Genomic DNA, 72,089 nt, shown 5'->3' with positions numbered 1-72,089 from the left:
TAAAAAACAATAACAAATCAAAGCTTATGGAAATACAATTCAAGAAGGGAATCAAAAGATCCATCCCAAACAGGCAGCCAAACTTAGCAGCATTTGCCACGTGATTCGTGGTTCTGGTTTTAGAGTATGAAGCATGCATTAAAAAGGTTGTGGAATCTTCCTCTATGGCTAAGGAAAGCAACTGAAGGCAGAGGAGTCTCTACATCGAGTTCCTGAGAGACCACAGTTTCATGAAGCTGTGAAAATGAAGCCTAGATTGTGTTAGAGACCCCAAGAAGTTGGAGAGTCCAGAACCATGAGACATCTGCCAAAGAGAGTTACAGACAGGAGTGAAAGCAGCCAAAGAGAGAAGTATGCTGCAGGCAGCAATGCTGGAAGAGTAGCCATCTATCAGACTTTGCCCTGTTAGTTTTTGATTTTGCTTTTGTCAAATATTTCCTCAGTATGTTCCAATTCCTCCTTATTGAAAGTGTATACTCTTTGATATTGCATGATGAAAATATATAATTTGCATTTTGATTTAACAGGGGTTTATAGTTAAAAGATTGCTTTGAGTCAGATTTTGAGCTCTAGACCTTTAAACAGTGTTGAGACTGAAAGACTGTAAGAACTTTTGCAGCTGGACTAAATGTGCTTTACATTGTAATATGGCAAAGAGTCTATCTGGCCCAGGGAGGGGAATGTGGTGGTTTGAATGAGAATAGCCCCAATAGGCTCCTGTGTTTGAATATTTGGTTCCCACTTAGTAGAACTGTTTGGGAAAGATGAGGAGCCTGTGCAGCCATTCTGGCTTATTCTATTACACGTGAGTCATGAAGTCCAGCCTCCATTTCATTTGTTGGAGGAGGTGTGTCACTGGGGGTGGAAAAGCTCACACTATTCATAGTGGGATCTCTACCTCCTGCTTGTGGGCCAATATAATAGTTTCAGCTGCTTCTTTAGTCACTTGTTTCCATGTCTTCATTCTGCCATTATAGACTCAAACACTCTGAAACTGTATGCCCAATTCAACTCTTTCTTTTATAAGCCAGTCATGGTATTTTGTCACAGTAATAGAAACCTAAGATGCAGCCTTTGACTTCAGCTATGGTGAAATAGCCTCTGTCACACCAACCTTCTGTAGGCAACAATTATAACAAATATTAGAAATGAAACTTCCTAACGGTATTAAGAGACAAAGCAACAGAGACAAAAATCACAGGGGTGTTGTTTCTTTAATGGTGGGACAGGTAATTGAGTCTCTTGCTTTTGTACACCCAGAGGATACCAGACTGTATGACTAAAACTTAGAGGCTGGCTTCAGGGTGACATGGCAGAAAAGTGATCACAGTAAAGAAAGAAATAGGTAGAGAGCACAGAATTTGGTATATAAAGCCTGTCTGAATATCTGGCTGACCCACTATGTCCAAGTATTTGGCCCCACTATTCCAAGAGTTCACATGGGAAGGAGTTTTTATTCCAATGTTCCCAGAGTTCACTATAGTAGGATCAGGTCTTTGACTCCAGTGTTTCCAGAGGCCTCTGTGAGATGTAGTGTTTGACCCACGTGCTCTCAGAGTTTACAGAGGGACCAGGAGTTTCACTTCAGTGGCTCGGTCCCAATCTCTGAATGTAATCAAATAATCACAATGACAGCTGAAATGTCTGAAAAAGAATTCAGCCCCTTAAAAAAGAATTAAGGATTATATAGGAAATTCAAAGAGGAAAATGCATGCATAAACCAAGATAATCCAGGTATCTCCCAGTGAGACTGTCTTGAAAGTGAATTAAGTAATTAGTATATTAGAGGAGAGTTTTTAAAGGAAAATTTCAACAAGGAAACTGAAACATTTAAAATTGTCCAAACAGAAATACTGAAAATGAAATAAATGTCTAACCAAATAGAATCACACTGGAAAATGTTGAAACACAAGATCATGGTGAACAACAAATTTCTGGATGAAGGACATAGTGAAGAGATAATACAAACAGACGAATGTAAGGATAAAACTTAAGGAACAACATTTCCAAGAAGTCTGGGATACACTTAAGAGGACAAATTTGTGGTGTAGAAGATGCTCAGAGATAAAGTCTAAAGGAATAGACAGATCATCTAGTGGAATTGTAGCACAAAACTCCCAAGTCTAGAGAGTAAAGTAGAAATACAAACACAAGGCACATTCATAACACCAACAGACATGATCAAAGAAGAAACTCTATGACACATCATTGTCAAAATGTCAAAAATACAAAAAAAGTATGAGAAAAATGAAATTTAAAAGCTTCTCCACAGCAAAGGAAACTTCATCAGCTGTATTTCAGACAGGGAGCTAATGTACAGAATTAAAAAAGAATGGCAAACGTTAAATATACAAATAAATCTCCTGGCAATTAAGAAATCAGCTAGGGAAATGAATAGACAGTTCTCAGAAAAGTGGACATTAAGTGTTTTTAAGTGTTCAACATTCCTAGTCGTTAGTGATATAGAAATTAAACTACTATGAAATTTCACCTCACCACTATCATAAAGAAGTGACTATCATAAAGAAATCTGACAATGAATGCTTGTGAGGATGAGGGAACTCTTATTCACTGCTAGTGGATGTGCAAACTAGTGGAGCTATTATGGAACTCAGAATGTTGGTTTTTCCCAAAACATTAATAAATATAATTATCACAGGACACAGCTATACCTCTCCTGGATATATACTATAGAGATACTTGCACATTCATATTTATTGGTGCTCTATCCATCATAGCAAGGAAAAGGAACAGTCTAGGTGTCCATCAACAGATGAATAGATACAAACAGAATTTTTTACCACTGTAAAGAAAGTTGAATATTTTAGGAAAACAGTTGGATTCGGAAAGTATAAATATTACCTTATGCAATGCAAACTTAGAAAGTTAAAAACTTTTGCTTCTCGGCCTTTTGGCTAAGATCAAGTGTAGAAAGTTAAAAATTGCATTTTCTCTCATATTCAGTACTTAACCTGTATCATATACATGTGACATCTTAAATGTAGTTTAAATGTAGATAAAACCTAAAAACAGCAACAACTAGAAAGTAGACCATGAGAGGGTAAAAATAGGTTACAAGAAAGATGAGGTATGGGACATAAAAGAGGAAAAGAAACAATCCAAGGATGGATTTGAGTGGCTAGAGGGCGAATGTACTAATACACACTTGTGTTTAAAAATTCCATAATAATATGTAATACTTTGTATGCTAGTTTACAAAGCAAGAAAACATTTATAAACATATCATTAAGGAAATAAAACATGTTTATAATAACTTTTTTTTTTCCGAGACAGGGTTTCTCTGTGTACCCTGCCTGTACTGGAACTCACTCTGTAGACCTCGAACTCAGAAATCTGCCTGCCTCTGCCCCTCAAGAGGTGGAATTAAAGGTGTGCACCACCACTGCCCGACTATAATAACTTTAAAAAAAAGATTTTTAACCGAGAAAATGTATTGGAAAAAAGCAGTTATGAGTTAGGTATAATGGCATATGCCTGTAAACTCAATACTCCAGATGTTAAGATGGAAGGATAGCTGCAATTTCCTAGCCAGGCTGGGCTACATAGGGAGTTACAGGGCATCTTAGGGGTGTAAACTGAGAGTCTATCTAAGACAATACATCCCACCAAAGACAAAATAATTAATTATGAATCTACAGTCGACAAAATTTGACTAAAGTGTAATTTTCACCTGATCATTCTAGCAGATTCTAGATCACGGAAAAGGGAATTAAAAAATATTGAACATAGATGAAGAGAAATTATCCATTCTGGGAAGCTAAAAGAACAAGAGATGAGAGAGAGAGAGAGAGAGAAAGAAAGAAAGAAAGAAAGAAAGAAAGAAAAAAGAAAAGAAATGAAAATAACAGACGTGTGAAGTGCTGTGGGAAGATATAAGGTCTAATTAATGTGTCTAAGGAATCCCAAGGAAGAGAAAAAACACAGGGATGATAGAATTCTTGAAGGAAAGTAGGCCAGGTCCGATGGTACATGCCTGTAAATCCAGCCACTCTGGTGATGATGCAGAAGGATCCAAAATTCTGTATGGGTAGAAACCAAAACCAAAACCAAAACTACCTAAAGCTTTTGGAATCTATGAAAGTCAGTTAAAAGAGTCTAATGGGGTGATAGTAAGAGATGTAATACAACAAACAAGCCATAATCCAGTAATCTAAGAAAATAGAAATGGCTTTATATTTTTATTTTTCCTTTTGTGGGTTTCTTGAGAATTAAACCTAGGACCTTCTGCATGGAGGTAAGCACTGTACCCATGAGGTCATTTTTTTTTCTTTCCCCGTTTTATTTCGCCAAAGTCTTTCTAAATTGTGCAATACGGCTTTGATTAATCTAACCCAGACTCTACAGTACATAGAATTGTAGGTTTGCAGCATCATGCCTGGCAATAAATAACTTTTTAAAATATCCTTTTGTTTTTTCCAGACAGCGTCATGTAGACGAAGCTAGTCTCTAAGTTTTTATGTAGCTGGGGGTGAGTCTGAACTCCTAATCTTCCTCCTTCTACTTCCCAAGTGCCAAGATGACCAGTGTGCACTGCTACTCTCAGGTTTGTCTTGAGTATCGAACTTGTGTCTTCATGAAAGCCACGTCAAAATGTGGCACTAATAACAGAAAAGAAAGGATAAAATCTATCAGCTATGCCGGGCGGTGGTGGCACATGCCTGTAATCCCAGCATTCTGGGAGGTAGAGACAGGTGGATTTCTGAGTTCGAGGCCAGCCTGGTCTACAGAGTGAGTTCTAGGACAGCCAGGGCTATTCAGAGAAACCCTGTCTCGAAAAACCAAATCCAAAACACCAAAAAAAAAAAAAAAAAAAAAAAAAAATCTATCAGCTATAACGTTATCATGATATGTGGGCAGATTTATTGGGAACACATAAAAATCATGTTTTTCCACTGAATAAGAAACCTCCAAGATTGATTATAAGAAAGTCGGCCAGGGTGTAAAGCAGCTTCTTTAAACACCCACGTAAACGGCTGGTTGGAGAGCAAGGACCAATGAGTGTGCCTATTGCTTCTGGACATCTCAAGCTTTGCTGTATCAAGCCTTCACATTGGTCTACTTGTTCCCGTTAACATTGGCTCCGCCCCCCGAGAGCTCTCAATCCAATCACTTGCCACAGAGAGTTCCAGAATTTCCTTTGATGTGGCGAGAAGGTTTCTGGGAGAAATAGGGGTTTCTGGGAGCTCGTTTTCAGAGATTGAGAACTTCGCACGTCTCCTCGCCTGCTCCGCACAGGCGATTTGGGTCATTGGACTTTGGGTTCCTAAGAACAGCAGAGTGGAGGAAAGTGAACAGCCAGGTAGGGACATTGGTTGACCTAGACCCTAGTTGCCCCTGGGGCCCAGGTAGGGTCCTGTGGGGCTGCCATGGTGGGGTACAGTGAGGACGTGCTGAAGGCCTTGCCTGACACACCCGAGTGAGGCCTCGAGTGTCTGTCCGAGTCTGGTAGCTTGTGGCTAGAGGGTGGAGGATAAGAGGTGGGAGGACACAGGAGGCTGCGGAGTGGTCATCACTGCCCTGAGGGGGTCAGAGGGGAGCGGTCAGGCATAGGTGACTTCCCAGGGAGCATAGTAACTGTGAGACGGCCTAGGCCTCCGGATGCTGGCAGTTGGGAGGGCCCTGTGGGACAGAGCCCTGGTGTGTTGGCCTGCCTTTAGGTGCTTGACTGTGGATGGAGAGGCTAAGCCGCTGAGTCAGTAGTGCTCACAGCCCTGGCGGCTTAGTGGAGAAGGCACGCTTGCGCATGCGCACCTGGACTTTGGCAGGCTAACGTCTGGTGGTTTCTTGAGGAAGGGGAGGGGTGCCTTCAGCGCACAACATGGCTGCCAGCCTCACTATAGAGGAAAGGGAGAGGGGCAGGGCAACAGCCCAGCATGGAAGTGGGGCATTTTCTCCTGCCTGGAGGGACAACTCTCAGCAGCGGTTGGGTGTTAAGGTGCTGGAGCAGGGATACCTCAATTCTGGAAGTCATAGGAGAGGGTTCCTGGTATTGGATGGCGTGATGAATAAAGGAGTGCCTGCTGGCTTGTCCACAGCTTTTTGGTTTTGGGAGGCCGGAGGCGACCAATAATATTTAAACACTTGGGGAGGGGGACGCCCTGACTTCTGACCTAGAGAAGCTTACTGCACGCTGACTGCCATTGCATGTTGCCGTGTGCCAGGGTGCAGTACCTGGCAGGTGGATAGAGTTCAGTGGTGGCGTCTTTGGGGTGAGACTCATTGGAAGAGCTGGTCACTGGGGGGTGAAGGGTGGTGGTTGCATTTCAGCTGGTGGGTGGAGAGGGGAAATAACTGCTGTGAACTGGTGCTGTGCATGTGGGATTTGAAAGATTTAAAGATCCCACAGATCTCTTGTAGCCGGTAGCAACTACATGAATAGCAGTGAAATACATCGAATAGTTTCCTAGATAGACCATACGTGTATTGTGCGATAAAAATTTTAAAAATATTCTTTACAAGTCATAGGCAATAATATGGGCCTGTACTCAGATATTCAAGAGGCTGAGGCAAAAAGATCACTTGAGGCTAGAAATTCTATTCTGGGAAAAACTAAGTAATTGTTTTGAGTCTGCAATTATTTTAGACCATGGTGCCAATTCTATGTGAAATTAATGTCTAATATTTTGTAGTGTTGACAGTAGAACATCTGGCAAGGTCTTAATGGCTAAATATTTGAAATTCTATGGGTCACTGAAAGTATGATTTGCTTTGTACATTGAAGATAAACATAGAAGAAAATATTTCAAATTCAACAATAAAAACTGTAACTTAGAAAATTAGGAGGAAAACTAAAGGAAGGACCAGCAGAAAATTATTTTACATGTTTTTATTGGAACAAAACAAATAATAGGCTAACAAGATCACTGAAAAGGCAAAGGTTCCTGACAAGTTGAATTTAATTCCCTAGGCTAACCAGGTGGAAATTTAGCACTAATTCCTGAAAGTTCTCTTTTGAACTCTACGGGGCACTTAATGAGACATACATAAAAGTCTGTACATACACTAAATTTTAAAAGTATAATAAAACATAAAGAAAAATGCTAAAGATAGTGACCTAAGGATCCATTTAAAGAAGCTAGAGCCAGGATCAAGAGCAAATCTAATTTAAAAGGAGTGAAATGAAGAAATGTTGTATGTAAGTGGAGAAATCAGCTACAGAACAAAAGGTAGTATCAGGAATGAAAAAGAAGTGACTATTACAGACTATGCAGACATAAAAAAGAGAACACAATATTAGGTGCAGATTTATACCAGAACTTGGAAACTCTAAGTTCCTTGGGGAGATAGAACATATTAAGAACTGCCACCAGATAAAATATAAAATATAACCAACCCTGTATATTACAAATAGATTTAAGTTGTCAAAGAATTTCTTAAAATAAAGCAAAATGGACTGGCCCCACACAATATGGGGAAGCTTGGTGGGGCATGGATTGTCTTGACACTAACATGTTTGTTTTGTTTTTGTTTTCCACTCACAGACTGAGGAAGAGACGAATACAATCCAACACATCCCTGTCTGGTCATGTTACCTCCTAAGTTTACTGCTATGGCACTGGCGATTTTGCAGGACTGGTGTGGGTGGATGGGTGTCAATGCCCAGCGCTCACTGCTTATCCTGGGCATCCCCGATGACTGTGAAGAAGAAGAATTTCAGGAGGCCGTGCAGGCTGCCCTCAGGCCCCTGGGCAGGTACCGAGTGCTTGGCAAGGCCTTCAGAAAGGAGATTGGGGCAAAGGTCGCTTTGGTTGAATTTGCTGACAATTTAAACCAAAGTTTGATCCCCCAACAAATACCAAATACTAGGGGGTCCTGGAGTGTGATCTTCCTGCCTCCGGTCCCTGAAGTCGAGTCACAGCATACATTCAGTTTCCCTGCACAGCAGGCTCATGGGCAAGCTTTGGAAGGGGCTTCAGGTGGGGCAGGGGTTTCAGGAAGGTCAGGGGCTGCAGTTGAGGAAGGAGACGTAGGTGAGACAGGGGCTGTGGGTGAGGCAGGAGGAACAGCTGAGAAAGGAGTCACAGATGAGGCAAGAGCATCTGGCAAGGAAGGAGCAGGTGAGGCAGGAGGAGGAGCTGCAGCAGCCCAAGCCAGACTGTCACTTGAGGAAGGAGCAGAGGAGGAGGAGGAAGAGGAGGAGGAGGAGGAGGGGGGACGAGCTGCAGTTGAGGTAAGCTTGTCAGATGAGGAGGGAGCAGAAGATGAAGAAGGAGTTATAGATGAGGCAGATATTATGTATGAGGCAGGAGTTATAGATGAAGCGAGACTGTCAGATGAGGGGGATATGGATGAAGAAGATGATGTCATTGAGGCAGGGGCTGCAAGAATATCTGATGAGGAAGGGGCTGGAGGTGACATGGGGGTGGCAGGTGTTATAGGAGCCATGGGTTGGATAGGAGCTGCAGGTGAGGTGGGAGCTGCAGGAGAGGGAGGAATTTTAGAGGCAGGGGTTGGTGAAGATGGGTCTGTAGGGGATGAGTCTGGGAGCGACGAGGGGTCTGCAGGGGATGAAGGATCTGTGGATGGCGGAGGAGCTGTGGGTGAAGCAGGAGCTATAGGTGAGGATGAGGCAGGAGCTGCAGGCGAGGCAAGAATGTCAGACGAGGAGGGAGCTGCAGGGGACATGGGAGTTGCAGGGATCATAGGAGCTGTAGGATTGGCAGGAGCTGCAGGTGAGGCAGGAGGTTTGGGTGAGGAAGGGGCCTTTGATGTGGCAGGAGGGGCACATGGTGCTGGAGCCTGGACCCAGCAGTGGAGCCAGGCCCTGCAGCCCATCCTGGAAAACATGGCCTACCAGGAGCTGAGACACTTCTCTGGGATGGAAGAGCCTGGCTGTGGGGGTCAGTCTTTTGAGAGCTGGCTGGACCATGCCAATGACATGCTATACCTGTGGCGCCACATATCCGAGAGAGAGAGGAGGAGGCGGCTGGTGGAGAGCTTGGGGGGGCCTGCTCTGGATCTCCTGTGTGAGCTTCTGGAAGAGCATCCAGACACCCCTGCTCAGGACTGCCTGGCTGCACTGGTGCAGGTGTTTGGCAACAAGGATACGGTGATGACAGCGAGGCTCAAGTTCCTGACTTGCTCCCAGCGGCCTCAGGAGACCCTGTTTGCGTACGTGATGCGCCTGGAAGGGCTGCTGCAGATGGCCATGGAGAAGGGGGCCATCCAGCCTGCAATGGTGGATCAGGCGAGGGCCCGGCAGGTGCTGATGCGGGCCCGACCCAACCAGATGCTGCAGAACAACCTGAGGAGGATGCGGCTGGAGAGGCGGCCACCTGGCTTTGTGGGGCTGCTCAGGCTCGTTAGGGAGACTGAGGCATGGGAAGCAGCTCTGGCTGAAAATGTGGAGATCCAGGGGGGGGAAAGGGTGGAAGTGCATGGTGGGGAGCTGGATGTGGTTCAGGCTGCCCTTGTCAGTGTTGGGGTTGCTGAGCCTGACCCTGCTGTTGGAGAGGCCTTCCCAGCCATTGACGATGCTGGCCAGGCTGCTGTTGCTGCTGCTGCTCCTGCTGCTCCTGCTGCTGTGCAACAAGCTGCCGGGGCTGCTCCTGATGGCGATGGTGCCACAAAGGCAGACCCTGATTCTGGTGAGGCCAAGGCCTTCCCTGTTACCCAGAGAGATGAAAATGTGTCAGCCCCTGATGGCTCAGGCCAGGCAGGGCCCACTGAGGGCCTAAGTGTGCTTGAGAGCGTGGCTCATGCTGGAGAGCAAGAAGTGGAGCAGCCTGTAACAGAGGGGCTGAAGGAAGAGTCAGAAAATGAGGATGGGGCATGGGAGTCTAGTCACCCCAAGTCCTTCCTTGGCAAATAGGCTCAGAAGGTCCATCCTGGGGCTTCCTCCTACCTCAGTCATCCAAGTTCTAGAGGCAGGCAAGGTAAGCCCAGGGCTCATGCTTTACCCTAAAAGTACAGCAGGGCCCACAAAAGGTTTTGCTCAGTCTTAAATATTAAACTAACTCCCTCAACTTCCCAGGTAATCCTGGCCACCAACTACCACCACCACCACCACCACCACCACCACCACCTCCTCTTCCTCCTCCCATTCTAGTTACCTAGGTATCCGTGTGCCCTTTACCATGACAGTGTTATCTCCAGGTCTAGTCCTAAACTGTTATGGCTGGTTTGCCTAAAGTAGATTGCTGAGGGTCTATTTTCAGAATTCAGTGTGTGGCCTAGAGTCTAGCTCGGTGATGTGGGAAAGAGGTCATGCCAACCATTTCCAGGTTCCTTTTTCTCCTAACACAGGCATCCTACCCTTATTTACAGTCTACAAGGACTGTTCTCTGCCATGGGATGGTCATTCTTTCCTCCCTCATTGTGGACCTAGCATATCCAGAGCACTCATCTTCACACATTTCCCCTCATCCATTGGTTTTGTACCAAGCCATGAGATAAATTAACCTGGACCAGTAGAGATTCTGGCCCCCACTCATAAGCACAGGCATGTGCAGTGAACTGATGTGCTAGTCAAGCCTCTCCTGTTCATGTAAGCTACTTGTCTGCTTTCTCAGAATGAACCTAGGTAGGCCACCGGTTGATTGTTATCCAGATGTGTGCATTATTTGAGCAGGTTGTTTTCAGAGACATCTCCAAATCCAGCAACAGGAGCCAGTGGGAAGAACAGAAGACCAGGGACTGTTTGGTGTTCACCTTGTGACTGCCAGTTGATTGATCTTCATGGGCAAAAAGACATGGACCTGGGAGGGGATTGTACACTGTTTTGATGTTCCATATGTTATTTATGACTGCTATTCTACTTGGTGGGGTGTTCTGTGTTGTGATTTCTAATGACATGTAACTGACCTTTGCCAATAATAGGGCAGGGCCACCTCAGTATGTGACCCCTTGAGGTGATCCTCCAAAGTAAAGGAGTATTGCCAGAAGCCAGTGTCTTGATAAGATGAATATCTTGGTTCTTCACAAGGGGAGAAAATGGCAAGGTGCCCCCAAGGTGCCTGTAGGAGGAGTGCAGTCTTAGAACTGAAGCTTCTAGTGGCTATGGTGTGTTCCTGACTAATGTTTTGCCTTTTTCAATGGTTTCATTAAATGTTGTTTAATACATGTTTTGGATGTTTCAGATGTGTCTCACAACTTCCTTGGGCAGTTGGGGATGGAGAGAGCTTTTATTTCAAAGGTGATTTGTCATTCAGTTTCACTGGTCTAATTCAGGCTTTTGAAAATGTTTTGCCAGCCTGACTGGATGGCCTATGACTATTCCCAGTATTTGTTAAATGCACAGTTGTGGTCTACTTAGGGAGTCATGTCTGCCTGGACTATAGATACATAGTAAGACCCTATTTTTATTTATTTATGTGTGTGTATGTGTGTGTGTGTGTGTGTGTGCGTGCATATGCCATTTGCACAGGTGCTTGCAGAGGCCAGAAGAAGACATAGCTACACTGAAGCTGGAGTTAGAAAGCTGTGAGCTGCTTAATGTGGGTGCTGGGGATTGAACTGTGGTCCTGCTCTTAACCAATAGGCTATCTAGTGAAATCTACAAAGTTGTTAATGCTGTTTTTCCCATTTTAGGGAAGGCACCACTGGTGCTATACACAAGAGTTCAAGACAACACAAATCATACTACTTTAAACATTTTTTTTTTGGTATTCTGCCAAGTATGAGCCCCACTGTGACCTGAGGTGGTTTGGATACTTCTTTCCTCTGGCCTTCAGTCTTGTTCACTGACAGTGCTAAATGTCTAGGCTCGCATAGACTGTCTGGATGCATGTAGCTCAGGGTGTAAAGCTCAGACTGGCTTTCAAACCCATGTCCTTCATGGCAGTCCAGCTCCATGATATATCCTATTCAGCAAAATAGCCATAGAACTGGATGTGTAAAGGCCCTGAGCAATTAAAAGAGAGGCTGCTTGGTGACCTGGGATAGCATTTACTTCTGAACCCAGGGGCACATGAGTGGGTTGCCAGAGGGTAAGAAGGAACTAGGGTCTTAGGGTTGCCCAGGGAGGGCTGGCAGCTGCCTGTCTCCAGTAGCTTATCTTGCAGGTTTCAGAGCCTGTCTCTGAAACTTTTGGGCCACTTTCTGAGGACAGACAAGTTCCAGCATCAGTTTAAGTTGTTGCCAGTTATGCCACTGTCATGTTCCAGATACACTGGGATTTTGGCTGGGACATGGGTAGTTTACAGAAAGGCCATGTATGCCAAGCCAGGTGTCAGCTATGTACCAGATCTGGTATAGAGGTGATGGCCTTGCTCTTCAGCAACCAGGTTCTGAACAGTTATCCCTCAGTGACTCCCTAGGAACTCGAAATCTCTTTAATTGGAGCGGTAGTGCAGCCCTGTTTCCTGGTGCCACAAAGTACATGTGGCAGTGCGTGTTGCACATGGCCTGCCTAGGAGTTCTTGGGGAATCTTGGAAAGCTGAAGGCAGTGTGTACCTCTGAGACGTAAGGTGCATGCTCATAGGTATGTAGTTCTGGGGTAGACAGGCATTAAGGAGATGCCCCGCCCCCCAGCCTAGGATAGCAAGTGTCAAGTATACTGTGTCCATGGCACTGATCTTAAGCCAATTTTCTCAATTACCTGTCCTTTGCCGTCGTAGGTTATGGTTTACCACAAGGGGAAATAAACCAGAAGTTGTTCATTTGTTTTATGCCTAGCTCAGTTCAGTGTAGTCCAGAGTCGCTACAGACCACTTGGAATTATTGATCAACCACCTCGTTTGGTCTGTTATTCCCTCATCACCTGGCAATCTCCATATGCAAGATCAAATGCTGCTCTATGAGAGAGCTCTTTCATGGTGGAGATTTGAGATAGTAAGAGGCCAAGTGGCTTGTGCATCTTCATATTCTCTCCCTGCTTCTAGTCCAACTGACTTCAATTTCAGCTGCAGGCACAAAAGTGGTAGCCTAGCATAGACCTCTGCCCACTCCTGCAGCAGCTACAATTCAAGGACATATCAATTGTCATTCAGATATAGAACTCTGATTTTGACTGTGATAAAGCCAAAGTGGCATACCATTTCCTTGAGGTATTTTCTTGGCACAAGGCTTATATGTACTTGGCTCCCAAGGAATGTCCTGCCCATTCCTACCTGTCCCCTGGCTTAATAAGGAGCTCCTGGTTCCCCTGCTCTGTTCTGTTCTGCTGCAGGAGGCTCTGGAGAGATGTCTTTTCTTAACCTTTCAGGTTCATTTTCATTAACCTCCCAACTGGCTAGGAAAGGCCTCAGTTTAATGTCCAGGTTGTGGCTAAAGGAACAGTCAGAACTTCTGAAGAAGCCTTAATGTTGCTCAGCAAAGGGGCCAGAGCAAGCTGTTAGAAAGCCCTGCCCAGTAGTCACTTTTAGTCAATCTAGTTAGGAACATGGAGACAACTCCCTTCTACAGTGTCTTCACCAACCTTGCGGGGGCATCTTGGAGCCTATTAGCTGAGGACTGGCCTGAAGTGTAAGTATCGCCCAATTTCAGACATATCCTGAATCTGTATTGTGACAGTTCACTGACAAAATGGATATGACCATCACAGTGAATATAGCTCAGAAGTGGTTACATCTCACCTTACCACTGATAAGGCCTTAGATAGGGTCAGGCTTCCCAGCCTAGGGCAGTCTAAGTTGGGGCCACAAGTACCCTCTTGCCAGGCCTAGCTCCTCTTGTGTGACTGATTTGGTTTGTGGGTTTATAGAGACAGTGCATGCTGTGCTTATGGCCTATAATGCTATCGATCTGAAAAAGATAATCAACTTTTAGAAAGGAAAGTCCTTTAAGGTCTTGGGTTATTTTCCTTTTCAGTTAAACAGAGAAATGCTGGGTTGGTGTTATTTCAAAGGCAAGTTGAAAGAGTAAAAAATACCATTGGAAACTGCTACAACCCTAAACCACAAATTAGCCAGTAGTCTAGCCAAGCAGTGCTAAGTATGGACAAAGCAGGAGTGGGCTGAGCCAACAATGCCTTTTCACAACTGGAGCAGAAATCAGATTGCTCTAGAATTAAGGGCCACAGTCCCAAAAGTCACAGAAAATGGAAGACAAATCTTTAATTAGAGTAATGAAATTTAAGGCTGCAGGCTACAGGAGTAGCAGACCATCCCAAGGCAGATGATAGGAAAGTGAAAGATAATTTGAAGACACCACAAACCAGCATAGGTTTTATACATGATAGAGTAGCCACAACTACAAAAATAATGAGAATTAGTGATGTTGAATGTTTTTCTTATTTTTTTCTATTTATTTATTCACTTTTACATCCTGATCTCTGCCCTACAGATGAATGGATAAGGGCACCAGCTGTAACTTTAATTTTTACAAAGCCTACTTTTAATGATGGTTCTTAAGTTCTTTAACCTCATTTCTAGCCCACAACACACCAGAGGTAGTGGAAAAGAAAGGATATGGGGAAATAGATCTATTTAGAAAGGTTCTCTGAAGCAATTCCTGTCTGTGTTATCTGGAAATTTGCAGTTCTGTTCACATGTTAGCAATGACGGCTCGATCCAGTTACAAACACTTCATGGGTATACTAGCAGTCCAGAGTCTGGATAGCAAACACAAATCAACAGCCCTGGCACTCCCTAGTAGAGAGATATTGAGGCCTCAGCCTTGGCACAAGTCAGCAGGGGGGACCAGGAGAAACACCAGACGTTCTTGGCTGTGCCTCTCTCAGCAAAGCAAAGATCAGCAAAGGTGTCAGACACAGCAAAGCAAAGAGCAGCAAAGATGTCAGACAAACAAGCATTGCACAGCTAGTTGTACCATCAAGCCAAGCTCAGCTTCTCACTGTCCGTCGAGTCCTTTTTATACCCTCCACACATCACATGTCCTCCATGGGCCTTGTCTCAGCACATGCGTCTGTCTCAGCTGAAATCACTCTGCCAATCAGCCTGAGTCCATGGAAGTGACAAGAAACTGCAGAGCATCACCAGAAGTTTTTTGGCGAGTTTCTCTCTTGGTGTCCTGACAAATGCAGCTCAATTACGCAACGTAAGGTGAATCAATACATGTGTGTTGTTAATGAAGAATCCTTCATCCTGTGTCTGTCATGTGGTTGCTTTAGCAGAACATCCTTTCACCTGTGCCTGCTTCAGTTGAACGTTCCTTCATGAGTCTGCCTTAGCCTTTCACTGTGTCAGCTTCAGGAAAATACTCCTTCACATGTCTGCCCTAGCAAAATATCATCCAACACAACTGACTTTCCAAAGAACCCTTAAAGTTTCCACTTCAAAGGTAACCCACATTGACTCCTGGAAGTGTCCCCATCCCATGTCTCTGGCATATCCTACAGATGCCCCACTATAGATGTAGATTTCCATTTATTCCCCTGGCCCTTTGGTCCTCTCTTCTGTCTCTCCCCACACCAGATCCATTCCCTTCTCTATGTAGTTCCCTTCCTCCATCTGCCTCCTATGACTATTTTACTCACCCTTCTAAGTGAGATTCAATCATCCTCACTTGGGCCTTCTTGTTTAGCTTCTTTGGCATGTATCATGGGTATTCTGTACTTTATGACTAATATCCACTTATAAGTACATACCATGCATGGCCACTTGGATCTGGGTTACCTCACTCAGGATGATAGTTTCTAGTTCCATCCATTTGTCTGAAAAACACAGGATGTCCTTGTTTTTAATAGCTAAGTAGTATTCCATCGTGGAAATATACCATATTTTCTGTATCCGTTCCTCCGTTGAGGGACATCTGGGTTCCAGCTTCTGGATATAACAAATAAGGCTTCTATTAACATAGTGGAGCATGTGTCCTTGTGGTATGGTATAGCATCTTTTGGGTATATGGCCAGGAGCAGTATAGCTGGGTCTTCACGTACATCTATTTCCAATTTTCTTGAAAACCAACTGATTTCCAGAGTTGTCCAAGTTTTCACTCCCACCAGTTTCTTCACCAGCTTGTTCTGTCACCTGAGTTTTTGATCTCAGCCATTCTGACTGGTGTAAGATGGAATCTCAGGGTCGTTATGATTTGCATTTCCCTCATAAATGTTTTTTTTCTTAAATTTGTTGGACACTTGCTGTATCTTCTTTTGAGGATGGTGATTCAGATAACTTGCCAGTTTTTCGATTGGACTACTTGCTTTTTGCTTTAGCATCTCCCCCATGTTTGCTTCTAGTGGTTTTAGAGTTTCTGATCTTATATGTAAGCTTTTGGTTTATTTTGAATCAATGTTTGTAGGGGTATAATATCATTCTGCATATTGATACCCAGTTTCCCAGTATCATTGATTAAACACTGTTCTTCCTCCAAAGTTTTGTTTACTTTTTTTTTAAGAAAAATCAGTTAGCTAGAAATATGTGCATTTATTTATTGAGATTAATAAGTGAGATAAATTTATTTATTGAGATAAGTGAGATTGAATCTCACTTAGAAGGGTGAATAAAATAGTCATAGGAGGCAGATGGAGGAAGGGAACTAGATAGAGAAGGGAATGGGGGCTCAGGATCTGGTGTGTGGAGAGACAGAAGAGAGGACCAAAGGGCCAGGGGAATAAATGGAAATCTACATTTATAGGGGGCCATCTGTAGGATATGCCAGAGACCTGGGATGGGGAGACTTCCAGGAGTCAATGTAATCTCTTTCTGTTCCATTAATCTATGAGGCATCATTAGATTATAAAATGACTATTACAAAAATAAAAATCTGATGAAGATGGGGAGAAAGGGAAACTCTCAAACGCTCTTGAGTGTAAGTTATATAGACATTAGAGAAAACAGCAGGGAGTTTCCTCACAAATCCTCAAATAGAACTATCATGTGATGTACTTATTCTACTACTGGGTATATATCTAAAGAAAAGAAATCAATCTGTGCTCTTATGTTTATTGCAGTGTTATTTACAATAGCAATGATACAGAATAAACTGAAGTACCCATGGATGGATCAATGACATGATAAGTGGACTTTTATCTCAATAACAAAATAACAGGCTTATTTTTTCTTACAGTTCCAGAGACTTTTCAGCCATGGTTGATTATTCATCACTTTAGGACCCGTGGTGAAGCAGTACATCATACTGGAGATGGGTACATGGTGGAGGAAGCTTCTCACAGTAGCTGGGAAGCAGAGAATGAAGAGTACAGCATCCCACAACACACTATGAATCTATCTAGTTTGTCATTCAAGTTTAAAAACCACAGTAAAAATTGCCTAAGGAACAAATTCCATCCAAGTGCAAGAGATATCAGAGTAAAGAACTCAGAAATGGAAGAATCACAGACAGGATCTGTTTATGTATTCAGCATCATGTGAACCATACACTTAACAACACTGCAGGGCAGAGTATGCCAAATGCTATGGCAATATAATGTAACAAAAAACAGAGGTAGAGGACTGATGCTATGAGAAGTTGCTAAGAGAAGTGTATGCGGGTTTTTTTCTTCACCTGTAATTAAAGATGATTTTACACATTGTCACAGAACATGCAAGGAAACACAATTATTTCAAACAGTGCAACATTTTCATAGTTTTATTCCTTATCTTTTAGGAACTAGTACTTCTTGTATGTCAATACTTCTTTTAGCTGTATTTAAGTTTCTTTTTGTTTACACACGAGAAAGTATAAAATTTTCAGTTAACACAGTACAAACTCCCCACCGCCACACACTCACACACAATGATTACAGTTTACTGTACTGTAACTCAAAGAACCCTATGCACTACCGTTTTAATTTGTACCATTTCATGGTTGTTAATATATTTACAAAGTCATTAATGTACTTATAGTTTTACCACTCCAAAAGAAATTCTGTTCCTTTAGTAGTCCTTGTCTGTGTCTCCATCAGCAAGTCATTTTCCAATTCTTCTTGCCCTAGTCACTGGCAGCCACCCATCTGCTCTCTGATTTTATGATTTGTCTATTCTCAAGCTTCATAGAACTGGAATCCTGTACTCATGTTTCTACCTGTATTCATTTGGTGTATTGTATAATTATATCAGGAGTAATCTCACCTGCCTGATCCTACTTCTGTCTACACTCTGTTTTGCACACTCGGCTTTGAGGTTATGTTAAGGGCAGATACTGCTGGGTGCTAGGCTTTGGAGTGGATTTTGTAACATCTTTCAAGATTTCTGTAATTCATAACTGCTTCCAGTGGGCATGAGCACTCTCTTCTCTCCTTGCTACTTATATTGTGATTATTTCTCTACTTCAGTTATTGACTCAAGAAGTATTTTCTATACTCTTGTGTGCAGTGCTACATACACACTGGGGGTGGTAAGTCTAGGCCAGAGGGCAAAGGAGTATAGGGAGGAGTGGTGGTGGTTAGGAACTGCTAAGGTGTGAAGATAATAGGTGTTCTTCATAGGCTGTCCAGGGCAATGGTTAGAACTTGTTCTTGAGAAAAGGTGGGCACTGTGGATGAGGTTAAAGTGTCCAACTTGAGCAGCTGGGGTTAGGGGAGGAGAGGAAGTCATTGGCTTAGAAGCTTAATGTATAAAAGTCTGTGCCGTGCTGTTTCTCCTGTGGGCAGCTCCTTCTAGTGCCTCTATGGCTCCACCTTATGTCTACTGGGATGGATTAATACTCTCTACCACTAAGCACCCTCTATACTTGCTTCAGATGACTTGTACAGAAGCCTGAGATTATGTGTGGTGTGCCTATAAGAAAACCAATAGATTCCAGTCCTGTCAATATTGGCTCAGATGGTGGTGGTGGTGGTGGTGGTGGTGGTGGTGGTAGTTTGTGTGTGTGTGTTTCCTATAGATAAAGCTAGGATAATGTAACATCCTGGAGAATTATTGTCCACTCTTTCCCTAGTGGATCCCAGTAAGCAATGGGAAGGTTCAGTAAGCCATGGACACTTTCAACAGCTGCAAGATCTTGTTCTGCCTCAGAATTTTTCACCATGGAGAAAGGTGCTTAGCACTCCCCCAATTCTTGCCTCCACTTTTCTCTTCCTACTGCTCCTTTCTCTCAATTTGTGTCACACATGGAAACATGAGGCCCAGAGGCTCCCTGAGGAAAACTGAGACACTGCTGAGTACAAGATAACCCTGTGTGGCTTCCAGTTATAGCTAAGAATTATCTGTCTCTTCTTGTTCCTGGAACTGTGCTGTTTCCTAGACAACGAATTTTGTGTAATTATGGTCAAGGCAAAGTACATTTCTGTTCAGAATCAAGGTCACAGTATAATACCAATTCACCATGGCAACAGCAGACTACTCATCTGACATGAGAGATGAAATCACAATGAAAACCACATGCACATTGCTAGTTGCCCAGGGATTCTGCACCATAAAATAGGTTTGATACAAAATCAGAAATCTGTGTCCATAAAAGGCAGCATCCCTTGTAGTTTGATATATGGAATTTACCAACAGAGCCAGACAGGCAGATGGTGCCATTAGTAAGCAAATGTGGTCACAGAAAGAGACATCTTCAGGGTTTTAATTAATTCCATAAATCCATACAGGAGCAGTTCTTGGTAAAAACAAGTCATGCAAAGGCTCTGAATCAAGGTAAGTACTCAACAACTGCTTTGCTCACTGTGTGACCAAGTCAGCCACCTTCTTTTCTTGGTGCTGAAAACGAAAAGCCTGTGGGGGTAAAGTCTTTATGAAAGTGAACATTGCCTAGTACCATCTCCAACCCGCTGCCCCTCCACCAGAGTGAGAACAGGTCCTGTTGTTGACTTATAAGAGAAAGAGATTTCAGGGTTTGTTTCACATCTCCCCTTCAAGTGACAGTAGGTGATGGTGCCTTGCTGTGGGACATAACCAGAAGAATAATCTTAAGAATACCTCCATCTGGTTTGTGTAACTAAGTATGCAGCCACAAAGGAGGCAGATTTCATTTGCTACTTCTTCATACTCCTTTGAGGCCCCAAAAGCCAACCAACATAGTTTGTCATAGTTTTTCAAAAGAGACAAACAGCCTAACAAGATTCCCACTGGCCACAGTGGAAATCCAGTCTCAACCAGTCTCTCTTGTCATAAAACTTCCCCTTTACAAGGCTCTACAAAGGCTTTCCTGACTTACCTTAACTTCTGGTGAACTTGGTGGCCATCTTGTTCTCATTTTCTGGTCCAAGAAACTCCCTGGGTATGTGCGTTGGGGAAGGATACATTGGAAGCCCAGACAACCTCTCTTCTACCTGAGGCATTTCCCGAGGCTCTGTTTGATGGCCTTTACTTAACCCCTGAAGCCTCAAGATTGAGAACTGGTTCTCATCTCTAGCTGAGCTGAAACAATGAGGCTGGAAGATTGGCTAGTGATGTTGAGGACAGTGGGCTTCCATTTTATCTCAGCTGAGAAAAGCATGCGACTTGAGCCAAGGTCATCTGTCTGTGCATTTTGGCCAAGGAGATTAGCGATAAACTGTAGGTCACATAGGAAAGAACTAAGCTTGGCCTATGTGGTGGTTTGAAAGACCCCCATAGGCTCATATATTTAAATTCTTGGTCATTAGGGAGTGGCACTACCTAGGATTAGGAGGTGTGGTGTTGCTGGAGGAAGTGTGTCACTGGGGGTGAGCTTTGACATTTCAGAAGCTCAAGCCAGGTTCGAGATCTCTGTTCCTGCTATTGTAGATAGGGATACAGAACTCTTAGCTAACACTCCAACACCACATCTGCCTGCATGCTGCCATGCTTTCTACCATAACAATGGTCTAAACCTTTGAACCTTACAGCCAGTCCCAATTAAATGTTATCTTTGATAAGAATGGCCTAGGTCATGATGTCTCTTCACAGCACTAGAACAGTGGCTAAGAGTCTGCCAGGTAACTCTCAGCTTTATTGTACAGATTTGGTTACCAATTTCCCTAAACTTATAGTGAATCTCATGGTTTAAGGAAATTCCTGAAGTATTATATTGCAGTGTCTGTGTGAGGCACATTTTCTTACCTCACCTCGTTCTCTCTTTATAAGTCACCTGCTTCCACAAGTCACTGAGTTTCCTATGTTGGCCTAGGAAATCGAGTTTAACTGGGCAGATGCAGCTATGGAAAATTCAGGGGATAGGTGAGGTGATCATTGGAAAAAGAACTGAAAAATTGGTCTCGGGTAATGGCTCAGTAGGTAAAGTGCTTGTCTTGCAAGCATGAGGACTTTAGTTCAATCCCTAAATCCAATATAAAAAAACCAGGTATCGTGGGATACACTTATAATGCCAGCATGTTGGTTTGAATAAGTATGGCCCCCATAGGCTCATATATTATTGGCTGAGGCCTTGATCTCACTCAGTGTACTGAGGACCACATTCTAAGGCATGCCTAAGTCCACCCAAAGCTTAAAGAACCAGGTGGAATCTTCCTCCAGAGTCTGAGTAGGAACTATCACCTCTTGGACATTTCTATTACCTCAAGTTGCCCAGTTTGTGTTACTTTTGTTGTTGAATGCACTAAGTGAATAAATAATCAATAGTGTCTTCTTGGCAGAGGAAGCAAGACTGAGGGAGGGAAGGAGGATGATCTTCAATCAGGCTAGATTGGGAAGGTTTCAGGAAAGAGATCAAGTAGGATTTGATGCTGAAAAGAAGACATTGAATGTCAAAAGTGAGGTATGTCCAAAGGAGTCCTAGCTGTGATGGTAGGTGAGGCAGTGACGCTATTGGAACCTATTCTGCTTGCTTTGACCTGTCTGCTAGAGTGGGAAGGATAGGGCTTTGGATGGCTATTCTTGGTTGTCAACTTTACATCTGGGATTAATTAAAACTCCCCAATGGAGGGGCGCAGCTGTGAGGAATTTCTGTTTAATTTGAAGTAGGAAGATCCCATTCTAATCTAGATTCTTGAGGTGGGAAGACACACCTTTAATTCAGATCTAATCTGGGCCATGTCTTCTACTGGAATCCTGTATTAGGACATGGAAAAAAGGAAGCTTTTGCTCTTTGTATGCTTTCCCTCACCTTGCTAACAAGTCCACTCCTTACTGGCAAGTCCATTGCTTCACTTCATTAGTGAAGTGAAAACTTAAGGGTTCTTTGGAAAGTTAGTTGGATGGTGTTTTGCTGGAGCAAACACATGAAGGAGTGTTTCATTAAAGTGGACACAGGTGTGAAAGACTAAGGCAGACTCATGAAGGAACGTTTCAATGAAGCAGTCACAGGAGAGAGGATGTTCTGCTAGAGCAAGCTAACAACACGCATGTATTTGTCCACCTTACATTACATACTTGTGCTGCATTTGTCAGGACTCCATAGAGAGAAACACACCAAAAACCTGGTGGTTTACTGTAGTTTGTTGCTGCTTCCAAGGGCTGATTGGATGCATGTGTTGAGTCATGACCCACGCAGAGTGATGGAGGCTGAGCTAGGTTTGCTGGTACAGCTAGCTGTGCAAGGCTTATGGGTCTTTAGTCTTCACTGATCTTCACTTCCCTGAGAGAGGCACAACTGAGAACTTGCTGACTTGAGCCAAGGTTGAGGCCTGCTTGTCTCAAGGTTGTGTCACTGCTGTTGCTAACCCAACTCTACCGAACTGGACTGCTGGTGTATCTGTGAGGTGTTTGCAAGTGGATCGAGCTGCCAGTGCCTGCTAAGCAGTGAACTGAACTGCCGATTTCCAAATACAGATGGGAGTTGCTCCAAAGAACCTTCCTAAACAGGTCCACTGCCCCCAACCCCCATATCCTTTCTTTTCCACAACCTCTGGTGGGGGGTGGGTTAAAAGGAAGGTTAAAGCATTTAAGAACCATCATTAAAAATAGGATTTGAAAAAATTAAAGCCTATTTCTTGGGGATTCTAGCATATATTAAAGACCAACTGAGACACCCAGCCTTGTGGACTGAACAACTGCTGGATTCTTGGACTTATCATTCACAACTAGCCATTTTTAAATTAGTTGGACCATAGCCTTAAGGTCATTCTAATAAATCTCCTTTCTATACATAGAGATTCATTCCAATACGTCCTGTTGCTCTAAAGAGCCATGACTAATGAAAGCCTACATCGGTCAAGGCTTCTGCGCTGCAGGCTGGGTGAAAGGCTTAGAAAGGACAGAATATAGGCCACGTGAGCTGTGTGTAAGAAGATAGTCACAGTGGATGCATCAGACACTAAAAAATAATTTTAAAAGGTTTTAGTATATTTAAACATATTTGGTTGTTTGTTTTGAGATAAGGTATCTCTGTAAGACTTTGCTGGCCTGATAATCACTGTGTACACATTTTGCTCCTTTTTTTCTTTTTCTTTTTCTTTTTTTTTGCATATGAGTAAGTATACACACTGTCTTTGTCCTCGGACACTCCAGAAGAGGGCATTGGATCCCATTACGGATGGCTGTGAGCCACCATGTGGTTGCTGGGATTTGAATTCTGCTGTTTTAATACATAGTTTTGTGTAACTTCAAATCTTTTTTACTTTCAGAAAATTTCATTAGATTACAACTTTTAGTACTTTTCTTTTAAAAAGCTTGATCCTTTCTTTTTTCATCTCAGTTACTAGTATCTGCTCACTGTATAAAACAATGCGGTTTCATAATGTCAGTTTTGTTTGGGTACCATGTACTTTAACACCCTGTTACCTTCTTTTCTTCTTTAAGAGCTCAGGTCACCCAAGCATACAGTCTTCTCTGCTTATCTTTTGCATTTGTCTGTTGATCTAAAATATTCGTATACATAATTTTGTGTTTAAGATTGTCCTCATTTTCACCCTTTGCATTTCCCACATTCATATACATTGTTTTTGTTCTAGCTTAATTTTCATTTTTCTTTTTTCCCTTCCTTTCCTATCCTTTCCCTTCCTTCCCCTTTGCCTACCTTCCTTTCTTTCTTTTTCTTTCTTTCTTTCTTTTTCTTTCTTTCTTTCTTTCTTTTTTTCTTTCTTTCTTTCTTTCTTTCTTTCTTTCTTTCTTTCCTTTCCTTTCCTTTCCTTTCCTTTCTTTTTTTCTCTGACTTTTGGAGACAGGGTTTCTCTATAGCTCTGACTGTCCTGGAACTCATTCTGTAGCCCAGTCTGGCCTTGAACTCACAGAGATACACTTCCCTCTGCCTTCCAAGTGCTGAGGGTGAGTGCCACTACCCCAGCTTAATTGTCAATTTAAAAATTATTTCTAGAAATAGCACATTGAATCAAAATTGATAAAATCTGTTAACATATTAGAAAGAAAAATTCAAAACACTTTAGAAAGCCCAAAGATGATAAAATGTGATTAATTAGAAAATAAAAATAAAGTTCTACGGTTTGTATTTTATTCATTTTAGCTTCCCTCCAAAAGTTTCTCCTTCATATAGGGACTTATTATCCTTGCAAGAAACCTAGCAAGAGGTTTGAATTCTCACAAAGGCTAGATCAATGTTTTGCATGTTATCTGTATACATGATTACATATTCAAGAGTGTATATGCTTACAAGCCTGATGTTACTTTTGCATATCTCCATCAATCTTTTTCCACCTTATTTTTAAAATTCTCTCTCTCTCTCTCTCTCTCTCTCTCTCTCTCTCTCTCTCTCTCTCTCTCTCTCTCTCTCTCTCTGAGTGTGTGTGTGTGTGCACACGCATGCAAGCAGATGCCTGTGGAGAACAAAAGAGGGCATCTGATTCCCTGGAGCTACAGCTGTGAGCTCCCTGATGTGGGGTCATCTTTTAGTGAAAATAGATTTTTTTCTCATCTAATATATCCTGACTACCCTTCTGATCCAGATCCATCGCCTTTCTGTCCCTCATCAGAAAACAGGCTTCTTTGGGCTAATAATAAAATAATATGATAAAATGAAAAGTAACATATTGGATTGAACAAAACAAACAAATAGAAGGAAAAGGAACCAAGAGAAAGCACAAGAAACAGAGACTCACTCATTCCCACACTCGGGAATCACTAAACTGGAAACCAGAAAGAGTTTTCTATCTATTTACTCCCTCTACCTTCACCTCTCTGTGTGTATACACATGCATGAGCATATGTGTGTGCATGACACAGCAAGTGCAGAGGTCAGAGGTCAATATCTCTGAGTTGATTCTCTTCTTTCACTCTCTTGGTCCTGGGGATTGATCTCAGGCAGTGAGATTTGGTAGCAAGCACCTTCACCTACTGAGCAAGTTTTGCTGGCTCAACAATAATTATTTAACATTGTCAAATAGCCAGTCAGTGTTTAAATTATCTGTTGTTACATTTTTTAATAAACGTCTTCCTCAGTCATTAGAAAAAATGAGTTAGCAGAATTAACAAAAAAAAAATGTCAGTAAAGATACGATTTGAATCACAACTGGTATCCTGTGCTAACAGACATTTCTAAGTCACATTGATCTACACAATACAGTCTTAGAAGGCACATATGAAACATTAAAATCCAACCATATACTTCACCCTAAAGTAGGTCTTAGTTAGTCATTCAGAGTGTTATCTGTGAGCACAGTGTGAATAGGCTTGGAATCCATGTGAAAGGAAGAACAAGCAGAAGAGATATCACAGAAGTCAACCTCAGACAAAGTTATCATGAGACCATGAGAAAATGAGACAAAGCAAACCCACTTTGTAATTTTGCCTAAGCATAGATTTAAAACTAAGGTCAGGAGTTTTTTATATTTCCAGAGACATGGGAGGTGAGAGACTCTCAGGACTCAAAGGGAGGGACCTTAGATGAAATCCCTGATAGTAGGGAGACGGAACTTGTAGATCCCACCTCTAGCAGAAAGACAGGGCATCAAGTGAGGGAGAGGGGGGGCATCCCACAGTCGTAACTCTGACCCATAATTGTTCCTGTCTGAAAGAATTACAGGGAAGGGAATGGATAGGAGCCCGAGGAAAAGAAGGTCCAAGAGACAGGCCCAAAGTAGAATCCAGCTCAAGGGGAGGTCCCAAGGCCTGACACTATTACTGAGGCTATGGAGCACTCACTAAAAGGGTCCTAGTGTGACCACACTCTGGAAGACCCAACAAGCAGCTGAAAGAGTCAGATACAGATATTTGCACCCAACCAATGGACAGAAGCAGCTGTCCCCTGCTGTTGAATTAGGGAAGGCAGAAAGAAGCTGAGGAGGAGGGAGACCCTGTAGGAGGACCAGCAGTTTCAATTAATCTAGACCCCAGAGATCTCTCAAACACTGGACCACCAACCAGGCAGCACACACCAGCTGATTTGAGGCCCCTAGCACACATACAGTAGAGGACTGCCAGGTTTGTGTTCAATCAGTGATAATGCACCTAATCCTCAAGAGACTGGAGGCCCCAGGGAGTTTAGAGGTTGGGGTGGGGAGATCCTCATGGAGACAGAGGGTAGGGAGGAGGTAGGGGATGTGGAACAATCAGAGGGTAGATGAGCGGGGGATGGAAGGAATAAAATATAGAGTGTAAAAATAATTAATAATAAAACCAAAAATCTAAGGTCAGGCCGGGCGATGGTGGTGCATGCTTTTAATCCCAGCACTTGGGAGGCAGAGGCAGGCTGATTTCTGAGTTTGAGGCCAGCCTGGTCTACAGAATGAGTTCCAGGACAGTCGGGGCTACATACAGAAACCCTATCTTGAAAAACCAAATCCAAAAAAAACAAAAAACAAAACAAAAAAACCCAAAAATACCCCCCCCCAAAAAACCAAAAAAACAAACAAACAAACAAACAAAAAAACTAAACTAAAACTAAGGTCAGTGTGTGATCTGAACAATACTGTCCTCCTGCCTGTCTGCTTGCTAAATATGGGGAGCTGCTGCTACTCTACTAAGCACAGCTGTCGTAGCTGTAGCCTGTCCTCTATAGAGACAATATGTATTAGACTATCCACTCACAGCATTGTCCTCATTTCAGACAACCTCTGAATGAGGGCCTAATTTCCCTAAATTTTACCTCCAGAATACCCATCCAAATTTCAAATCTTCTAAGAAGCTCTTACCATATTCTTTCTGAGCTGCTCCATGAATCCCATGGTGTGTGTATTCCATCACTGCAAAAAGGACTAAGACTAACACATTTACAATGACATGGCCTTGTGAGGTTTTGACAAAAGAATATTGACAACCATAACAAAAAGATAGCTAGAAAGCTTCCATGTGGCAGTTTGAATGGCAATATTCATAGGCTCAAGCATTTGAACACTTAGTCTCTGCTTGGTAGTATTGTTTGGGGAGGCTTAGGAAGTGTGGCCTTGCATAAAATGTCCCAAATGAGTAGAAAGGTTGATTATATTCTTAGGCAGGGAAATTTAACTTCATAAAGATATAGTATTTTTGACGCAATCTGTAAATTACATATATAATTTTTGTATCATATATAGGTTAGATCTAATAACATGTTCAACACATTTTTTTTGATTTTTTATTGTATTTTCTATATTCTTTGTTTACATTCCAAATGATTTCCCCTTTCCCAGATCCCCCCTCCCCATATGTCCCATAAACCTTCTTCTCTCCATCCATTCTCCAATCATCTCCCTCCCTTTTCTTTGTCCTGGTACTCCCCTATAATGCTGGATCAAGCCTTTCCAGGATCAGGGCCCTCTCCTTCCTTCTTCACGGGAATCATTTGTTATGCTAATTGTGTCTTGAGTATTCACAGCTTCTGGGCTAATTAATATCCACTTATCAGAGATTGCATTCCATATGAATTCTTTTGTGATTGGGTTACCTCATTAGAATGATATTTTCCAGTTCTAACCCTTTGCCTAAAAATGTCATGAATTCATTGTTTTTAATTGCTCCATTGTGTATATATACCACATTTTCTGTATCCATTCCTCCATTGAGGGACATCTGGGTTCTTTCCAGCTTCTGGCTATTATAAATAAGGCTGCTATGAATATAGTGGAGCATGTGTCCTTATTGCATGCTGAGGAATCCTCTGGATATATGCCTAGGAGAGATATAGCAGGGTCCTCTGGAAATGTCATGTCCAGTTTTCTGAGGAACCGCCAGACTGATTTCCAAAGTGGTTGCACCATCTTACAATCCCACCAGCAGTGGAGGAGTGTTCCTCTTTCTCCACATCCTCACCAACACCTGCTGTCTCCTGAGTTTTTGACCTTAACCATCCTGACTGGTGTGAGGTGAAATCTCAGGGTTGTTTTGATTTGCGTTTCCCTAATGACTAATGATGTTGAGCATTTCTTAAGGTGTTTCTCAGCCCTCCGAAGTTCTTCATGTGAAAATTTTTTATTTAGCTCCATACCCCACTTTTTAATGGGGTTATTTGGTTTTCTGGGGTTTAACTTCTTGAGTTCTTTGTATATATTGGATATTAGCCCTCTGTCAGATGCATCAACACGTTTTTATCATATTCACCCCTCCCCAACTCATCCAAGATCCACCCCCTCCCCTCCCCAACCGTCTTTGTGTGTATGTGTGTTTTGGCTATCAAGTACATCATATTCAGTTTGTGCTGTCCATATACTCTTGGATATATTGGCTTCCAATGGAGCATGGTCACTTATAGTGGCCACACTCTTAAAGATAATTGACTATCGCCTAGGAGGTATCAATTGCCAATATCTAGAGGTAGGACTTCATGCCTAACTCCTTCCACTCTTTTACTTGCCGGGTTTTAAAACATAATAAATGTATATTTATGAAAACAATTTTATACTAGTATATGAATCAGTAACAAAATAGAAAGGAAAACTAGAACTTCTGAAAAATACCAAATTACAATGTATTATATGATAAAATGTTGCTTCAGTTTCATGAGGGAGAATAGATTATGTAATAAGTGTTGGCTTTAACTTAGTGGGAAAAGACGCTTTAAATTATTAAACATTACCAACTGAAATATGAAAATTGGCATAATCCCCTTTAAAAAAGAAGTGGTATCCTGGGAAAAGGACAAATTTACAACTATTCTCATGATTTACAAGTCACTAAACCTTGGATAGATCAAATTTAAAGATAAAAAGAAGCCACTAAAAATACTATAAGAAACTATGGGGAATTTAAAGCATGTTGAGGAATAAAGACATTTTAGAACATAATATAAACTTTAGAAGCCAACAGCAAGTTCCAACAATTCAGTACAAAGAGAAAGTTTTATCAGTGTTAAACTTGTCCATTACCAAAGTCCAAGTTAAATGGTCAACTAGAAAAATTACTCGTAATTCAGATTAAAGATAAGGAGGCTAGTAATCCTATCACATAGTAAGAAAAATACACAATGTGATAGGAAGATGAGCAAAGGCTGCAAAGATAGATTACATGAAGGAAACTGTGACTTTTAAGTAAGAAAACAAAATTCAGGGTGAAGTGACACACTCATCTGTTTCATTAAAGCAGCAATGTTTTTCATATTATTAACATAAAACTTTTAACTTTTTATACTGCAGTGGTGTTTTGCAAAGTTTGGTTTCAACAGGAGACTAATTCACAAACCTTATATTGTTATTAAAGATGGCCTGCATTCTTTTTATGCTGAAGTGTTTTGAAATATTTGGTTAACAAGAGACAAAACTGTGAACCTCATATTCCTAAGATATATTCTACAGTGGTAATTTTATGAAACTTGGTTTCAACAAGAGACTATTTCAAGAACTACATATCCCAAGATGACCTGTTTTATTCTGCAGTGGTATTTTTATAAAACTTGCTTTTAACAGACTAATTCAAATGCTCAATGCTATTTTGCACTGAAATTTTTTGAGAAGTTTGATTTCAACAGGAGACTAAATTAAAAACCCTACTGTTACTAAGATGTTCTACGTTGTTCGGTGAGATAATTTTTTTTGGTGAAGTTTGGTTTCAACAGGGGACGAAATCACAAACCTCATATTGCTCAGGTATCATATCTTTTCCAATAGTGTTTTTTTTTTTTTTTGAAGTTTGGTTTCAACAAGAGACAATTTCACAAACTTCATATGCTAAAATGACCTATATTATTCAACAATGGTGTTTTTATGAAACTTGCTTTCAACAAACTTCATTTTGCTAACATCCCCTGTATTACTCTGTAATAGTGTTATTGTAAAGTTGATTTTGACATATGAACCTCAAAACATAATATTGCTAATATGTCCTGTTTGCTCTGTAGTGGTGTTTTTTGAAGTTTGATTTCAACAGGAGGCTTAATTCATGAGCCCCATATTTTTGTTAAGATATCTTGTTTTATTTTGCAATGGTTTTTCTGTGAAATTTGGTTTTGATAGGAGAATAATTCATGAAGTTCATGTCAAATTACATTTCTTTATACAACTATGTGAAAATGGGACTTTTGCATTCTCATAAATATGAAGTTTACTTTCTATGTTTTAAAATTGTGTGTTCTAAATGCTCATGTTTATACTTTATGGAATGTGTTTAGTAATTGTATATCTGATTTCTTTGGAGTTGATGTTTGTAAAAGTAGTCTTTAAAGAATTGACAGTTTTATGCATTCCTATTATTCTGATAAAGAAACTTTATAGGTTTGATTGTAGTCTTAAGTTTGGCAGTGTTCCTTGATACTAAGACATTTTGCACATGTTTCTTTTATCTGTATTATATGGTATAGAACGTTAGCGGACATATTATATTAGCCAGTTTAAACATCTTTTAGTCACTTTATCCCATCCCAGAATATTATTTAGAGTGCTGTTGTTGAGTGTAATTTCTTTAATCAATTAAGATTAGTGTTGATTGTATAATATCTTGTTTTCAAATTGATTGCATGGTTGATGTATACTTTCATGTTATAGAAAAAGCAAAAATAAAACTGTTTGAAAAATTAAAAAAAAAAGCAGCAATGTTTGACAGAGTAATGAACTAGCAGGAGTGTACTCCTATTGTTATGGGAGTTGGAACTGGTACAAACCTTAGGAGGTAATTTGAGGAAATAAAAGAAAATTACAAATGTCTATACCTTTTTGAGATTTGAATTCAGGACCTTCAGAAGGACAGTTGGTGCTCTTAACCACTGAGCCATCTCTCCAGCCCAATCTATACCTTTTTGACTTGGCTATTCTACATCAAGGAGTTGATTCTACAAATCTGTTTACACATGTATGATGACATAAAGCAATATTAGATGAACATGAGAATGAACATGACAATGAGAAATTAATGTTGATATAGAACCAGGTCCAACAAACATTGTTGGTTTAAAAAGGAAAGTCAGGCTAGTATGATGGCTCAGTGGGTAAAGACACTTGCAACCAAGCCTGATGACCTGATTTCAATCCTCAGGATCCAAAGAGAGAAGAAAACCAACTCCTTCAAGTTGTCCTTTAATCTGCTCATGTGCTCTATGGCACTCATGTGCCCATACCCAGACACATATACATGAACATAGGTGTGCTTGCACACACAAAATAAATAACTCTAAGATTATTTTAATAAATGGAAGTCAAAGTATAGTGTCAATAGCATGTTGACATTTGTGACAAACAAGAATTTGTGTGTGACTGTGCCTGCATGTACTTGCAATGGATAATTGCTTATGAATATATGGAAGTGCACCATGCTATTTGCCATTTTATGTACATGCTTGGAAATTTCCATAATGAAATGTTCAAGGTATACTTAGAATAATGATACTTAAAGAGACTATTTCTAGAATAAAACATATAAACCAGTAATACTGATTACCCATAGACGTGATGTATTATTAATTAGGAATTGGTTTTGATGAAGTAACAGACACAGCAATGGTGATTTAAGCACAATGGGCTTAATTTTTGTCATAATTTTAGTTGTTTGGATGTCTGGTTTTGGTTAACCATGCAAGGATGCCAACAGAAGAATCTTCCTGATTCTATTACCATTTTCCTTACAGTATCAATGTAACTAATGTGTGTTCAAGTATAGGAAAAAGTTGGAGGGGAAAAGCATAGCTCACACTAATTCACTCCACTGTAAAGAACTTTCCAGATCCTTGGTCAATGACTATAATTATCGCTTCATTAGCCATTCTAATCTGCAGGGGAGGTTGGAAAATGCACATTTCAGTCTTCCAATAAACTTAACAAATAAATCTTGAGAAGGGTTAAAAAATTTAACAAAAGCACCAGGAAAATACCTACAGAAAGGACATTTAGAACTGCAGTATTATACATAATAGAACTCAAACAAATGAATTCTTCACAGATAAAATGAGTGTCCTGATATTTAAAAGACATGAGCTCAAAAAACAGGCATAAATCTTTGTGTCCAACATAAGTTTATATTTGAAAACAAAATTGACAATTATTGGAAAATAGACATGTCCATAATCCAAGAAAATTATTATCCTCTCAGGTTAATTGACAAGCCAAAGAGAGAAAAGAAAACAAAGAATTCAAGTTGTACAAGTCATAGCCTTGACCTCATGGATGCACAATGCACATAATTGTACCCTGTAGTGTAGGATATAAACCCAACTCCTTCTTCACAAAGAGAATCTCCAAAATTCAAGAAAACATTTTTATTGACTCCAAAGCATTAAAATTAGAAGTGAAAGAACCCACCCAGTACTAACTTAACAGCAAAAACCACAGAAAAGTTTGAAAGATAAAAATTTAACAAAAAGTATAAACTCTACACAGTTTTTGTTAGGATCAAAGAGGGGAGGGGAAAGAAACAAATGTAACAAGAAACAAGAGGGGCTGATTAATTTTTGTACATGATTTTTATTTATTTGCAAGTTATTTTTATAATAAAGTTTTTATATAAAAATAAAGAAGGGAGAATATAATTTCAGAAACAGGCAATTTTTTCTAACACATATGTATGTAGATAAATGTTAAAAATCTAGTTCAAGTAGATAGCTTTCTAGGGAAATATGAATTGATTAAGAAGGTAGTAAAGAGAAGAAATGCAAAGACAGTTAAAGATATATCTTTCAATACTGCTTTAAGTCTGAGTAGTTTTATGTCTAAACTTTTCCAAATCTAAAAGAAACAAGTAATTCTTATATAATCTCCTCTTTGCATTGTAAAATATGAGAAATATTCAAACCCATATCACTAGGCTACTATAATCCTAGTACTCAAATTGGAATAAGCACAGCACTTTGTAGACTAATCTTATCTACTAACAACAGCACAAAAACATTAATCATCTCTATATGGACATTACAAGAAGCCTGTACCATGCCCAAATATACTTTTCTTATAGAATGCAACGATAGGTAAACAGTAACAGTCGTTAATGTGAGTCAGTTCATTATTGGTGAAGAACATAAATACATTATCTTGACAGATATATATGAAGAACATCTATTTACTGGACATTTCTAATCCTTGATTGAGGTCCTTAAGATAGTTTGGATCAATGTAAAACAAGAAAGAAAAACAGTAGAAATAATGGAACAGAAGAACTTTAATTATTGGGATATACTATCTTATAAAGATCTAAGGAAAGTATCTTTAAATTAGTGAGATGTGTTTACACTCTTCCAAACAACTCTGGTAAAACAAATTTTATATGTTAAAGAAATGTTGTGCTCCAAAGAGCAACACAAACTATGAAAAGCTTTGACCTATGCGCTAGTTACTGGAAAGAAATAAGGCAGGACACATTTGTTTGGCCTATAGCTTCAGAGGGTTTCAGTCTATCAGGTCACAGACAGCATAGCATAGTAGCTGCATTAATGATAGGTGCATGTTGTTGATGCTGTTCAAATCATCTTGGGCCAAGAAGCAGAGGGACAGTGACAGTAACCAGGAGCAGCCAAACTTTTCAAAGGTTTATCTCCAGTGAAAACTTGCCACAGTTAGTCCTTATCATATAAAATCCCAACAGCCTCTCAATGTAATGAATTCAAAAGAAACATGACTCCCTACAAGTACATTTAAGACTCAAACAATACTACAGCATGGTATATTAAATGCATTAAAATACTGATATAGGAGAGATAGCTCACCAGTTAAGGGTATGGTTTCTTTTTTTTTTCTTTTCCAGAGGACCCAGGTTTAATTCCCAGCACATACATGGTGGCATACTATTGTTGCAGGAGATTCAGCACCCTCTTCTAGACTCTGAACATTAGGTACACAGGCACCGCACTTGCATACATTCAAGCAAACACTCACGTGTATAAAAAGTATAAATAAATATTTAAATACATCAAAATTCGGATATGAATAAAGTACAAGAGATGTGATAGTACAGATGTGATATGAAACTAGAAGGAGAATAAATATTGGGAGTGGAAAGCTTTAAGTCAGTGGCTCTGAACCTCCCTAATGCTGTGACCCATTAATGCAATTCCTCATGTTGTGGTGACCCACACCATAAAATTATTTTGTTGGTACTTCATAACTGTAATTTTGCTAGTTAGTAAATGTAAATATCTGATATACAGGATATCTGATATGTGACCCCAAAATAGGTAGTGACCCACAGGTTGAGAACCACTAGTTTAGACAGAGATGAGGAGAGGCAGGGAAAAGGAGGAAGTAGCAAGGAGAGGCCAAACAGAACTCTGTGTATGTGAAAATGCCATAGAAAACCTGGTACTATAAGCTAATATGAAAAAATTAAAAACCTCACTATAGGTTATAAAAGTAGCCTAGTTAAATAATAAGCTATTTCATACTCTTATATAGAAAAGACACAACTATGAATTATATTTATTTCACTCCAATATAGTAAAAAAATTCAGCATGATTTAAAATTTACTTTGTCTCTCTGTCTTTGTCTCTATCTCTGTCTCTGTCTGTCTGTCTGACTCTCTCTCTCTCTGCTGTATGTGTGTGTGTGTGTGTGTGTGTGTGTTAGCATGTGTCTGTGGGCCAGACCATAACTTGAGAAATTTGATTCTCTTCTTCCATGTGTAGTTCTTAAGAATTAAACTCATGAACCTCCTGTGTCAGTCTCACAAGTGCCAAGATTACAGGTATGTACCATTATACCTAACTCAGTGTTATCTGTTTTAAGATGCCTTTGCTTTTCGTTCTTTTATTTTTTGGACTTAAAATATCATTTCTTCCTTCCCTTACGTCCCGTATAATCTTCTGTGTGCTTTTCCAAACTCATAGCCTCCCTTTTTATTAATTGATGTTGCATATATGTATATATAAATATAACCTTTTTAGTCTATACAATGTTACTAATATGTATATTCTCAAGAATAACCATTTGGTATTAGATAATCAATTGCTATTCTTTTCCCTTGGGTACACTATTTCTTTTGTTTTCAGCACTCCTTAGTTGCCTGTAGTTCTTTGTGTAGGGTTGAGGCCTCATGGACTTTGCCCTGTCCACTTATACATGTGTATTGGTCTTCTCCTTGTTATGTTTGGGAAGTTATATTGGTGAAACTTTTATGAGTATAGCTTTTGACATTACTAGTAGATCCATTCTCACAGCAGGCTCTTACAATCTTATAGTTTTTCCACCCCATATTCTACAATGTTCCCCAAACCTTTGGTGCAGGAGCTGCTTTGTAGATGTATCCATTGACACTGGGTATGAGAGCTAATCTTGGTTGTCAAGTTGACTATATCTAGAATTAACTAAAACTCAAAAATGGAGTGCACACTTGTGAGTGATTTTTGCTAGGTTTGAAGTGTAAAGATCCATTTCTAATCTCTCTTTGAGGTGGGAAGACACCTTTTATCTGAATGATTTGAGCTTGGAAAACCCACTGGGCCATACCATCTGCTGGAAGTCTATATAAAGAAATGGAAGAAAGAAGCTTTTGTTCCTTTCCTGTTTGCTTACACCTCACTAACAAGTCCATTCTTCCACTGCCATTTAAAGTGTAATTTGTGAATACAGAATATACTAAAGACTGGCTGAGACATACAGACTCATAGACTGACTGGATTCTTAGACTTTCCCTTAATAGTCTGCCATTATTGGACTAGCTGGACCAGATGGACCAAATCCTGTAGGTCATTCTAATAATTCTCATATAAAATGGGATGGCCACATGCAGAAGAATGAATTCAGAAGTGTATCTATCACCTTGCACAAAACTAACTCCAAATGGATCAAAGATCTAAATACAAAATCTGAACTTGATAGAAGAAAATATAGGTAATACCCTACAAGATATAAGAAAGGACTTTCTGAACAGGACTCCATTTGCCTAAGAATTAAGGCTAACAATAGGCAAATGTGATTTTATAAAACTGAAAAGATTTTGCTAAAGAAACAATTAACCAGGTAAAGAGGAGGCCCATAGTCTGTGAGAGAATATTTGATAACTATACATCTAACAGAGATATAATCCAGAATATATAAAGAATCCAAAAACCAGCCAAATAAACAAATGGCTCACCCATTCAAAAAATGGGTCTCAGATTTGAACAGTGTTCTCAAAAGAATAAAGAGGATGGCTAAGAAATATCTTTTAAAATATGTTCATCATACCTAGCAATTAGGCAAATGCAAATTAAAAAACACTTGAGTTTTTACTTTACCCCTGTGAGAATGGCAAAAATAAAAACAACCTGAAGTGGAAATTTCTGCTTTCTTTGGAAACTCAGTTATGAAATATGATACTTTGCTGAAGCAGACACAGGTGAAAGGACATGTGATATTTAGAAAGAATATAAATATGACCCCACAGACAATGGGAGAAGGGTCAGGCATTGGTTTACCTTGCTCCACCTGGCCTTGGTAGTCTTTGCTAATGATGCTCTGGCCTTGGTTTGCCTTGCATCATGTTGCTGATCTTTGCTTGTCATGACTTCATAGATAGCAACTCACCAACAACCTTTTTATGACATTCTGGTGTTTCTTGCCACCTCCATGAACTAGGCCTGATTGGTGGAGCCTCATGGTTTCTTCTGGATGGAATTTGCGTTGCTGATTTGTGAGTGGTGATTGCCAAGTGCACTGGTCTGTAGCTACTGATTCATGTTGGTGTTTGCTAGAGTACTGGACTACTGACAACAACAAAGATTGGAATATCCCCAAAGAACTATTTCTAAACAGGTCCACTCCCCCCGTCTCTTATTAACCTTTCTTTTCCACTGTCTCTGGTGGGTGGTGGGCTAGAATAGAGATTGAAGCACTTAAGACCCCCTTACTAAAGTAGGCTCTGAAAGAATCTAAGCCAACAATAACCAACAACAAATGCTACAGGGGAGGTGGGGAAAAGGGAACCCTCATTCACTGTTGGTGGGATTACCAACTGGGACTGCTACTACAAAAATCAGTATAGTGAATTCTCAAAAACAAAAACTAAATCTGTCATTTGATTCAGCTAAACCATTCTCAGCATATATAGTCACAAAGAACGGAACAGCCTACTCTACAGATGCTTGCTCAACCATGTTCATTGCAGCTGTATCCACAATAGCTAGGAAATGGTAACAGCCTTTTTTTTTTTTTTTTTAGTACTAAAAGTATAAAGATTGTTTAATTAAGCATTTTAAGTTGCATTCAGTAGTCTCTGGATATGCCATGCTACAGTCCACTGACAGTCAATAAAACCCATTGTTCATTTTTCACAATTCCTCAGTTAGGGTGGAACTCCTTTCAACTTATTGTAAGATCCTACTTAACTCTTTCAGGAAGGGGCTAAGGAGTTCCACCTCATTTCTGATCACTAATGTGATCAAGAACATAGTGACTATATGAAACATAAGAAGTGATTCTGATTCAAAGAAAATTGGAAACAAAACATCAAAAATGATATATCTTCTTCTACCAAATTTCTGATTGAAAACTTCTTAAAGAAACAATTTGTTTCCTGCTACAGGAAGTAATTGTGTCTGGGGGGGGGCTCAGTTTTGTTTTTTAAGATCAAAGGGATTTTTCTTCACACAATTTCATATTTTGCTGAAATCAACAGCCTATACCTTGTGACATCTTGTTGACATATGTTAATTGCCTCTCTGTCTGAGATCTGCTTCTCTGGTTCAGACTGCTCAGGTAGACAGTTGCTTTGCTCTTCCATGATGTAGGTAGGTATCTTATAAATAAGAGTTCAGGGGCTGGTGAGATGGTTCAGCAGGTAAAGGTGCCTGAAACCAAGGCTGAAAACCTGAGTTCAATCTCTGGGACTCACATGTTGGGAGGAGTGAACTGACTCCCACAACTTGTCCTCTGACCTCCACACTCATGCTGTGGCAACTGTAGTCCCATCCCACCACATTCACACAAAATAAATAAGAATGTAATATATTTTTTAAAAAATCTTCAGTGCATCTTGGCATTCCACAACAGGTCACACTTTAATATAGACGTGTCCATGTTCTGTCCTTTTCAAGTGCTCTATAGATTTTCTAGTAGCATTTTGCCACCCTGCTATCATTACTGCAGGTTACAGAAGGCCAAGTTTATAGAGGATTGGGGAAACATTGATTATCACAGACAGTTTAGAAGAGACATGGGATGTAAGGAACTGGGCTCCCTGAAAAACTGCATGTACAGGAGCTGCCCTCACCAACTCAATCTTCAATTTTCCCAAAGCAGTACCTCAGTGGTAGAGCATTCATCCACCACACACAAGGGAGGAGCCAAAGAATGGCTAAGATGGGCTTCATTTTTACTTATATTTCTTTAATACTTTAATATGAGTATATTCATGGCTTACTTGCAAATGAAAGTGTATTGTAAAAGAATGTTTGTGAATTTCTCATAATAATATAAGACAGTAAATGTGTCACTCAATAGTTTGGCATACTAGAATTTATGGGGTTAAATAAAGGAACTTTAGGAATGGAATTAGTTGCTTGATTCCATTCAGGTCATGAGTGTATTCACAAAAAGTACCCTGGGAAATTCTCATCTTATAAGGAAGTAAGCATAATGCCTAGAAGAAAAAATGTATAAACTTATGTGCCATTATGCCTTTGATAAAAAAAATATGATCCCAAAATAATTAAAGAAAATGAAAATGAAATCAATAAGCAGAGAAAAGGACTTTCTAACAGATTTTTAGGTTAAATTAGGGCAACTTCAAACCAGCCTTTCCAAAATGCTTCAGGAAAACAATTGTTAAAGAAACTACTACAAATGCCAACTGTTTTTCATAAAGATTCGACCTGACTTAGGGTTTATACTACTATGATAAAATACCAAAAGAACCTGGGGAAGAAGGATTTATTTAGTTGACATTTCCAGGTAACAGACCACCCACCACTTTACTGAAGGCAGTCAAAGTAGAAACTCAAACAGGTAAGAATCTGGAGACAGGCTCTGAAGTAGAAGTCTTGGAAGAATGCTGCTTACTGCCTCATGACTAGCTCAGCCAACATTTAAAAAATACTATCCAGTACCACTGCCTAAAAGTGGTACTTCCCACAATGGGCTGGGCCCTCCCACATCATTAATCAAATTGCTTCACAGGATTGCCCACAGGCCAATCTAGTAGGGGCATTTTCATAATGTAGGTTTCATTTTTTTTTTAGATGACTATCTTGTGTCAAGATGATAAAACAGAGGCCAGAACAAGACTACATTGTTAATGCTAGGCACAAATTTCTTTCTGGGAAACATGTTGCTAAAACTTTTCATTTGAAAAGCTAGCTGCCTCAAAACCATCAACAGCAGGTGGGAAGTGGGCAAGAGTGCAGCTCAGGGATGCCAAGGGCCAAACATAGTTGACAGGAGTGAGGCGATTCTGAAACTCAGGGTATGAAAATGACTAACAATTATTAAATTTTATGTGTGTTCCTTGATGGCAAAATTTGGACTTTGGCCTTGTCTATTTAGTTTTGGATTAATTGTTATCTCCAAGCCCTTCCAAAGTGGACTTGGTGTTGAGACTTCTTGAGATTCAAGTCAATAGATCCTAATCTTTACCATTCAGCCCCTTCTACTAATTCACCAAACTGTATACTACTCCTGGCCTTTGAGGTCTAAAGCCCATTTTCTATTGCTATTACAGAATTCTTAGAGCTAGTTACTAAGGTTTACAAAGAATAGCTTAGCTTATTTTGGTTCATGGTTCAAGAGGCTCCAATTGTGAGCCTTAGGCCCAGCTGCTGACCAGAGTTCTATTTTTGGACCTACATGGTGGAAGGAAAGAATCACCTCCTGAAAATTGTCCTCCGATCTCCCCATGTGTGTTGCCACTCATATGCTCTTCCACAGCAATAAGCACACATGCTAAAAAAGTAAATAAATGTAAAATATTTCCAAAGCATAGCAGGAATCTTCTGAGTCAATGGAGGGCTCACTCCTCCTTCAAGAACCTGACAGCATTTGCCAATTCTAAATAGGTTGCCATCCCTCTACCTTGATCCTACTCACTTTTATCCAGCTCTACTCCTGGCATACTTAGTGTAATGATTAAAATTGTCAAATTGACAGAATGTAGAATTGTGTCCTCCCCATCTTGATCACTAATTAAGAAAATGTCTCACAGCTGGATCTCATGGAGGCACTTCCTCAACTGAGGCCACTTTCTTTCTCATGACTCTAGTTTGTGTCCCACCCAGTACACTACTAAAGTACATAAATTCTATAGATTAAGTGAACACCTGTCTTATGATATTTTGTCTACAGAAAACCTCATCTTTCTTTTTTTTTTTTTTAAACCTCATCTTTCTTGCAGGGACCTTGCCACTTGCTTTTGCATCTGGGGTTAAGCACATAGCATGCACCCACTAAATGTATATTGAATATAAGTTAGAAAAAAGATGAGAAGTGAGGAAGTTGGGGGATAGTTCTGGTACATATTGCCTGAAAAGTCTAGGGTCATATTATTGTGTGATTAGCACTTCGTTTTTTCAGACAGGGTCTTGTTCTAGAGTTCAGGCCACCCTGAATTTTAGATCCTTCTGCCTCCACCTCTTGAATACTGGGATTACATGTGTGCAACAACAGTGGCTTTGCATTTTAAGGAAACACATTGCATTTCCAGTGTATGCCTGGGAGGGTGGGATGGGTAGACAGAGACACAGATTCTGAGTCTTCAGGAAAATGGGCCAGGAAACATTGAGGAAAGGAAGCTAAAATGTAGTAAGCACCAAAGCAAAAGCTACTTTGTCTATGAGCCAGTTGTCTTTGCTTGGTGGGCCTCCAGCTCCAAGAGGGCCAAGGCAGACTATGTGATGGGAACCTGGGACAGAAGGAAGAGGGTAGTGCTTACACCAGCACATAAAATGACAACCAGACACTGCTGAGACTTTGCATGATATCTCCAAGACATTTGGGTAATTGAATGTTCCACTAAAGAGAAAGCCACAACATACATCCTTGCTTCATCTGATGCCTTCTGTTTTGCTCTGGAGAAGTTAGTGATGGAGAAGGTCCCAGGTTCTGCAAGGCAGGGGCACTAGGAGAAAGAGAGGGAGGAGGGAGAGACAGACAAGGGAGTTCTAGGCTGTGCCCTCCCTCCCTCCCTCCCTCCCTCCCTCCTTCCCTCCCTCCCTCCCTCCCTCCCTCCCCAAGTGCAAGTCCACAGTTAGCTTGTCCAAATGATCTATGGCTTTTGTCTCATGTCAATTCAAGCTTTCTAGAATCATGCTTGTACACACTTAAGGGAAAATAGATGGAATTATTAGTAATACACAAACAAGGCAAAAATGATAGTTTCATTTCTCTCAATTGTTTGTAAGCAGAAATAGCTAAGCTGGGTTTGGGGCAGGGGCACTGGGAAGCAGAGACTCAGGTAGGTGTTATGCCAGTCCCACCTAAGTCTATTAAGAGTCACTAGCTATGCTGACAGGATGCTAGAGGAAAGATGATTAGGTATCCCTGGAGTCCCTACCAGAGAAGAACTTTTTAGGGAGTCATGCTTCTTTTCTAAAGTGTTGCTTTCCAATGGGTCCCCCATCCTTCCCCCAACTGGGCAGCTGGCTTCGCACCTGAGACATTTGTATCTGATCTCGTTTCTGAGGCAATGTTTACCAGACAGAGGGTGCAATTGGCTGCCAACAAGACCTCCCACTGCTGTCTTTTCTCAGCCTTAAGAGGTAGATATGCTCTCAAGTGCCTGAATCCATTTGCTACCTCATTCTCAGGCTCTGGACTTTGACTTTCATCTCAGATTCAGAGCTGGGGAGCCGGTCAGAGATGGGGAAAGGTTTCTCAGCTTCAGGCAAACCTCCCTCCTCCTACCATAGCGCTGCCTATTCTCTCCAGGTGTCCAGTAAATGCAAAGATCACCAAACCCAGCAGAGATCAAGCTGGCAGCTGAGTTCAGTGCTAGAAGGATGATTCTCTATGTGGAACTACCCCATAGTGAAGACAATGGAAAGAGTTGATAAAGGAAGCACGGATAAAACGAGTCAAGAAAGACCTATGCCATTTAACATATATTTATTAAAATCTACTAGATGCAAGGCACTGTGCTAGATTTGGTAGGGGATTAGACATGAAGGGCCACCCCTGTCTTCTAAGAGCTCACAATCTAATAGGTTGGGGAAGGCTGAAAAAAGGGTAGGAGAAGCCAAGTCCACAAACAACTCTAGTGCAAGGCTGATTACAGTGAGTGACATAAAACAGGCAAGAGAATCAGACTAGGGAAGAACAAGAATGCCTCTAAAACTGAATACAAACTGGGGCAGGACACAACTACTGTTCTCAGAGATAACGCATGTAGCACTGAGGATCATGTTCAAATATACCATTTCTATTTTTGAAAGTAAGTATTCAAACCAACATAATGTGAACTACAGAATGTAAGTACACTAGGAATAGAGGTGTTATCAATCCCCTAATCTAGCAGGTTTGCTGGAAATAGTAAAACACTTTCAAAATAGAATAGAATGGGCTACAATGAACTCATGATATGAGTCAAATGCTGTTCAGAAAAGGAACTATACTCATACAGAAGATAATGGGTTAACCCCAGAAACTAAAAGGCATAGATTTACACCCATCTTAATGAACAGAGTACAGTACCACATTTAAACAGGTGTTCATGTCAATCAACTGGATTTAGACCAGGAATTCTGGATGGGTAGGATGTAAGGAAAGCCAGCAATGCGTATCTTCTCAGGAAGCAGCCCAACAACTGTAAAATGCAATTGGCTCTTGACAAATTTCAAAAACGCACAAACCCATTCATGTTGGCTTAAGGCGTGTGTGTGTGTGTGTGTGTGTGTGTGTGTGTGTAGGTGTCTATTCTGGGGACACACATAGACAGATGAAGACAGCTGCCAGAAATTCAAGACCATACAGCCAGGCCTGTTATGGTGGGACCCAAGCAGCTCTGGGCAGGCCGGCAGAAACGTGTAGATCTCTTTGGTTCTACTTCCAGGGGCAACGCCTTGAAATACCTTGTGCCTCCCTCCATGCCTCCAATACCAACTAAATACATCAGTTTCCTCTTTTGCATTTCATAGTACTAAAAGGCTAAGTCCATCTTCTCCAATAAGGTCTGACTGCTGGTTGCCGCCTTTGGGCCAGGTGTCTGGGGTTGGTTTAACTAATGTGGTCCAGAAGTGGCAAGTCTCATGGCACATAGTAGGGCAGTCTATGACTGCAGGCAGGGCAGGTGTCATGCCACTTGAAGAACAAAATCAAGCACACAGAATGCAATATCATGGGAGAAAGATGCCCACCCATCTTTCTGGTGATTTGCTGGGGATTCTTCTATAAATCCAAGAGTGGGTATGATACAACCAATTGATATACTTAATGATAATAAGCAGCAACAACCAATTGATATACTTAATGGTAATAAGCAGCAAAATGGTAAACATTTGCTTTTTAAAAACTTCAGCAACTATTCAAAAGCTCTAATAAAAGCCACAGAGGCTTTCTTTTTTAATATGGTAAAGAGATTGATTTCTATAGAGAGTCAGAATTTTATATAATCCAGCTGCTCTCCATTCCCTTGCAAGAAGAATACATGTGATTAGAAAGAAAAGTGCAATGAGGTAGATACACAAATGCATAGACAAGCACACACTGCAAGAAACTTTGCTCACGTTTGCATTGGACATAGAAGTACACCTAGAGGATCCAAGGCAATCCACCCCCACATTACCCAAGGCAAAGGATGCAACAGTGGGTCACATGTTAAAGCCACAACACTGCATTTGGAGAGAGTGGGGATTTCACTGCCAACACCATTTAAAAGCTGATCTGACAAGGAAAAGACACCGATTTTTAGTGTTAACTCTGAAAAAGGATTTGTTCAAGAGAAAAAAATTACAGAACCCAAACTAGAAAAGATTAAAAGAGGGTCGGAAGGGATGGGAAGTGATACCATGCCCTAGCTGGGCAGTGACTACTCACTCTACCTTCCAAGTTAGTGTTATTCTAGACTTCAATGATATCTTTTGTCAACCTTGACAATTAATGAGTGACTGAGCAAGAAATGGCATTCTTTCAAGGTAAAGGTGCCATGTTTGCTCCCTCGTGGATGTCAGCATTCCTTACCCAATAATAGCTGTACAAAACATGTTCTAACAGCTCACAATGAGAAAAGTAATTAGAGAAAGAAGTGGGTTCAGACCGGTTCACAAGAAACCACCAGAACTGAGCCCATAGAGCAACAGGAGTTGCTATGTAGCAACTATTGTTGGCTTCTCTCCAGCATAGAGAAGGCCTACAGGGCCACTCTGGTGGCCTAGGGCTTTCAAGATCAGAGGTCACTGTCAGTTAGATCTTGCTTCCCAGGATGGGGCTGAAAGCCCTTTCAGGTTATGCCCCATAGAGAGCCCAACCTCCCTAATTAGGGGGCTATAAGGGCACATTTTCTGGCCCTCCAACATCCCTCAGGGCACAGCCCTGATGTGGTCACCTTCTTCACCTGCTGTTTCTCCTGAGGGGGCTTGCCTGAAGTAATGGCCCAACTGAAGTGTGATCAGTTTCAGTTTCTGTGCCACATGGATGTCAGGTGGCTTCCTGTCCTCTGATCTTGTTTTATTGCCCTCTTGGGCATGGCTACTCCAAGTGCTAGACCAGACCTGGTGCAACCAGCTTTTGTGGCATGACATGCAGGATACTGGAAGAACACAGCGTCATTTCTCTCCAGGCCTATATGCCATCCCTCTTAGATGTGACGGTAGGAAGTGACGCCAGATCACATGGGCAAATTTCTCAATCTAGTTGCCCAAAGCAGAAGCCACAAAGTTCTCTCATTCCAGAGTCACTTGTTGGGAGGAGAATGAAGGTTATATAACATTACCAGTCAGGTCAGTCTTCTGTGTCTGAGATGTTTCTTAGTTGGAGCTGCTGCTGGTCAGTCACTGAATCCAAAATAGTCAAGGCTCCCGACAGCTTGAAGGATGGCTAGCTGTTGCCACACTGGGACCATTCTGTTGGTCTAGGTGAAGCTGAGCCCTGTTGCTGGTGGCTGGGGCTATGCTGATGAGCAGTCACAGAGTGCTCTGAGCAATGTATGACAGACATATTTCTAGTGTGCCTCAATGGCCAGGTTGTATAGTCACATGCTGCCCACAGAGAGTCTAAATCTTCGATGTGGCTCAGGACTGCTTCTTTGGCCCACTCTCATCCAACCTGCTTACCTTGTATGGTCACTTTTTTGGTGGGCAGTTGATTTAACCTTTCTTCTGTAAATAAATTCTTGAAGAAAACATCATCATATGTAAGTACTAAAGCAATTAAAGTCACAGGTTAACACATAAAAAAGAATTAAAGGATATGTAAAAAAAAAATCTAAAACTTACACAACAAAAATGTAATAAAGTACAAAAAAACCCCAAAGCAATAAAAATTAGAAAATAACATCACAATTGATATAGAAAGAGCTACTATATAAAGCCAATATATCCAAGGCTACTTGATAACTAGTCAAAGGAGATGAAGAAATAATTTGCATGCAACTAAACAAAACTACTGCTGAAATCACTGCATGAAAGATGAGACTAGCATTCAGGAGGCCTGAGGGGTCCATCCCTGTTTCTGGGGATAATGAGCTATGGGATGCCAACAAGGGACCTTCACTGAGGACATACACCTCCTTGCCAGGCAGTACCCTTGCTTGCAAGGCACACTCTTTAGGAGAACCTTAGGAGGTAGGAATTGTGACAACTCTCCACTTCAAAGCTCTCCACTCCACGGAGGGAGTGTTGTAAGGATTCCAAGGAGGAGGTGTCATTTTTCCTTTATGTCCTGAAGATATCCCTTTCATTTGGGGGTGCTCTCTCACTTTCTTTTGAACAAAATGATATTGTGTGAGGACAAACCACAGCTGATGTTTGTTTGGTGTGTTCATAGGGGTCACTGGACTGAATTGGCTTAGCAAAATGAGAGGAAAAAAAGTTTATTGCCAGCCCAGTAAGTTTTACTAGGAGTATGACCCAGGAGTGATGTTTGAAAAGTCACCACTTTAAGTGGTAATGTTGTAGGTACAGTGCTAATTTAAAAACATGCAAAGAATAGTACTAACATTGTGTTGTTATGGCTTGGGAGGAGACTTCTGGTGAGAGCATCATGCAGGGATTGTCACAGTGCTACCATAGCTCAGATCACACAAACAGGCCCCCATGTTGGTGAGGTCAAAAATGCACATCAAATGTTAGAAGCAAAGGGAGTATGGTGAAAAAGGAGTATTCTCTAAATTAATATATTATTTCATATAATGTGATTTACAGTGTATATGTATTACTAAATTAATAAATTAAATATTATGGCATTTGAACATTCTATTTACATCTCTAAAATTTTATAAATTCAAGTAGGCCAAAACCTTGGGTCAACTTTCCTTTCATATTGATGTCATTGAACAATGTTACATTTTCCTCAGAGATAGAGCTTGGAAAGGACCTCCCAGCTCCATACTAGACCCCCCATTTGCAGACTTTTCTTTTCATTCTAGATGTGAAGATTAAAATACCATGATGGTATTTTCTGCCAGGACAAATAGCCAAGCTATGTTCAAATGGTAAAAGTTACTCTCAATAGGTGTACTGGGAAACATTGATATTTATAAATTGCTGGTGGCAGTATAAATCATTTCAACCTCTCACAAAATAAAGTAGATAAGCACTACAAAACTGTTCATCTCCTTTGACTGAGCCATAGCTTCTGCAGACACCTGCTATGGGTCCCAGGGCAGTGTTTACTGGTGATGGGAGGGCTGGTGTTTCTGAAGTGCTGAGCGCCTCTTGAACACACGGCCACACTCACTGCACTCACAGCGCTTGACCCCATTGTGGATCCGACGGTGGCGGCTCAGGCCTGAGCTCCTCCTGAAGGCCTTGCCACACTTGTCGCACTCATAGGGTTTCAGTCCGCTGTGGATGCGCCTGTGCTTGATGAGGTCAGAAGGCCCTCGGAAAGCCTTGCCGCAGTCGCCACATGCATAAGGCCGCTCACCACTATGGATGCGTGTGTGCTCCAGCAGGCTGGAGCTCTGGCGGAAGGCCTTGCCGCACTGGTTGCACTCATAGGGCTTCTCACCCGTGTGGATCCTCCGGTGCTTGGTGAGTTCTGAGCTCCTCCGGAACAGCTTGCCGCAGTGAGGACACCCGTAGGGTTTGGCGCCGCTGTGGATGCGCTGGTGCTCTGCCAGGCCGTTGACACCACGGAAGGACTTGCCGCAGTCATCGCAGTCGAAGGGCAGGTGGCCCGTGTGCATCCGCTGGTGCTTGAGAAGTTCCTGGCGGTCCAGGAAATCCCTGCTGCACGCCTTGCACGCAAAGGGCTTTTCCGAAGTGTGAAGCTTCTGATGTCGAAAGAGGTGGGTGTTGGCTTTGAAGGACTGCCCACACTCCTCACAATCAAAGGGCTTCTCTCTGCTGTGCACCCTCAGGTGCTGACTAAGGCCTGCGTTCTTCTTAAACCTTTTCCCGCACTCCTCACACTCAAAGGGCTTCGCCTCCCTCTCCATTTGCTCCCTCTTTTCCAAGGCATCTTCCAGAGCCCAACTGGGCCAGGGCTGAGTGGCTACAACTGCGTGGCTCTTCCTGTGCTCATTAAATTCTGACACCCCCCTGAAGACCTTCCTGCAATCGCTACACTCCCAGCCCTTCTCCTCACTGTGAACCCTCTGGTGCTGAACAAGGAGCACTTTAAGGCGGAAGGTGTCCCCACACTCTTTACATGCAAAATGGTGTTCTATGGGCAGATTTTGTGGGCTCCCTCCCCTTCCCCCAGAGTCCCCATTCTGTTTGACCTCAGCGCTGGGGTCAATGGCCCTCGGGGAACTCGTGGACGCCATCTCTTGCAGCTGAGCTTCTTCACCCATCTTCTGGTGGGAAGTCGCAGAGGTGCTTTCTACAATGATAAAGCATAAATGGGTCACAGCAGTCTACAGAGGCCCCAGGAAAATAATCCTCTCTCCCCCAACTGCTGAGCACCAGGAAGGACCTTAAAACCATCAGAGGCAAGCACCAGAGGAAAAGGTAGGAGAGTCCTGAGTCTAATTTCAAACCTAAGAGCTCAGCAGCTGCCTTTAACCCAAATCAGAGTTCTTTTCCCAAATTTCCTTTTGTTTCCTTTATGCTCACCAGGGCACTTAGTGTGATCTGTGTTGAGGGATGGATCAGGTACCAACAGAACTTGACCTTGTGACAGGTGAGATACCAAAGCAGGACTCACAACAGGAACTCCTGTTAATGGAAGAAGAAGGCAGCCACTGATAATGTCACTATGGAGGAGCAGGGGAAGAGCTTCCTATTACTGTAGTATATAAGTCATATGTGCAATACAAATATATTTCTCAAGGGCACGCTCCTTCTTAGGACTATAGAAAGGCTCCAGAAACACAATAGGTAGCATCATGGACAAATGAACTTACCCCAATGTCCACTCCTGTCCACTGAACATTATGCTCTTTCCAGACCTCTACAACTCTCGATCCAAACTCTCAACAGTTGCTTCTTCTAAAAATTCCCTACCCCATGCAAACAACATCTGATAGATAAATAACTCTCAACAATGAGTCCCAATCAACTGGTCATGATTGGTATAATATAACATAATTTCATATATATATTTGCATATATTGATATAATTGGTATAATATGTTGTCTCAACCCTATGGCTGAGATCAAATATAGCATCTATTCTGATAAATTTAATGTGTGGTATATTCTTTATCTTAATGCAGTATATTAAATTTTTAAAAAAATCTAAATTATCATAACAAGATAGCTCTAACTTCTATTTTTACAGTTATTTATTATGTATGTGACTGGGTAAAGATGTTCATGTCATGGTGTGCTTGTGGAAGTCAGAGGACAACTTGCAGAAATTGTCTACTCCTACCTTATGGATTCTGGGGACTGAGGTCAGCATGTTCTGTGGCAAGCATCTCTATGTGCTCAGCCATTTAATTGACTACTGTTCTAATTTCTTTCAAATGAAAGACTGGAATGGAGATCTTTCCATGCCACAGGGAGTTCGGGGAGATGCTGTTGAGTGTTCTCAATAAGGAAGAGCAAAGTGAGTTTATAAGGGGTAGCCATATATCTGCAACTCCACTTTCAGTAGGTGGTGAGTCTAAGAAGTTCTGGAGACATTCTTACCAATGGAGGTCACAGCCCTGGAATATGCCAGTGCCTGCTGCTCTGGGCTCAAACTTAGACTGAGCCACTCCTGTTCTGTGAGATGCCACGGTACAATATCAAATGACACCAAATCCTGAAAGAAATCACATTGATAGTCAGTCTTTTTACTTAATCTGTAATGAAATAGGATGGCATCAGTGATGCCAGGGGCAAGAGATTAGGGCCTGAAGTATTCACATCTGTGTATGTTGCTAATGTGGAGATCTAGCCACAATCTCAAGGAGTCCTAGAAAGAAAACATGATCACAACAAAGGAGACCTGGGCTGTCTGGCCCTGTGACCCCTCTGTCTTCCCAAAGGACACAGACTTAGCTCTCGTATGTATACAATGGGCATCATAACCACACTGGGGATTCATTCCTTGGCAGCCTGTGGGAGAGAAGCAGAGGACAGGAAGGAAGGCAGTGGCCAGGGTTCATACCCTACAGCATGCCATGCTGGGGAAGAGGCAGAGGCTGAGGCCAAAATCAGGGAGCAGTGACAAAATCTCAAGCAAGGCAAGAGGGAAGCACAGCTCACCTGGGCCTCCGGCATCTCAAGAGGGACTGCCAGGACCTGGTTTCCTGGGGCTCCGTCTTGGGGAAGGGCAAAACCTTGGGGAGCAGGTGGAGCTAAGGAAAGTGAAAAAAGCTGTGAGTGACAACAGCCCTGTTTCTTGGTTCCCTGGGATGACATTAGTGATTTCTGTAGCTTTAAATCTTACAGAGTCTTCTCTCTCAGGCTGGCTGAATGACAAGGCAGAGCATGAGTGGGCCTGAGAAAACAGACCTGAAGCAGTAGGAAAGTAGGCAAAGGGAGGCAAGATAAGACAAACAAATGCTAGTGCAGGCTGAGTTGAAGACAGCTACAGAGAGCTGCTGACAGGAAGACTAGCAGCAAGAGACTGGTGTACTATATATTTAGAGTTCCCTTAAAATAATCCTGGATGAGGTCAAAATTCATACCACATAGGGAGAAAGCACACCAAAAAGAGTATCAGAGGAAATAACTCAGATGAAGTACTTTTCTAATGGATATCTAAAACTGATGGGGCAACTGAAAGGAGGTGAGGTGACCAAGAACAGGAACCTGGACTTCTTCACCTGCAGTAGAGTCTTTAAAAACATAACCTAATATCACAACTCATTGGGTGAAAATCATGATGAACCCTCTTGTATGTTATTCAACAAAATGGAAGGTTGTAAAAACAGCTGGAGAAAAAAACTTCTAAAGAAAGCTCTTCAAACACTATATTGATAAAGAGATCTCAAGTGTGTGTGTGTGTGTGTGTGTCTGTGTGTGTGTGTTGTGTGTGTTACCTTTTCCTCCATATTGCAAAGACTGTGAGCTACTGTAACATCTTACCACAGGTGTCTATGCATTATAGGCCTCCAACTTTGAGTTCAAAGAAACAGTCACATCATTCATGTTGTGATGTCAACTCAATTCAACTCATAATGAAGTGAAAGGAAGCATTTTAGCACTAGCTCAGAGACTACAAAAACCCAGGCACTCCAGAAAGACTTAAATATGGCACCTTACAAGGGATGAATGGAAATTCCCATGTACGGCCATGAAGGAGTAACAAGGAACAAATTTAACATCCACAAACAAGTTGCAAACCTGTGTTCAATAATAGTTTTTAATACTAGAACAGTAGGAAGCACAGAATCAAGATCCCCAGATAAATAAATAAGGTGAGTTCTGTTATCTATTCAGTGTTCTACCTGGAGACAATGTCCTCAAGATTGAGTGCATAAGAGGGGTGAAACCAAATAGAGCTTAGCAACCTCATCAGAAGCTTCTAAGGTTAGCATTCCAGGTGATAGGCCAGATGGGGTTGCAGAGCAGATTTCAGAAAGCACAGTGCCATGTAGGAAAAAGAAGTGAAAAAGATATGCATAAGGCTTCCCTTGAATCTTTTCTGACTGCAAGTATTGAATGAAACTCTCAAGGACCGTAAGATGAACAGTTCCTAGGACACACAGAGGTAAGGAGATGTTCAAGGTCTAACCAACTCACATACAATCCTAATGTTCCCCCAGAACATTCAGAAACCAACACAGAAGGAACATGGATCAATGGTCTACTCTTAAAGCCCATAGTACAAAAGATCTGCCCTATAAAAATTTAATTATAGGTTCCAAGGACATTAAACTGACTAAATACTTGTAACCCTCAAAGTCTAGACACTCAAGGATATAATCATTATGAGATCTATTTTCTAATAAAAAGTATTGAGTTACCAAGAAACACAAAAATGTGACCTACAGCCAAGAAAATAAGCAGTCAACAGGAGCATCCAGAAATGAGTAATATAACTTATAGATAAGAAGAAGCTAATTTAACTATGCTCCATTACTGAAGGAAAAATGGAGATAGAAAGAAAAACAGAAGATATGGAAAGAACCAAATGGAAATTTCGTAGATTAAATATATGTAAAAGGGAAATCATTTGGAATGTAAACAAAGAATATAGAAAATAAAAATATTAAAAAAATAAATATATGTAAAAAATAAAAATTTCACTGGCTATAATTAGACACTACAATAAATAGTGGAAAACATGAAGATATAGAAATAGAAGCTATCTAAAATGAAGCCTGAGAGAAAGCTAACATAATTAGATTTCTGAAAATGATAAGAGGAATATCTTAAAAGTAGCTGGAGGAAGAAATGTTGTGAAAGAAAGCAATTAAGTATTATAATAAAAGACCATTAACCATAATCCACACATCAAATGAGGTACAAGAAGAACGGAGGAGTGGCCCCTCGTTCTGGAAAGACTCAGTGTAGCAGTATAAGACAAAATCAAAACAGGGAAGTGGGAAGGGGTAGGTGGGAGAATAGGGGGAGGGAAGGGGGCTTTTGTGACTTTCGGGGAGTGGGGGACCAGAAAAGGGGAAATCATTTGAAATGTAAATAAAAAATATATCGGAAAAAAAAGACTGTTAACCAAGAATTCTATAGTCAGAAAAAATCTATCGAAAATGGAAAATAAATGAATATTCAAAAATGAAGGATACATGAATATTTTAGACAAACGCTGACATTTAGACAACATGCCCTTTGCAGTTCTGTACCCATAAAATATACCAAAGTTAATGTTCAGGTGGAAGAAAATGAAATCGCACTTTGAGCTACACAAAGGTATAAAAAACATGAAACTTTCAACTTCTGCATTTCAAACATTTTAAAATTTAGGTGAGAATTTCAGGAATAAGCAGTAGCTAAACACATGAGCATGTGTTTTTATCAAGCTTCCCAAGACTTTGCTGAATGCTAATACTCTAAAATAAGAAGAGGGTAAAAGATATGGGACAACTGGAAATAAACAGCAGGATGGCAAACTTAAACTCTATCATGCAAATACTTAAGTTAAATATAATGGACCAAGCATCATCAATCAGAAGGTAGAGACTGTTAGATTGTCTTAAAACAGAAGACTATGTACTGTCTAAAAACAATGCTAAGGATATTATACTGTAACAAATATACTGAAAAAAATATGTTCAGGGTCAATGACCAAGGTGGGTCATAGTTCTAAAGTTTCTAGTACAAAGTCCTAGAACTCAATGCATAAAAACTAGTAAGTGGCCAGTCTAAGATAACATTTCAACACATTATAAAACTGTGAATTCTTTACAGAACTGGTAGGGATAACATTTAATTGAAAACCCAAAGAATGGAATAAGAGAGGAGAAACAAATACACATATTCATAGAAAGAAGGAAAATACTAAGAATGGCCAGTAGCTAAAGACTTATTTTTTTAAAATTGGTTTTTAGGCACCAAGCTGAATTACACTAGTTTCGAAAAAATACCAATCTTAGATAACTTTGGTAGGCAAACCTGGGATAAAACAGATGCTTAGCATGCCAGAGAACGGGGCTGAGACCAAGGAAGTAGCAAGAGAATGGCTCTTGAGGTCAGATAAAATGACCAGTATTTCTTGGCATACCCATATAGGAAAAAAAAAAAAAAAAAAAAAAAAAAACAAAGGGAAAGACCAAGAGAATCTATAGGCAGTCTGTGAAGAGGGGTGACCAGATAGTCTAAGTACAGATTTCTTGAACATATGGACAGAAGGTCTAATGTGACCCTAAAGTCCTCGAAAGCCTTCCTACCCATTTTTAGCTAATTGTTTAGCAAAAGGGCTTCTCCAAATGTGTGAGATCATCCTCAGTTATTCAGTGGACAAAGCAGGGTTCCTTTGGCTTAGTGCTTCCTGCTGGCATCCAATGTCTAGTTTGATTTTGGCTTCCTATGCAAGCACAACGTATTACATATGATAATATTACATATTATCATAAACGTATTACATGATTTTGTTTTTAAAACAATTCACTTCCAATTGACATTGATGGTACTAAATGAAATGGAGAGGGACATCACACTACATATGTACTTCTGGAAAAAGATGGTCTATTATAATAAACCTTTTCTTGCCAAGCACACAATTGCATAGCCTACTTATGCAACTCACCCCATCCAAACACTAACATTCATGCAGATGTAAGATGCCAAGGCTGTGGCCCTCAAAGGCTATGGACCTTTGGAGAACATCATTTCTTACAGCAGGAGGTTCCTTCTAAGAATTCAGGCCTTAACTCAAATGCCACTTCCTTAAAATCTTTTTTATTCTCCAGCCCTGGCAGTTTACTCCAAACATTTTCACTAATAAAAAATTCCCTTTTGAAGTTGTTTTTCTCAGAAAAAAATCTGATCCAACAGGACAGGACCATCCATTGGTTACCTCTAAATTCATTGTGTATGTAGCAGATACTAGCACCATGTAGGACATGATACAGTGTGGAACAACTGATCAATGTAAGCCAGTCGTGTGTTGAATGGAGCAAGCTTCCTTTTATGGAGCATATGGGATAAGTGCTTGGAGCTGCTTGTCACATAATGTCACTATCACAGCTAGAACTGGTTGTTATCACCACAGTTTCTAGAAAATAATGTACAACCCAAGTACCCAGGCCAGAACCAAAAAGTAGTGACCACTGTGCAGGCTTCATGGAGTGGATATATGTTTGGAAGCTACCTTTAAATCATACCATCAACATGCCATTTCAGAGTGTCACTACATAAATACATACATATTCCCCCCCCCTCTCTCTCTCTCTCTCTCTCACACACACACACACACACACACACACACACACACACACACACACAAGCAGAGGTATTCCAAATCATCTACCTTTAATGGAACAAATCCCACTGAAGTGTTTTTTTTTTCTTAATTGGCATGATTAACTGTTAAAAGTTCTGGAAGTACAACCCCCAAAGAATTAATAATTATCCTTCCCATTGAGCAATAGGAGTGGTCTTTCCTATACTAGTTCACCCCTGGGATTTGGCTTGAGAGCACTTTAGCTCCTGCTGGCTATGTGATGACCACCCACAGTAACAGAGCCCTTGAATACACAGATAATTTAGAAAGTTCTCATGGAAACAAAAGGGAAAAAAGTAGATCCTGCTTTCACAAAGGAAACTAAACTCTGCCTAATTAGCTGAGTGTAGGAAAATAATTAAAAAATTACTATATATAAATTCCTATTGGGGTTAAAAATAAAACTACTATCAATCCTGAAGACAATTTGATCACTTAACCTCTGTGTTGCACAACTATTCTACTTTAAAATGGTGGAATTGATCTAGAAAAGATGCTGGATGCCGTGACAATAGTGCCAATTGCAGGTGAAGTGGATTTTTGAAGATGAAAATCAAAGCGATTCCATACAGAACATGAAAGTCACTGTAGTGCACCCAGAGGACATAGACTGTAATGTAACCTTGAACATAAGTCACTTTCATTCAGTACAGAGAAGCGTAGCCTGAATCCTAAAGATTTTCCCACAGTATACTACTACCTCTAACTGGGAAAGAAAGCTAAGAACCACTGCAGGAAAACAAATCTTCAACTTTTAAGGCAAACAACAGTCTTTCTCTACATGGGAAACAAAGGCCCAGACTATCCACACCCAGAGTACAAAGGCTTTGTCAGGGTTAACTGCAAATATCATATTTGGCCTTGCCAAGTCCGTGTATGCTGCAGCTGCTTAATAAACATCTGCTGTGAGAATACATGTGCAACAGTCGTGTCAATTCCTGGACAAGTATGAATTTTACAACACCAAAGCTCATGTGGCAAGCAAATCTTCCTGCTTCAGAACAATATGTATTTTTTAAATGAATTAACATGTAGTCATTGACACTTCCACATGTGTTTTCTGCAGTACCAGTTGTAGAATCATCATGAGTATCCATCAACATATAAATAAATAAAACATAGTATTCAGTCACAATAGAGTTTAATCTAGTTACAATATAAATTTTAACTAAGCAAGTTATTTGAATTTACTGCATGGAATTACAAACACTAAGAGTCACAATATAACCATTTTATTTTTCACCTGAAAAACAGAAATTCAGAGTTGAATTTAACAGATATCAAACAACCTATATCATTAAAATCTGGGAAATAATTTGGCATCTTTTGTACTTCCCTAGACAGGCATTATCTTTCTGCAGCAGCAGGGGAAGAAGAGGCAGGAATATTCAAATAAGACCCATCTGGAAGTTCCCAGAAGCGTTCAAGGGTGCCTCAAACACCTAGAATGACTCAAGTATTGAAATGAGAACCTGCAGTAGGAATATCCTCAGAATATGTGCTTTTTTAGATTTTATCATCAACTTGGTACAAATCTAGAGTCACCTAAGAAGAGGACCCTTAATTGAAGAATGGTCTCAATAAAAATGTCCTGTGGCTATGTTTAGAAGACATTTTCTTAGTTGATGGCTGATGTTGGAGGAGACCATCCTTAGGCAGGCGGGCTAAATTTAGCTAAGCAGTGAACCAGAGAGCAGGCCTGTAAGTAGTACTCCTCTGCTGCTCCATGCTTCTTGCCCTAGCTTACCTCAGTGGTGGATTATGACCGTGAAGGGTAAGCCCATAAACCCTTTCCTCTCTTAGTTGTTTTTGTTTAGGGTGCTTTATACAAACAGAAAACCAAACAACAGATTATAAGGCTTGTGCTGTTCAATTCCCTTTAGGGCCACAGTATAGGTGCTTCAAGCTTATGAACACTCAAAAGAGATCTGGTCACAACGGGGGCTTTTAGCCCCCTTTCCCTGGTACTATGTGTCTAAAACTGTCAGAATTGTTTCTGGGCAGGTAGTTCAGCAGCACTAGCATATATGAGCTTCCAGAACTCAAATACTTCTTCACTATCTTACACCCCTACTCATGGGCCTTCCAGCAGCACAGCAGCTTTACCACTTTGAAACAGGCTATAAACATCCAGACTTACCTAAAAATGACACACAGGGATGGCTCATCTCGTTTAGAACAGTTCCAAGAGATTAGTCCTGTAGACAAGGTCTCACCTGTTGGATTGAAATAAGGTGGCTGAACAGAGGCAGCTCATGCATGTACCTACCAGAAACCTGTCCTTTTCATACTGAGTGTTCAAGGGCAAGACAAGCTGTGTAATTGAAATGGCACTGCCAAGGTCTGGGTGTGCCTCAGTGAGTCCAGGGTGCAAGTACTGAGTGGACCCAGGAGCTACAGATGCTTCTGGTCTTTTTGCTCCCCTATTGAACATGCCAGGCAAGAAGGTAGGCAAGAGGCCCATAGGTCCATCTTGTATTGTGAAATCTGGCTGCTATTCAAACGTGCAGAATCCTAAAAGACCAAAAGGGACGACTGTCTTACCAGGAAAATCTGTTTCTCTTAGAATATTTGTGTCGGTGTGTATCTTTTTCTGTATGTGTGGGTGGGAAGGCATCTGTTTTCTCTGTTTTGCTTGGGCACCTGTCTCTGTTGAAGCTTCCCTCTTTATTCCATTCTATAAAAAGCCAGAAAGTAGACCAGAAGGGGATTTTATATTGTTTGTTATGTTTAATTGAGGAAAAGTTTATGTTCCCATTTCTCCAATACAGTGACATCTTTCTAAAAATCCAAATAAAATTTAAGTATAGAATCATTGAGGGTACACCATCTGGATATAAAATATTCCAAACTGGGAGTGTAGTGAGATGCTATGCAGCTGCCCCAGGCCATCTAAAGGACCCAGATAGTTTTAGAAGTGTTAGAAACCAGGCTAATGATTCACTGAAAATTCTACTGATAGAGCCACAGGTCTGGGTGGCTGTTACAGAATTACTATCTTTCAACATGCAGACATTGATGGAAACTGTTTAGAATTTGGATATTCCCCCACATCTCATATCACACAGTTTTTCTACCCAGGATCTTCCTTCTCAGGCTATGCTGGTGGTCAGACTTCTGACAAGAGAACTCACACTATTTAGCCGATTTTTCCAAAGGGTCTACCATTAACAGAAGGCTAGAAATCACTGATCTATGGGATTCTAAATACAGATTCAGGACCACTTTGGAGCAACGGACCAGACTGTGTCAGACACTGTGAATGTTGTTTCTACAACAACGTCCAATGGCAGAAGGTAAGGTAAGTAAGTGGTCCTACCCAGGAGAGGTATTATTCTACTAGTCCCATCTGAAATTTTCTCCGAAAGGAAAATGTAGAGACTGAGGTTTAAGAGGAAATGTTCCACTGACCAAGGTGATTGGAGAGAGCTGTGTGCCTGTGTCCAAGCCTGGCTAGAGGGTGTCAGCTGGCACAGGGTGAGCCCTCTGGGAAGAGAGCCAGAAATGGGGGTGGGGGCACTGAAAAGGACCATGGGCTTTGGGCAGCAGGCAAGTGGGAGTATGCATGTGTGTAAAAAAGACATGTAATTAATCACCCAAATATAGACTGGAGGAACCAGCAAAGGAGTTTAGGAGAAGGGGGCAATGGAGTGGTGTCAGAAAATGTGGTTCCCAGGAGGGCCACTGAAGAAAGTCTCTTCATCTGGCAAGAATTCCCTTGTGCACCCCCCCCCCCAATTTCTGCCCTACAAAACATACCTGCTCCCATGCAGCCACCACTCAAATGGAAAGGTAGATCCCCTCCCCCCACCCCCTAAGCCAGAACCTTCTTCAGGGCCCCAGAGGCCCAACCCCTCCCCCATACTAGGGGAAAGTCCCTTCAGCCCTAAGGACAGCACCAAGGCCTCCGTGTCGCTGGGGGCTGTGTGTGTAAGTCCACCCCCAGCTCCTGACCAGGTCCCAGACCTTAGCATCCTCCAAAGACCAACACAGGCCTCAACACATCCGCGATTCCCGCCTTGGACCACTGCCCCCAGCCCTGCACAAGAAGGCCTCAGGGCCTCGCCATGCCCACCTACCGCCAGAGACCTTTTCCTTTTGACCCCTGGTTTGCTCCAAGACCCAGCAGCATCCCACTCTACGAAACGTTCCCTTCCCCGTATATTCTTCCGAGGTCCACACACTCACACGGGCCTCCCAGCACAGCCTCCTGCGGCCCCGCACGCTCTCTCGGTCACACATCCTTGCTCACACGCACAATCTCAAGATCACTCGAGCTGCACATCCCTCCCGAAGTCCGCACGCTCACCCGGCCCACAGCGCCTGACTCTGGGCCCTTGCAGAAGAGCGGGCTCAGTGTAAGCAGGCCCGGCGTGGCAGGAAGCGCCACGGATCCGCCTCTGCCTGGCAGAGCCCTGAAGCCCGGTGGAGTGTTTCCGGAGCCGGGGGCGCCGCCTGGGGTACTGAGATCGAAGCCCCGCCTCGGCCCCGGTCCCGCCCGGCCTGTCAGCTGCGATTGGCCTGAGAGGGGGGTGGGACAGAAGGGGGCATGTCTGGGGCGGGGTGAGGAGAGGAGGTGGGATAGATGAGACTGGGGGAATAAAACTCATGGATCTTAGGTGATGAATGTGGAACGAATGTAAAAACAAATAATGAATACATAAATGAGCAAAATAAATCGTTAGTGGTGGAGATAATGAAGAAATTGACAGGGACAGGGCCTTTAGAATGATGGTAAGGCTGGAGGAGGGCACTCAAGAAAAGAGTGCAGGGGTCAGAGTCCTTCTAAAAGTCAGGCATGAGCCAACACCAAGAATACAACTGTGAACAAAACTAGACCCTCATGCCTATCTTAAGAGCCGCATAAACAGCAACCTGAATTTCAGAGTTGCAGTTTATACCATGAATCCCAAAACAAGAGTCTTGGTTCAAAGGTGCTGTAAGCAGCTGCCAGTTCAAAATGTCTTTTTTGAGTCAACTTCACTGCTTTTCATTTGTGCATCCTTGGCAACACAAGTAATTGATTTCTTAAATATACTGACTGGTTTCTTGAGGGAGGCACTAATAAACAAAGATCAATGCAATGCAACCCCCACCCCCAGAAGAGTGATGAGAACTTCAGCCAATATCCATCCAGGTGATGCTTGGAATGACCAGGAGGTGTGTGTGTGTGTGTGTGTGTGTGTGTGTGCTTGTTTCTATGAAACTGCAGCATCTGTGGACAAAGGCAACACCTGTTCTCCTCTGACCTCCACAAGCACACACATATACACATATATGTTGGAACATACAAATACACACATACAGACATGGACACACATAGAGGGAGTTCAGGAGTACAGGGAGGAAACACCTATAATGAACATAAAGTACTTTCTACTCTTGTCAGTTAGATAACATTCTTATTTTCTCCCTCCATTGTATTAAAACTCTGCAACACTCTAAACACTAGAAAGCTGGTGCCAATCTTTAATACTGTACAATAGCATTGTGTTGAACTTGCTGGACTCTATACTTGTCTTAATTTTACTGATGTGTTTCAAATAAGGTGCAATTAGTTCACTTCACTAAGTACTTCATCAAGTGCAGCACTAACTAGAGGCCCACTTTTTTTTACTGCCCTTATAATTTTTTGAGGCAAAATTTGCTTTCAGTGAAATGTACAAATCTATATGGTAAATTTTGACAAATATCTTTCATAAACCCCTCTCCAGACACAAATTATTATTGAGAAGTCTGGAAATTTCCCATTCCTATTCCAGCACAATTCTACAGGGAAACCACTATTCTAAAATTTCTCACTATAGACAGCCTATTTGAGTAATTCCTATTGAATGTGAATGGAATATATAGTATGTACTCTTTTCTACTACTCTGTGTCTGAATTCTTTCCTTTTCTCTGATACTTTTGAGATTCCTCTATATTGCTGAAATATGTTTCCTTTCCTTTCATTGCTGAGTCATTTGTCATTGTACTTTATCATGTGGGATTGTTATTCACTATATGAATAGTTGTGTATATTTCTGAGTGAACATATGCTTTCTTTTGTCTGGAGTAAAAACCTGGAAGGGAGAATTTGCCACATCATAGGGTAGTTGTATGTATTATTAGCAACTGGAAGAATGTTTTTCAAAGTGAATACACAGTTGAGACTCCTACCAGAAATGTGTGAGAGTTCATTGTATTTCTCATCCTCATCAACATTTGTGTTGCCAGCTTTTATTTTTATCCATTCAAGTGGGTGTGAGTGATTTCTGTGATCATTTCCTTGATGACTAATTACATTAAATATGTTTTATGTTTGAAGTTCTCATTTCTGTACCTTCCTTTGTAATGTGGCTGCTCAAATCATTTGCCTGACTCTACACAGTTGTTTGTCTTTGTGTGTGTGTGTGTGTGTGTGTGTGTGTGAGATATTTTGAAAATTAAACCATATATCTTGGAATTTGACATGCAATACATGGCGTGTTTAAACTATGGTAATTGAACTGTGATAAAGCACCATACTTCGGTAAGGTTTCATAAACATGCATGCAACTATGAAGTCTTCACCTAAATGAGGCAAATAGTGTATCATTATCCTCAAAGTTTCATCAGCCCCTGCTAATCACTTTCTCCTCCTCCCCTATGGCTAGATAACCAGTGATTTACTTAGTGTTCTCAAAGTTCTTTATATTTCCTAGAGTTGTACTTTGCACCCTGTATTAGTTTGGGTTCTCTAGAGTCACAGAATGTATGGGCAGTCTCTATATAGTTAGGGAATTTGTTGATGACTTACAGTCTATAGTCCAACTCCCCAACAATGGTCAGCAGCAGCTGTGGATGGAAGTCTAAGGATCTAGCAGTTGCTCAGTCCAACGAGGTAAGCAGGCAAGGAAGAGTGAGGATGAGTCTTCTTCCAATGTCCTTATGTAGGTCTCCAGCAGAAGGTGTGGCCCAGATTAAAGTCATGTGCCACCACACCTGGATCTGGGATTTGCTTTGTCCCAGATGACCTTGAACTCAGGGATCTCCCTGTCATAATCTTCTGGAATTCACAAGAGCTCCATGCTGAGATCCAGGTCAGAAACTTATATCTCTCAGCCTCCAGATTAGGATCACAGGTGAGTCTTCCAATTCTGAATTGTAGTTCATTCCAGATATAGTCAAGTTGACAACCAGGAATAGCCACTACACAGCCTGTTTGGTGGCTTCAGTTAACAATGTGATGATATTATTAGTCTATTGTACATCTACAATAAAAAAGTCCAGAAACTGTCAATCTGATCATTTTAAGAAGTGAGAATTTCAAGAGATGCTACATGAGTCAGAGATGTTTGTTTGTTGCTGGGTTTTTTCTTGCTATCATCTCCAATAAAATATTGAACAAAAGGTATGAGATTAGACATCCTGATTTTAGAAAGAAAACATCCACTTTTTGATCTTAAGTATAACATGACTTAAGAATTTGTCACAGATATTCATTCTCATATTAAGAAATTTACCATCTTGTTTTCTGGAAGTTTAAAATTTTTCTTTAAAAAATCTGCAATAGATGTTGGAGTTTCTCAAATGCTTATGTTGCAGTTACTGAGTTAATTATCCAGGTCTTCCTTTCTTCATTTTTTAATAAATTGAATTACACCTTGATTTGTATTTCCTTGAGCAACTCTTGTCATGGTATGCAAACCTTTAACATTTTTAAAGTCACATTGCTAAAACTATTTTTAAGAGTGTTTTATGTATTAGTTCATAAACCATATTGATTTATAGTTCACTTTTTTCATTTTATGAGGCAGAATCTCACTATTAGAAAAAATGATAGTAAATGCAAAATAAGTAAGTACAAGGAAGATATTAGAGACAAGAGCAGAGGTCAATGAAATAGAAAAAGATAAACAGATAAAATGAGCAAATCACACATATTTTTTTAAAATAATACAACCCTTGGAGAGCTAAATAAGAAAAAGGTGATATATATATATATATATATATATATATATATATATATATATATATATATATAATATGTATATATTATATATATATAATCATTGGTATCATATATGAAAAATATATTACCACAGATCATGTAGGTATTTAGAGAAGAGGGCATATAATGAGCAGCTTCACACCAATCATTTAAGAAGTTAGATAAAATGCACACAAACCAATTTTCCAAACCCAGAAGCATAACAAAATATGAATAGCCTTAGAGTTTGTAAAAAACAAAACAAAACAAAAACAAAAACCTTAATTTTCTAAAGGGTTTCATGTAGCAAGAATGCTGGAATTTTGGTTTCTTTAAAAAAAAAAACTCAGATTTTTTTTGTTGTTGTTTCAGTCCCAGGTGTGGAGTATGGGGCTGCCTCGGGTTATCCTCAGCAGCTGACTGATTTGCCTTATGCTCTAGCAGGGGCATGGTTTTGTCAGCTGCAGATAGTTTCTGTGATTGTGTGACATTAGAATTCTGGGAACTTTTCAAAGGATATAAAAATGCTAGGGGCCCATAGGCAGGGTTGGTGGTTGGTGGTCTTTGCAGGATGTTGGGGGGGGTTGTGGTTTGTTAGTAGTTAAGAAGAAATTAGATTCAGATCTTTTTCTCCCTCTCCCTCTCCCTCTCCCTCTCCCTCTCCCTCTCCCTCTCCCTCTCCCTCTCCCTCTCCCTCTCCCTCTCCCTCTCCTCCCCTCTATCCTTTCTTCCTACCTGGATACAAGGGGTGAAACATGAACATGAGGGGAATAATGGGCAGGTAAAAGAAAAACCCACAAAGTTGTAAAGACCAGCTATAGTCTAGGGAGATAGCTCAGTAGGTAAAAGCACTTACTGTTTGTGGTAGCTGTTCTTGGCTGTCAACTTGATTACATCTGGAATTTACTAAAACCCAAATGTCTGGGCATGCCTATGAGGGATTTTTTTCTTTCTTCTTCTTTTCTTTTTTATTAATTAATTTACTTTGCATCTATATCACAGCTTCCCCTACCTCCTTTCCTCACAGTCCCTCCCTCTCACCTCCTCTTACCCCATCTCCTTTCCCTTTTCTCATTAAAAAACGGGAGGCCTCCCATAGATATCAACCTGCCTTAGCATATTAAGTTGCAATAGGACTAGGCACATCTTCTCCCATTGAGGCTAGACAAGGCAGCCAAGTTAGGGAAAGGGATACACAGTTAGGCAAGTCAGAGACAGTCTCTGCCTCTACTGTTAGGAGTCAAGTTATTTTTTTTTAATTTAATAGTTTGAAGTGGGAAGACCACTTCTAATCTGTATCTTTGAGGTAGGGAGAGACACCGTTAATCTATGCCAAGCCTTCTGTCGGCAGCCTGTATAAAGGACGAAATAGAAGCTCAATCTCTTTGCTCTCTCTCTGGCTGGCAAGTCCATTCCTTTATTGGCATAAAGCCTACTTCTTCAGGATTCCAGTGTGTACTGAAGAGCAGTTGAGATATTCAGCCTTGTTGACTCAGCAACTACTGGATTCTTGAACCTTCCCTTAGTATTGTTGGGCTAGCAGGACCAAGGAAGAAGGTGAAGAGTGACCCAGATTTGCCTGACTCAAGGCCAGAGTTTTTCTTAGATTTGGTGACTGGCTAGGAGGCTGCAGGCTATCTATGTAGTGTGAAGGGCTGTGATGAGGAGCACAGCCAGTCCTCCCTTTGCTGTGATTTCAGTCTTAATGAGGACAGGCTGTGAGAGTAGTATGGTATGGAAGACCTGGGATTCTTTTCTCTTGCCCATTTATTTGCCACAATTATGAAGTGGAAAACATTTAAATGTGCTTGTTGCTCCTGGCAGCTCCAAACCTTACCATGCAGATCCTGTCCCTAGGGTAACAATGACATCTTCTTCTATCTAGACCTGTTCACTGCTCAGAAATACATCACCAAATGTAACGAAGATGGTTACAGATATCTGCCCCTAGCTTAGACACTCATTTGGCCCCAGCTTGGAAATGTCTGAGAGATTCCTAGAATTTAGTAGCACTCTGAGACCTGTTTGTCACTGCAGTAACATCAAAGTTAGAGAAAATGAGTTGATAGCTAGGATCTTGGCATGGGTAAGACACCTATAACTGCAGATAGACTGGGATGAGATGGTATCATTATAGGAGGGGTCTAAGTTCAAGGCCTGTGAAAAAGGAATGTGGGGGATACCTGGGGATCTAGGTAGATGTGCTCTGCTTACAGAAACACTGATGAACTGAGAGAGTGAGAGACCCCTCTTTTTGAAAACTAGGGTACTCTACACTCTGGGTAAAAGGGTGTAGGTGGGCATACTCAGGTTGTGGAAATGATAATAAAAATCAGAGTCTTTAGCTCTTTATCCAGGAGAGAGGAGATAAGTGCTCTTAGAGAGTTGGCTATGGAAGGATTCTGGACTTGGAGGTGGAGAGGGTTGTTGAAAAGGACACCTGACTATAGGGGTGGCTGCAGACAATGGTGAGGAGGAAGAGATACATTCACAGTTGCTGTCTGGTAGAGCAGTGACATCAGCATGGGTGAAAGGGGATATCTCCAAACAAGAAGTGAAATTGCTGAGGGTTGGGAGACAACAGTATTAATGCTGGAGAAGAGGGAAGGGACCATGAGATTCCAGCTATATGTGTGTATGGGAGTGTGCTGGATTGCCTGACACTAACATGCCTTTCTGTTTTGTTTTGTTTTGTTTTGTTTTGTTTTGTTTTCCACTCACAGACTGAGGAAGAGACCAATACAATCTGACACATCCCTGTCTGGTCATGTTACCTCCTAAGTTTACTGCTAATGGCACTGGCGATTTTGCAGGACTGGTGTGGGTGGATGGGTGTCAATGCCCAGCGCTCACTGCTTATCCTGGGCATCCCCGATGACTGTGAAGAAGAAGAATTTCAGGAGACCATGCAGGCTGCCCTCAGGCCCCTGGGCAGGTACCGAGTGCTTGGCAAGGCCTTCAGAAAGGAGATTGGGGCAAAGGTCGCTTTGGTTGAATTTGCTGACAATTTAAACCAAAGTTTGATCCCCCAACAAATACCAAATACTAGGGGGTCCTGGAGTGTGATCTTCCTGCCTCCGGTCCCTGAAGTCGAGTCACAGCATACATTCAGTTTCCCTGCATAGCAGGCTCATGGGCAAGCTTTGGAAGGGGCTTCAGGTGGGGCAGGGGCTGCAGTTGAGGAAGGAGACGTAGGTGAGACAGGGGCTGTGGGTGAGGCAGGAGGAACAGCTGAGAAAGGAGTCACAGATGAGGCAAGAGCATAAAGAGGGAAGTGGAGATCAGATCTGTTCAGCTCATCTGTCCTGATTTCTGTTACCAAAAGTCCACCATTCAGAGGGTTCTAATCTCTGTACACTTGGCTTTGGGGTACCCCATGATATCCTTAATCTGTATTCTATATCATGGGAGACTCATTTCCCAAGACTACTAGTGGAGTCTTAGGAAGAAGGCTCCAGAGTATGCAAAGAAGCAGTGAAATAAAACTGCAAGGGAGGACAAAGACATCCCTGCCCCATGAAGGCCCAGTATGCATCTGACCATATCCACTCAGAGTTCTCAGGGTTTGACTTTGTACTATACCTGGGTATTGTCCCACACAACAGCAGAGCCACCTTTCCAGGTGACCTCAATATCCTCATGGCCCTGTCAGATAGCGGTGTTCCACCACCCACCACCCACCACCTACAACCCACCCCCAGCCAACAGCCTGATGTTTTCTGGGCCCAAAGCCAACTTGCTATTGAAGGTCCTCACCTTGTTTGGTGGTAGTCTCCAGCATAAGCCTATGCTCCTCTTGTGGCTCCTCCCTTTCCTGGAGCTCCAGATTAATAGCTCCCACTAGGGCTCTGTAACCACAGAGTCTGTCCTTTGAGGGACTATAGGATTTGAATAGTTGTCCAATGGCCTTTGCTTAGTTTTCATTTCCTTCTGTATCTTCAGAGGACTCTGAATATTTATGCTTCCTTTGCACTTTGTTGGGGTAGGTATTTGATCCTTTAGAGTGCATGGAGTCTGCCTGGGGCAGTGTATTAGTTTGCTTTCAGTTGCTGGAATAAAAGACATTTGTGAAGGAAAGGATTTATTTGGCTTGAAGGGAAATTACAGCAGGAATGAAATGAAAGAACCTGGGGGCTGGAACTAAACCAGAAGCATGGAGAAGCCATGTTTACTGGCTTACTGTTTATGGTTCATCAGCTCATAGCTAGCTCAGTCAGATTGCTTTTTAAAATACAACCCAGGACCACCTACCCAATGTGGCACCTCTCACAGTGGATTGGGCCCTCCTACTTCAAACACTAATCAATAGAATGCCCTCACAGACTTGCCTACAGGGCAGTTTGATGGAGGCATTTTTGCAGTTGAGGTTCCTTCTTCCCAGATGATCTCTAGCTTGTTTCAAGTTGACAAAAGAAAAAAGAAAAGAAAAGCCCTAACCAGCACTGGTGGGGCTGGGCACTGGACTAGATTGAGAATAACACAATGGTACAAAACTCAGTTTATAGGACTTAAAGGGTAATAGAGAATACTGTTTTGAGATTGGTAAAAACAGAGACTCAGCTAGCCTGAATGTAGAGTGGTAGAGGAAAGAAAGAACACAACAGCAGGGCATCAGGCTCGAAATGCACAAGAGTGAAGGGTTTGCACAGCAAGTAGAGAGGGGGATGTCATTAAATATGCTGTGGAAGCATATTCAGTGGAAAAGTACACTAGAGTGGTCTGCATTAGAAAAGAGGTTGCCAGCTCCAGCTGTTGCTAAGGGAACCACTGCAATCATTGAGAGCAGCTAGGAAGCAATTTAGAAGGGATAAGAGTTTTTGAAAATAAAGCAGAGAGAAACCTGCTGAATGGAATGTAGATATGAGCTTTCCAGAGACACAGCATGACTTGATTACAGCCACACCTGCGAGGCTATGTGGCAGAGGAGATTTGGCAGATGTAGTGGAGGTTACTAGCTATGCTTAAACTATGGAGATGATCTTGGGTTGCCTGGTAATTAGTAAGTGGGAACAAAAGAGGACATCATAGAGATTAGATGTGGGAGAAGACTCACTCAGTTCACAATTGCTGACTGAGAATGGAAAGAGGTATCTGGAATGGCTGAAGGGCCACTCCCAGGCAGCAGAGACTGAAATCCTACAACCTGGAGGAAATGAGTACTCAGGTACTCTGAGTGAATCTGGAAGCAGACTCCCCCCAAGCCTTTAGATCAGAACTCAGCCAGCAACACTCTAACGGCTGCTTTGAGAGCCCAGAACACAAGGAACCCACTCCTGACTTGGGGCAAGTGGGAATTAATAAATGGGTGTTGCATTAAGCTTCAAAGTTCATAGTGATTGGTTATGGCATGCTGGATCAGGTAGGTGACATGGTGTTCTCTTTAAAGTGAGGATTCTTCTAATGCATGTAGTTTTTCTCGTTACTTCTAAGACCATGAGGTGTAGGACTCAGTGTACCACAGTATCAGGTTGGGTTCCTTGCTGAACCGGCTAGCATGGCTGCAACAATGAAACTCCAGCAGTGTTTTCAGCCTTACATTGTCTTTTATTTCTCTAAATTTACAAAGTAAAATATTTTTTCCTAGAAACATTTCTTGTCATTGCAAGCTATAGTCATAGAAGATTTTTAAAGTGTTTCTTCCTCTTCCATGGATTTCCCAAACCTCTGACACAGAGATGTTTGAGTTGGATCTAAAACTTTCAGTTGTAGATTAGTCTCCTTATCCTCCTTATCCAGTGTTCTTTGAGCAAGGCCATCTTCAAAGAACATGAAGTTCCTGCTCAGCACAGCACATTCTATTCAGCCAGCCTCAAGCTAACTAAAGAGCTTCAGAACATGACCTGGATCTTTGAACATTTTCATACATTTACAGGCAAAACACAGCACAAGTATTTGTAAGGTTTTCACTGGAAAATTTTCTTGGTTCTTCATTACCATGGATGGAAATGTGAAATTGGACTTCTCAAATTAAGTCCCTAATTTCTCAGTCTTCTTTTTCCTTTATAAGTTCTTTAGCTTTGCTATGAGTTCAGTTGGATTTTACTTAAAAATAGTGTTAGAATCTTAACCCTGGTACCTCAGAGTATAATCTTTACAAATACAATATTAACAGGGTTATCAAGTTTGAGGTCATTAAAGTGGTCCTGAACTCAGTAGGATCAGTGTCCTTGCAAAGAGAGAAAATTTTGTAAGTATTGTTCACACACACACACACACACACACACACACACACACACACCAGAGAGAGAGAGAGAGAGAGAGAGAGAGAGAGAGAGAGAAAGAGAGCCATGTACCTACCAGGCGGTAGGAAAGGAGAGAGGCCTGGCCTGGGATAGATACTTTTCACAAGAGCACCAATAGAAAAAAAAAAGGCTCTACCAACATCAATTTGGAGCATCAAATTAAGCAATATTAACCCACCAATTCTTAAAACCAACACATTCAAAACGTTTGGTCTTATAATCCCTTTGCATTCTTATTTTGTTGCTGTTAAATTGAGACTGGGTCTCTCTTGTAACCTTGGCTGGCTCAAAACTTGCTATGTAGACCAGGCTGGACTCAAACACATAGAGATCTGTCTGTCCCTGCCTCCTGAATGCTGGGATTAGAGAATGCTGGTATTAAAGACACGCACCACTATGCCAGACCTAAAAGTGTAGCCTGGAATAGCCTCAAACTCCTGACCTTCCTGTTCCTACCTCTTCAGAGTACCCTACTGCCATGTGCCACCATGACCAGCCCTTTTGAAGTCATATAGATTATTGAGAACCCAGAAGTCTTATTTATATTGGATATGTATGCATGTGTATGTCTTAATACAGTATAAAATTTACTACATTGAAGTAAAAAGTAAATGTAAAGAAATGTAAAAATAGTTATTCACTTAAAGATGCCATTATTAAAATATATTAACAATATTATTTATAAAAATTCTGAACTTTAGTAAGAACAATTATTTTTCAATTTTGCAACTGTGCATATGTTTAATGTGCATGTGTGTGTGTGTTCACATATATATGTACACACATGTGTAGGAGCCCGAAGCTGACATTTGGAGTCTTCATTGATCCCTCTTCACCTTATTCATTGAGGCAAAGTCTGTCAACTGAAATCAGAGCTCTCTGTCAAGCACTTTATCAGCTGAGCCATCTCCTTAGCTCCCCTTTTACATGTTTGTGGTTCCTTTTGATGTCTGAAAAGACAGTTGGATTTTTTTGCTATTTCTGACTTGAAGCTCCCATGATATCACACACACTTGAATAACCAACCTTCTTGAATAACCTTCAGACCATTCCTTCATAGCTTTAAGAAAGACAGAGAAAGCATAAGGCAAAACTATCTTGGCCTCACTACCTCAGAATGTCACAAGGTCTGCTCAGGGCTTTTCAGAATCCCTTGAGTACTACATTGTTATTCCAGACTTCTCAGCTTTTGTGCGTATTGAACTGCCACCAGTGACTGTTATCATTAACTGTGCATTTTGCATTTGTGGCTACTTGTTGCCCCATATGTCCCATATGATACTGCTAATTTGTGCATAATAGGCAGGAATGTGGCTGTGTCAGTGTGATGCTGAAAGCTCAGAGTAAAACAATAATTAGTCCAGAGGTGTGGAACAACGTGGCATTTGTTAAACATTTCTACAAGCTTCTATTTGTAATTGAGCATAAAAAATAGGACAAGGTCACCACCCATGGAAAAGTAAGAAGTTCTCACAGAGAATAGATAAAACAATACTAAGTATTCACAAAAAAATGGGGATCATTGTCACTATAGTAGCAACAGAATGTCAAGTTTGCTGGGGAAGATCAGGGAGAGACTGTCTTGTGTAGGAATATGTTGAGGGTGTCCCTTAGGTGACTAAGGGAGAGGACATTCCAGATACAGAAAAAAGAGACATCCTAAAACACATAGACAAGGGAAGGCCTTCAGCAACAAGGCCTGGCTGAGTCAATGTTGATGGTATGAGCAGAGAGGAATTACAAAACTTGGAACAGCAGTATCAGGATTGCCCTTGAAATTTCAGATGTGTGAAGTCTCTCCAAATTTTTATGGAAGGCTTCAGAGCTGCTGCAGCCCAACAAAAGTGCAGGACTTTGTGGGTATTTATTCCAAGCCCAGCCTCCCTACCCTAACTTTAAAAGATCACTTTCACCATCTATAGAAAGCATTCAAGCTAGTATTCCATGTGGACATTTGTATTAATTCTTGGTTACTTTGGAAAGCACTATCTTTGATCCCCACATAACTGCTGTTGATATGGAATTGAGAACATCGATTATCCCTTATCACTCAGTGTACTTGCTTTTGAGTTATTGTATATTTTGTCTCAAAAGCTACCATTCTCTCCTTTTCTTGGTACCTTAGTTTCCTCATTTGTAAGATGGAGGTTATAGAATGCGCTCCTAGGGGGTTAGAAGAATGGCTCAGCACTTAGGGCATTTGCTATGCAAGAATGAAAAATTGGGGAGTTCAGATCCCTAGAAGATGCATAAAGCCAGACGTGTTAGAAGAACTTGGAAAGTAAGGATTGACAACCTTGATAGTGTTTTGACTTCCACACAAATGTCCATAAGCTCCTGTACTTACATGAACACACAGAGATTTATATTTAATATATAATTAATATCAATTAAATAATCAGCAATAATTAATAATTCATAATATTCAATAATAAAAGGAGTGAGTTCAGGAAACATCTACTGATTACATTGGCTATCCTTCCCTCCCTTCTTTTTTTTTTTGTTACTATGGTGGTCCTATCAGTGTTTTCCCAAATGAACTTTCTCTGGGACTGGACAGCATTCTCACTCCTTTGCACTACATGTCTTTTTCAGTGAACAATACCAACTGTGAGAAGCAGCAGTGAGAAACTCTCCTATCATCCAGCCTAAATGGCCCGTGTTTGGCTGTATGGCACTGTGTAATCTCCTGTCAGCTCTAGAAAGCACGGGATTGTGGCCAGGAATGGTCTGTGGGGCTCTCAGGGTGCTGAGTAGAGCAAGGCTATACAATCAAGATTTTCTTCCCAGACTTTACTTCTGGAAATCGTTTTCACTGGGGTCAAATTGAAATATATAGAATTCAACAAGTTCAACTCTATCACTTTTTACTTACTGAATATTTATTCTAGATCTCAGCACTGTGGGAGATGTAAGAGTAATGGGTGATGTAGCCTGTTCCACTTTTATTTATCCACAAGCATTTCTGCATGAGCTCCTATCATGATCCAGATAGTGTCAGGCTCTGAGACAACCAAAGCAAGCACAAAGCCACAGTCCTTTTTGTTGTTAAAGGGTCAACGTACATTAGTCAAATAACCATAAAAAGCAATTTAAAACTCCAGCCATAAAACAGTGAGGCTCTCAGGGCAGTAGGGGTGAGTATACAAAAAGATCTGGCCTGTGTTTGCAGTTCTAAACACTTTGCCAGCCACATCAGTTCACAGATTGTACAGAGTGTGTTATGAAGCAAAGGTCTACCTTCTATTTATCCATTCTCTGAAGTCTTCCCAACTCATAAACTATCTACTCTTGGCAAATATCATGGCTTCCTTCAAAGAGGCACTACTACCTAGAAGGGTCAAGGGATATGTAAAAGTGAAGAGGGAACTGTGATGGGCATGTGCAAGCAAAAAGGAAGACAGGCTTAGCTTAAGCATCTTCCAGGGTAAGTTCTCCTGGCAATGACTATGAGGAAATACTGATGTGCTGTTTCCTAAAGCTCTTTGCTTGACCCCACCCCCTTTTCACCTGCTGGTTCTGGTACTGAGGATGCACATTGTTAAGTAAGAAAGACCTTCTTTTTCTGTGGTGTCCTAGCACCCTGACCTTTTTCTTTAGCTGACATAAC

The 72,089-nt window shown here is 41.2% G+C and overlaps 2 protein-coding genes across 3 annotated transcripts; one reads left to right on the top strand and one right to left on the bottom strand.

Moving 5' to 3' along the window:
• The first annotated feature begins 7,570 nt into the window (after nucleotides 1-7,570).
• LOC127674736 (paraneoplastic antigen Ma6F-like) lies at nucleotides 7,571-9,832 on the top strand. Its single transcript, XM_052170367.1, has 2 exons — nucleotides 7,571-7,937; nucleotides 8,427-9,832. Exons 1-2 carry the CDS (start codon nucleotides 7,571-7,573, stop codon nucleotides 9,830-9,832), a joined length of 1,773 nt encoding a protein of 590 aa, XP_052026327.1.
• Nucleotides 9,833-41,938: 32,106 nt separating this feature from the next.
• On the bottom strand, nucleotides 41,939-58,729 carry Znf275 (zinc finger protein 275). Of its 2 annotated transcripts, XM_052170966.1 has the most exons (7): nucleotides 58,595-58,729; nucleotides 56,830-56,962; nucleotides 56,426-56,501; nucleotides 49,644-49,735; nucleotides 49,083-49,197; nucleotides 48,063-48,164; nucleotides 41,939-47,829 (listed from the first exon to the last, which is right to left on the bottom strand). In XM_052170966.1, the coding sequence occupies exons 3-7, from the start codon at nucleotides 56,451-56,453 to the stop codon at nucleotides 46,673-46,675; spliced, it is 1,494 nt and encodes a 497-aa protein (XP_052026926.1). In that variant the 5' UTR covers nucleotides 56,454-56,501; nucleotides 56,830-56,962; nucleotides 58,595-58,729; the 3' UTR covers nucleotides 41,939-46,672. The 2 variants fall into 2 exon arrangements, with proteins under 2 accessions (XP_052026926.1, XP_052026924.1); XM_052170964.1 differs by lacking the exon at nucleotides 56,830-56,962.
• Between the last annotated feature and the right edge of the window lie 13,360 nt (nucleotides 58,730-72,089).

Source organism: Apodemus sylvaticus, chromosome X (genome assembly GCF_947179515.1).
Source record: "Apodemus sylvaticus chromosome X, mApoSyl1.1, whole genome shotgun sequence".
Taxonomy (NCBI): Eukaryota; Metazoa; Chordata; class Mammalia; order Rodentia; family Muridae; genus Apodemus; species Apodemus sylvaticus.
Note: the sequence above shows the minus strand (reverse complement) of the source record. Positions and strands in the feature narration are given on the sequence as shown.

What these genes read in the sequence shown, in the direction of transcription:
- LOC127674736 (XM_052170367.1), top strand. Translation starts at nt 7,571, where the DNA reads ATGGCACTGGCGATTTTGCAGGACTGGTGTGGGTGGATGGGTGTCAAT. An exon ending in AGCTTTGGAAGGGGCTTCAG is followed by an intron (nt 7,938 to 8,426) that starts GTGGGGCAGGGG and finishes TAGGAGCTGCAG; the next exon opens with GTGAGGTGGGAGCTGCAGGA.
- Znf275 (XM_052170966.1), bottom strand. Translation starts at nt 56,453, where the DNA reads ATGAGCCATCCCTGTGTGTCATTTTTAG. An exon ending in CAGGGCTGTGACCTCCATTG is followed by an intron (nt 48,165 to 49,082) that starts GTAAGAATGTCT and finishes TTCCATTAACAG; the next exon opens with GAGTTCCTGTTGTGAGTCCT. An exon ending in AGATCACACTAAGTGCCCTG is followed by an intron (nt 47,830 to 48,062) that starts GTGAGCATAAAG and finishes TTATCATTGTAG; the next exon opens with AAAGCACCTCTGCGACTTCC.